Source organism: Mixophyes fleayi, chromosome 8 (genome assembly GCF_038048845.1).
Source record: "Mixophyes fleayi isolate aMixFle1 chromosome 8, aMixFle1.hap1, whole genome shotgun sequence".
Taxonomy (NCBI): Eukaryota; Metazoa; Chordata; class Amphibia; order Anura; family Limnodynastidae; genus Mixophyes; species Mixophyes fleayi.
The window spans coordinates 78,582,121-78,654,209 of NC_134409.1; the positions used below are offsets into that span (position 1 = coordinate 78,582,121).

The 72,089-nt window shown below is 42.0% G+C and overlaps 1 protein-coding gene across 1 annotated transcript; it reads right to left on the bottom strand.

Moving 5' to 3' along the window:
• Positions 1-23,670: 23,670 nt before the first annotated feature.
• On the bottom strand, positions 23,671-33,468 carry RBX1 (ring-box 1). The gene is made up of 5 exons (XM_075182789.1): positions 33,348-33,468; positions 30,629-30,707; positions 28,180-28,250; positions 25,013-25,098; positions 23,671-23,939 (listed from the first exon to the last, which is right to left on the bottom strand). Exons 1-5 carry the CDS (start codon positions 33,423-33,425, stop codon positions 23,927-23,929), a joined length of 327 nt encoding a protein of 108 aa, XP_075038890.1. The 5' UTR covers positions 33,426-33,468; the 3' UTR covers positions 23,671-23,926.
• Between the last annotated feature and the right edge of the window lie 38,621 nt (positions 33,469-72,089).

The following is a 72,089-nucleotide window of genomic DNA, read 5'->3' on the forward strand; positions in this document are numbered from 1 at the left end:
GCTTCTCAATGGCTACTTCCACTGGTGGTGGACATCTCCAAGGGATGTGCTCCAACTTTCCCGCCAAGAATCCAGTTTCAACTAGTCTATTAGCATTTTCAGTGGCGCACGCAGGGGGGGGTTTCTGAGTCTCCGGAAACCCCCCCCCCTGCACTAAGTGGCTGCCATAGCGGCACTATCCTATACAGCAGCCTCTCACTCATGTTTTTGGTTTTTTTTGGGGGGGGTCAGGGGGGCCCCCCCTGACAATCCTGCATGCGCCCCTGATTTTATAGTCAGTATTACTTTAAACATTTATTCCCGAACATCGCTATCTAGAGTATGCAATGTGAGATCTCTTCGGCAAAGGAACCGGACAACTGCTGATGAATAGGGGATTAAAATGATACCACACATTTCCTATAACCTGAACCATATGTTTTACTAACATGTATATAACTTATAATATTAAACATAAATACTACGATTTGTTGACATAAATAACTGTGTTGCAACTAAAATTAATGTGTACTAATTACAAATGTGTGTGCTTGTGCGAATGTGCGTAAAAAGTGTAAAAACTGTTATTGCCACGTGTTGTGGCTGGATACGCCCTTCCACGCCGTAGCATGCTCTACGCATCTTTTCAGACAAAGACAACCAAGTTTGCTCAATATTAATTAAAATGACTTTATCCAATTTGCTGACTTCGACAGTCTGCATGCCCAGGCAGCCATGGGTATGCTGGTGCTTGTAGAACTACATGAAGCAGCACGCCCAAAATGTTAATGGCAGCCTGGGGACCTGTAGTGCACCAACACAAAATGGTGTCTTTAATATCAAAATTTATTTTATTACCCCACACCCACCTCCCAGGTGTGTGGGAAGAACCCTGAACTGGGAGATGCCTGCATTTTTTTTTTTTTTTGCAGATTCCATCTTCCTAGGTAATCCAGTCCCGTGCTGACCAGCCTGCAGGATCACCTGCTATAGTGCCACTAGCCCTGACTAGTGCTGGTTCTAGTAAAATCAAGGGGACCCAACGCTTGTTGTCCCCCCAATTATGCTAGTACCAGCACTAAGCTGGCAGCACTATGGTTAATCTATTTAGAGGGGGGCGCATGCAATTTTTTATATACACATATATATATATATATATATATATATATATGTGTGTGTGTGTGTGTTTAACCCTATGTGTGCCTGCTGTCAGCACAAGTTTTCATGTGTTCTGGGAGGGGGAGGGGGTGTGGTAGGTTTAAGCTTTATTGGTAGAGATAGGCGGGCTCGGTTCCCCGAGATATGAATCCATCCCAATTTAGCCTATCCGAGTACCAAGCCGAGTACTCCCGCCCATTCGGAATCGAAATCGAGGCAAAAACGTCATCATGACATATTCGTATTTCTGAGCTCGGTTCTCGCGAGATTTGAAAAGAATAAATACCAGCCTCCACAGCAATCCATCGCCATTTGCCAGAGGGAGAGAGCAGGGTTAGGTCAGAGGCTGTATTAGCGCAGGGACTGAGCAATAATTGTACACCTTATTCTTTCTATTATTCTTTCATTTCGAATCTATTCAATTCTATTATTAAATCAAATTCTATTTGCAATTGTTAGAGCAGCAAGACAGGAGGATAGAGGAGGCTTATTTTTCAATTTGTTTGCACTACAAGTGCTTTGGGGTCTCCCATATTCCCCAGTGTTTTAGACTAATTTTTCTGGCTGTCAAAAGTGATATTTGTCAGCAGTATTTCTAAAAAATGTTGGCACTACAAGTGCTTTGGGGTGTCCAATAATCCCCAGTGTTTTACACTAATTTTTATGGCTGTCAAAAGCCATATTTGTCAGCAGTATCTATCTAATACAATATTTTGCACTATAAGTGCTTTGGGGTGTCCAATATTCCCCAGTGTTTTACAATAATTTTTCTGGCTGTCAAAAAAAGTCATATTTGTCAGCAGTATCTATCTAATACAATACTTTCCACTACAAGTGCTTTGGGCTCATTAAAATGGATTCAAAGCAGTCCACATATGAGCAGAATCAGCAAGCAGGTGCTGGCACCACTGCTGATGGTAGTGTTCCCAGTACATCATCTGGTAAAGCCTATGTAAAAGTACATAGTCTTTTGAAATCAGGGAAAAAAATACACACCAAAAAAAAGGTACTGTGTTGAAGCGAAAAAGAAGTGTAACTGAGGAAAAGTTAAGTGCCGATATAAACAAAATTGCCAACATGCCATTCTACACACGCAGTGGCAAAGAAAGAATGATGCCTTCGCCTTTCTCTATTACTGCCAGATCTAAAAATGTTACTGAGCCTTCTTCTTGTAAGGTCACTTGTGAGTGAGCAAGCAAGACCAAGTAATTTGGAGTCTAAAAGTGGTGCACAACTACTGTTACACGTGAAAGGCGAGCTGCAAGAAAACAGTAAGGCATTAAAGGATAATATATGCTCAGAATCAGAAATGACACCAATCCCTGTGGAGAGTCCATCCACCAGTGGTATGTGTAATCGTGAGAATTCTGTTAGTGTACCCATAAAGAAGGGCCCTTTCAGCAGTTCTGCTGATGTGTGCCTGAACAGCCCGAGTGTAGCCGGTGATACACCAATTGAGGATGCCACTTTGGAATTAGAAGAGGATGAGGGGGAGATTTGTGTAGGCGACGAGGGCGCTAATGATGATGTTGATGATTCAGACAGATACCAAATTGCCTTGCTCAATTTCTATTTATATTCTAGACTCTATAATGGCTGAATAGTTTTCTATTTTACTCCTAGTGGAGAGGGGGTCTGATGCAGACAGATACCAAACTGCCTTTGTCCATTTATTTTTATATTCTAATTCTACAGTCTATGTAGGCTGCTTTTTTTTCTATTCAACTACAAGTGGAGGGCGGGGGGGGTCATAGACAGCCACCAAACTACCTTAGTCCATTTATTTTTTATATGGTTCAGTCTATGCAGGGTGCTTTTTTTCTATTCAACTACAAGTGGAGGGCGAGGGGGTCATAGACAGCCACCAAACTACCTAGGTCCATTTATTTTTTATATTGTTCAGTCTATGCAGGCTGCTTTTTTTTCTATTTAACTACAAGTGGAGGGGGGAGGGGGCTATAGAGACTGAAACCAAACTGCCTTTGTCCATTTCTTTATATATTTAACTATAAGTGTAGGGTGTAATATACACCCAAAGAAGATGGCTGCATTGGCAATAGGCTAAGATGAAGAGGAAGACAATCAGGTTTGTGTGCAGAATTAAGGACAGCCTAACAGGGATTAAACTGTTTTCTTCCTAATTTATTAGCTTTAGAATTACCTTACTTATCCAAGAAACAGGTGGAGCACTAAATTAGGTTATTTTATGCCCAAAAACATTGATTTTTAAACAAAATTGCGAAACAAAACCAAACAAAACCAAAACACGCAAGGGCGGTTTGGCAAAACCAAAACCAAAACACGACGGTAATCCAGATCCAAAACCAAAACACAAACACGGGGGTCAGTGAACATCTCTGTTTATTAGTGTTTGCATGTTTTTTTTATAACTGCTTAGTGCTGCTGAGTCCGCCAGTATTGCTCGTCTAATGTTGACAGTCACAATTTCTACATTTTAAACATGTGGACAGAATGAATATGTCAACGTTTACACTGTCACCATTTTGGTGTGGACAGCATAAGTGTCAACATATTCAGCGTCAGAATATTGTACCCAACCCCCGGTTAGCACCACTTCTCCTATATCAACTAACACAAAAATATACATTCTGATGTCTTTATTGAACTGACCGTGTAAACATTCACAGTGCAGTGATGGATATGTGACCCCTTGGATTTAATAATTGGTTTACCCTCCTTTGGCAACAATAACTTCAACTAAACGTTTCCTGTAGCTGCAGATCAGAACTGCACAAATGTTAGTAGGAATTTTGGACTATTGGTCTTTACAAAACTGTTTCAATTTAGCCATATTCTTGGAATGTCTGGTGAGAACCGATTTCTTCCAGTCACGCCACAGCATCTCAATTGGGTTGAGGTCAGAACTGACTGGGCCACTCCAGGAGGTAAATGTATTAAGTTGCAACTTTGCATTTCCGGCGATTTTCTCAGGCGAGTTTAAAATTTCAGACTTATTAACAGGTGATTTAATAATAATACAAAAGTATGAAGGCCATAGTTTGAATTAAAAATCGTCAGATACAACACGCTGCTTTCTATAAGAGAGATTGGCAAACACATCACTGTTCCACTGCAGCCCAATGTTAATATAACAGAAGGCACAAAGAACGTTTAAATAAACAATGTTTTTTGTTGTAGAGGGGCAAAAAATTAGGAATTTTCTTACAGGGGACAATTTATTTTAAGAATAAATTAGTGGTCCAAATTTAATTTTAGATTAAATGTGTTTTTTTATTTTATTATATTACATAATACATTTATTATATAATAAAATAAAAGTCCTTTCCATATAATCATTAATTTTGGCCCACTAAATTATTCGTAAAATATCCCCTATAAGAACATTAATAATTATTTTTGCCCCTCTACAACAAAAAAAACATGCTTTATTTAAACTTTCATTGTACCTCCTGTTATATTAACATTGACCTGATAGCTTAAACTACATGCTTTTCTGTCTGTTCAATCTTGGGCAAGTGTCAGTTTCTGTTGAAAATCGGGTTTATGTTTAATCTCCGGTGAATTTGACTACATGGGAGAGAACAATTTAACATTCACTTCATCTGTCCACAGAACATTTTGTCAATAGCGCTGTGGAAGGTCCATACTTTTCTAACCCTTTCTAGCTTTATGCAAATCAGCAATTCTTAAGCCTAAATCGTCTGAGATTTCATTTGTTTGAGTCATAATTCACATCAGGCAATGCTTACTGTGCATAGTTAAACACCTAATTTGTAAGAGGCTTTTATAGGGCATGTCAACTCCAACTAACACCTCTAATCATGTCTCATTGATTGGACTTCAAGTTAGCTAACTCTTGACAGTAAGTAGCTTTTTTTTTTTTCTTTCTTAAGATGTTAGCAGACTAGGGGTTCCTTTTTCCAACCAATACTTTGAATGTTAAACAGATGTATCCAATATGGCTATGAAATGTACTGTAACCTCCACAGATACCATTCCAAAATTTCATGAGACATGGACCACATAATATAGACTCCATGGCTCTCTCATTCCAGGCTACATGTAAACACTAACTCTCGAGCCCCCAGCATCTATCCCTTCCCTCTTTTTCCTTGCTCTTCTCCTATCCCTTTATTCTTTAAAATTTTACTTAAAAAAAAACAAACTTTCTTTGTTATGTCCAACAATTGTTATGCACGTCTAGTTGCTATCCAATAAACGATTGTCGATATGTGGTTTCAAAGCACAATGTGATTTAATAGCCAAAAGTAGCAGAATAACAAACCAGAATAAAATAAGTACAGTCGTTACTTATCGCAGGTGCCCTGGATCCAGTGTACAGTCATTCAGGTCTGCAGGCTGTGGTCAAGTAGACTGTCCACTAGGTCCAGAGCCCCTGCTTATATAGAGTCAGTGAATACAGTAAAACAATGCAGATGATGTGGCTTGCTTCTATGGGTCCAGGCTTCAGGAAGGTCCAATGTAATGCAGGTCATATTCCAGTTCAAATGAAAATATCGAAAGGTGGGGGTCAGCTCTCCAGGGAATGCACTCCGAATCCAGTTTAAACTAGTCTATTTATATTACACAGACACTATCATTTTAAAAATTTATTCCCTATCATCGAAAAACTAGAGTATGCATTGTGCGATCTCTTTGGCGAATGAACCAAACAACTGAGGATAAAAAGGGGATTAAAATGATAATAAACATGACATATTTCCTGTAACCTGAACCTTTGATTTCACTAACATGTATATAACTTATTATATTAACCTTAAACATTGCTACATTTTGACATAAATAACTATATGTTGCAAATACAATTAGTGTGTACTATTTACAAATGTGTATGTTCATGTGAATGAGTGTAAATGTGTAAACCCTGTTGTTGCCACGTGTTGCGGCTGTATACGCTTCTCCACGCCGTAGCGTGCTTTACCCATAATTTTCAGACAAGGACGATCACGTTTGCTAGATATTAATTGAAATGACTTTATCCAATTATCTGACTTCGACAGCTCCACTCTTTGATAGTATAAGAAACTATCACCCAATCATATTCTCAATATCAGGATTGTTATGTATTTCTTCACAGACCATGATTTCCGTATCCCTCACCACTATTTCAGTCTCATTTTCAGTGTTTACCTCAGTAGACTGCTTTCCACACAGTAGGAACACATCTGACACATAAGCCAATTACTAAGATGACACCAAGTATGAGGAGAAGCAGCTTACCTATGCTAGCAACCATTTCCTGCACCCACTCTCCTAGACCAGAGAACCATTTTACAGAATTCAACCATGAGAACCATCCTGCCACCTTTCCTCCTATCTCATACAATGAAGAATTATTGTTCCTTCAAAATTCCCATTTCAGTTGCAAAATTTCATGCATCTTCCAGTCTATGACTTCCTTGGAGTCATCAGTATTATTGGTGATGTATGTGCAACATTTGACACCAAACTGGGTAGCCACACAATATCCACCAGTAATAGATGTTGGGGGTAAATGTATCAAACTGCGAGTTTGCCAGCGTGTTGAAATCGCGGTAAACACCCGCGATTTTGTTGCAGGGGCTCTGGACCTAGTGGACAGTCTACTTGACCACAGCCTGCAGACCTGAATGACTGTACACTGGATCCAGGGCGCCTGCGATAAGTAACGACTGTACTTATTTTATTCTGATTTGTTATTCTGCTACTTTTGGCTATTAAATCACATTGTGCTTTGAAACCACATATCGACAATCGTTTATTGGATAGCAACTAGACGTGCATAACAATTGTTGGACATAACAAAGAAAGTTTGTTTTTTTTAAGTAAAATTTTAAAGAATAAAGGGATAGGAGAAGAGCAAGGAAAAAGAGGGAAGGGATAGATGCTGGGGGCTCGAGAGTTAGTGTTTACATGTAGCCTGGAATGAGAGAGCCATGGAGTCTATATTATGTGGTCGTGTCTCATGAAATTTTGGAATGGTATCTGTGGAGGTTACAGTACATTTCATAGCCATATTGGATACATCTGTTTAACATTTATAGTATTGGTTGGAAAAAGGAACCCCTAGTCTGCTAACATCTTAAGAAAGAAAAAAAAAAAGAAGCTACTTACTGTCAAGAGTTATCAGCACTGGGCTGGTTCTTTCTAGGGGGGGGGCGCTCGTTTATTTTGGCGGACCCCACTCCCTAGGGAATCCAGCCCAGCGCTGAACAGTCTAGGGTTGGTTAGTCATTATGGCAGGGGGACCTCTGCCGCGCATCCCCCTGCTATAGTGCCGCCAACCCTGGCTGGTTTGCCTAGTGCTGGTAAAGTGAAAATCAGGGGGGACCCCACGCAAAATTTTTCCCCGATTTTCACGGGACCAGTACTAGTCAGGCAGCACTAGGGTTAAGCATAAATAGTGGGGGGACCTCACGCTTTATTTATTTTTTTTAACTTTTATCTGTTCTTTAACTTTTTAACACTGCCAGGGCAGTGTAACAGTGATGTGTTGATACAACACGCTGCTATCAAGCAGCCTGTTGTATCTGGCGTGTTTAGAAGCGAACTCTCCTGAGTTTGCTAACTCGCAGCTTCATACATTTTAGACTTGTATAGCTGCAGTGGCAAACAGTGGTGAGTTTGTTCTCTGGCGATTTTGCAAGTAGCGATTTTGACAGAAGCAGAACTCTGGCGATTTTGTATGAAAACTCAGCTTCATACATCAGCTAGTTTCAACTCTCCTGAGAAAATTGCTGGAGTTGCAAACTCGCAGCTTGATACATTTACCCCTTGGTCTCACTAATCAGTTTTGTAGCTATGGGTTCTTCACCAGGAATCATATTTCTTTTGCCACAATGTTCATACTGTGTGTGTATGTATGGTGGGGATGTAGTCTTGTGAATACCAACCATTTATTCATGTGTAATAGTCATGATTTAAGGAACCAGTCTACTTAAGAAACACAAACCCTTGGAATTCGGAGCTAACCAGGAATAAGCCTTTCTCCCACAAACATAGTACATATCATCTGGGAGGACATAAGGTACAGTACGATCGCTAATAATATTGCATAGTGTCTTGACAAATCTGCCTATACCCATTGTCTCCATCTGTTCAAAACAAGTTTCGGTATGGATTATATCCTGACAATAACTCTGAGGAACCCTCCCAACGAGTACTTTCTTATGTCTGTTGATGCGTCCTAGTCTATGATGTCCATTAACATTTCTGCCTATTGGTGACCTTGCAATTCTCCCTCCAAAATGATTGTGGAAAGCCATTGTCTAATCTGGTAGGTCAGCTTCCCAATTCTCCAGTCATTTTACATGAGATATTTAGACACAATAAAGACCGGTCTATGGAGTATTGGCGAAGCTTCAGGCTAGAGGACCTAGTGTTATTATAATTCCCTTCTATTGACCTCCCTCTCCTTAATTCAAAGACCTCAGAGATATTTAGTAGGAACGGCACTAGCCCTATGTTATGCTGTCCCTGAGGCACATGACAGCACACCCAGCACTGTTTAGTTTAGGACCTTACCCACTAGGGAGTTATAATCCTCCAGAGGATGCCCGCCCATGTCCAGATTACTATTCAACTGGCATCGCTGGATGCATTTCTCTTCAACTAGGGAGTCACAGTACTTACAAATACAATATTCATCAGACAATAGCCCCTCACACTGTCTCCGAGTTCCAGAGCAAGCAGACCTTTTCATAACCCCTGGACCAAGCTTGATAATGGGCTGCACCGTGGGTTCTATCAACCTTTCTTCCAAATCCATCTCATCAGTATCACTACCAGATCCTGCCTCTGTCATCCATTCTCCTTCACAAAAATAGGGTGTCCTATAAAAAATGAAAACAAGACAAATCCTGGAACAGAAGAAAAACAAAAATCGCCACTCCATTGCTGGGAAGATAGTCTGGGCAACATCCTTGGCTCAGGTGTCTTGACTGCAGGCTTTAGGTCTCCCGGAACCGGTTTACGAGTAACAGATCAGTGTCATTCGGTCTCGGCTTTATCTCATACTTTCTCCAGGCTACTGACGTGGTACTGGTCAGCAACACTTGGTACGGGTCTTCCCAACAGTATGTTAAACAACCTGAGCGTAAGAAATTGCGGATCATAACATATTGCCGAGGTTCAACATCATGACAGTTCGTTTCTGACATACCAGGTGACAGCATTTTTAGTTTTTATGAGATACTGCACAGTCACTTCATTGTTACACTTCAAGTCGTCTTGTAGACTTACTTTTTGGCCTACAACCTCATTTGATCGTATCTCAAAGGGGGACAGATTAAGAGGTTTGGGAGTGGTTCGGATGCTATGGGAGGACTAGTGGCAAAGCTTCTGGCCACGCCAACCCAGTTTCAGCCATTATCTTACCAAGCTTGTTCTTAATAGTACCGTTTACCCTTTCCACTTTACCACTGGCTTGTGGTCGGTAAGAGGTGTAAAGTCTGCTAATGATTCCCATGAACTTACACGTTCTGGAAGATTTCACCAGAAAAATGGGTACCCCTATCACTTTCTATGATTCTAGGGTTACCGTATCTACACACAAATTCCTGAACAATTTTCTTTGCAGTGAACACAGCAGTATTAGTGGCTGCTGAATATTGTTATAACTCACCCGTTCCTGTGCCACGATCCTCTCCTCTTCCGGGTCTTGGCAGCGCTGTCACATGATCATGCAGGGCGAAGAATTCAAAAGCTGCAACTACTAAAACCCTGCTCTGACGCCTGGGAAGCGTCAGAGCAACTTCTTCCTGTTCTTGACTTGGCGTTTCTGTGTGATTCCAGTGTACCAGACCTGCCTGTTGACTTTCCAGACCCAGGCTTGCTGACCACGTTTATCTCTCTGCTCCAGTGTACCAGACCTCGTCTATTCCTGACTATGTGTCTCACTCTGCATTCCCGTATTCTGATCCAGCGATCCCGGGGTAGGCAACCTGCGGCTCTCCAGGTGTTGTGAAACTACAAATCCCAGCATGCCTTGCCACCTATCTGCTGGTTATCTGCTGGCAAAGCATGCTGGGACTTGTAGTTTCACAACACCTGGAGAGCCGCAGGTTGCCTACCCCTGGGCTATCCTGACCACGGAGTGGTTCATATTAATTATCAGGTTTCAGTGTGATCGTGAGCTACATCCCACATCCTTACCTCTAGAGGCAGAACAGTGGACTGCGACCTGCGATCCTCCGCAGCGAGCCCATCCCTCCTTGCGGCGGTTCTTGGTGAACACCAGGGGGTTCGTTAGACTCCGCATCACCGGCCGGCTAGCGCTGATCTAGAGTAAGGTAAGTACTCCATATTTTATTACCTACATTACCGCATTGTTACACACGTTCATCATTTATTTATATAGCGCCAACATATTCCGTAGCACTTTACAATTGGAGACAAACATAGTAAACTAATAAACAAACTGGGTAAAACAGACAAAGCGGTGAGAAGGCCCTGCTCGCAAGCTTACAATCTATTGGACAATGGGAGTTTGACACATGAGGTTAAGTCTACATTTGCAGTCGGCCCAGCCAGACTGCAAAGGTAAAAGTGACTCATAAGCTAAATGATCCTGTCACACAACAATGTTGGTCAAGGGGTAGTTGTATAACAGGTGGTAATAGGGTAGTGTAGTGAGGTTAAGAGGGTGGTTGAGGAATATTATAAGCTTGTCTGAAGAGGTGGGTTTTCAGAGAACGCTTGAAAGCTTGTAGACTAGAGGAAAGTCTTATTGAGCGAGGGAGAGAATTCCATAGAATGGGTGCAGCCTGGAAAAAGTCCTGTAACCGGGAATGGGAGGATGTAATAAGGGTAGATGAGAGACGCAGATCTTGTGCAGAACAGAGTTGCCGAGTTGGGAGATATTTTGTGACAAGAGAGGAGATGTATGTTGGTGCAGCTTTGTTGATGGCCTTGTAGGTTAGTAAGAGTATTTTACATAACTGTTACAATTTGCTCTGACCACAAATATGGATACTGCGGGAGACCCTTCTCCTAGGAATTTGCTCCAACACCTGTTAGTAAGAGTAGAAAAGCAGGAAGCTAATCAGGATCAATTGATTAAATCTTTACAAGGACTGTCAGCCCGAATAGATACCTTGCAGACAACCTTAGCAGCATCAGGGACAGCATCAGCCCCTATACAGGCTACTACTGTCGCCTCCATACCTGCAGGTGCAGCTTCATCTATGCATATTCCGAACCCACCTAAGTTTGATAGGGGCCCTAAGTTATGTAGGGGAGTTTTAAATCAATGTGCTATACAGTTTGAGCTCCTTCCTGATAATTTTCCGTCTGAAAAGGCCAAAGTAGCATATATAATATCCCTCTTGTCTGGTCAGGGCCTAGCTTGGGCATCTCCACTCTGGGGTAGTTATGAAGTAAGGGATCATCTCTCTCACAATTTCCTCTCTACCTTCAAGAAGGATTTTGATGAGCCCAGTCGGGTCGTCAATGCAGCTACCAGCATCCTTAGTCTCCGGCAAGGAGACCTCTCGGTAGGTCAATATGCTGTACAATTTAGGACTATGGCCTCAGAGCTCCTGTGGAAAAATTAAGCCTTAATAACTGATTTTTGGCAAGGCCTTACAGACCGAATTAAGGATGAATTGATCTCCCAAGAACTCCCTCTACCTCTTTGGATGATTTAATTTCCTTATGCATTAAAATTGCCCTTTGCTTCAAGGAGCGATCTCTGGAGAGGGAACAATCCCGGCGTGGCCCTTATTGTCTTGCTCCTAGTTTTCAGACCCTTGATCAACCTCCGGAGGAACCCATGCAGCTTGGTAGAACCCGCCTTTCGGCTGAACAGAGAGAAGGTTCAGGAACAGATTGTGCTTGTATTGTGGCGAGGGGTGTCATCTTTTGGGTGCCTGTCCTAAGCGCCCGGGAAATGACAGAATCTAACGATTAGTAGGGAGGTTTCGTTAGGTCCCTCTTTTCACATCCACTCTTCTTCCAACAGTAAAGATTGTCTGATTATTCCCTGTGAAGTAGTGGCAGGTCCTGTGGTCCACCTTGTTTCTGCCTTATTAGATTCCGGGGCAGCAAGCAATTCCATTTCTTCAGCCACTATCTCTCAATTTGGTATTCCTACCCAGTCTTTAGAGAGAGGACACATTCTTTTCAGAACCATACCCTTAACTTTCAGGATTGGAGCGTTACATGTGGAGACCATCTCTTTTTTAAGTGATTCCCAAGGCCATTAATTCCCTGATTCTGGGTCTGCCATGGCTTCGTCTTCACTCTCCTGGGATAGACTGGCATTCGGTTGAAATTCTTTCCTGGAGTTCTGCTTGCCACAGCAGTTGTCTAACTAAAGTAACCCCTATTTTTTCCAATGTTAATGCTCAACTTGGCAAACCCCAATTATTGCACATTCAATACCACAGTTTTGCAGATGTCTTCTGTGAACAGGAGGCCACTAAACTCCCACCTCATAGAAATTGGGACTGTGCTATTAATCTCCAACCAGGTAAACCCATTCCCCACGGACATATTTTCCCCTTATCTGTTCCTGAGACCAATGCTGTATCTGAATATGTCCAAGAAAACCTTGAGAGGATTTATACGTAAATCATCATTCCCAGCAGGGGCAGGTCTCCTCTTTGTAAAGAAGCAAGATGGGGGCCTTCGCCCTTGTATTGATTACCGTGCCATCAATTCTATCACTGTGAAGAACAGATATCCCCTACCGTTGATCTCTGAGCTCTTTGACCAAATTAAGGGGGCTAACATTTTTTCCAAGTTGATGCATACAACCTTATTAGAATAAAAGTGGACGAGTGTAAGACAGCTTTTAATACTCGGGATGGACACTTCGAGTACCTGGTAATGCCCTTTGGATTATGCAATGCTCCCACTGTTTTCCAGAACATCATGAATGATATCTTCCAAGACTTACTCTATCAATTCGTAGTTATCTATCTAGACAACATCCTTATCTTTTCTCCAGATCTTGCATCACATTGAAGACATTTAAGAGAAGTACTGAGTAGGCTTCGAAGGTGTCAATTATACTGCAAACTCGAAAAATGTGTTTTCGAACAAAAGAAACTTCCCTTCCTAGGATATATTATATCCGAAACTGGCCTTCTAATGGATCCACCCAAGCTTAAAGCCATCCTGGACTGGCCACAACCATCAGGCCTCAAATTCTGGATTCCCGTCGTTCTAGAGGAGTTCTGCAGTTTCATATGGACTGTAAAGGGTACGGCCCTGAGGAACGTTCATGGGTCCCTGCTGCCGATTTACACGCCCCACGACTTCTGCGAACTTTCCATAGGAAATTCCCCACCAAGCCAATATAGGTGTCCAGGGTCCACCATTTTTGGAGGGGGTACTGTTACAAACTCACCCTCCCCCGTCCCTGCGCCGCAATCCTCTCCTCTTCCGGGTCTCGGCAGCGCTGTCACATGATCATGCAGGGCTGGGAATTCAAAAGCTGCAACTACTAAAACCCTGCTCTGACGCCTGGGCAGCATCAGAGCAACTTCTTCCTGTTCCTGACTTGGCGTTTCTGTGTGATTCCAGTGTACCAGACCCAGGCTTGCTGACCATGTTTATCTCTCTCTGCTCCAGTGTACCAGACCCAGGCTTGCTGACCACGTTTGTCTCTCTGCTCCAGTGTACCAGACCTCGTCTATTCCTGACTACGTCTCACTCTGCATTTCCGTATACTGATACGGTTATCCTGACCACAGAGTGGTTCATAGTAATCTTCCGGTTTCAGTGTGATTGTGAGCTAGCTCCCATATCCTTACCTCTAGAGGCAGACCAGTGGACTGCGATCTGCGATCCTCCGCAGAGAAGCCCATCCCGCCTTGCTGCGCTTCTTGGTGAACACCAGGGGGTTTGTTATACTCCGCACCACCGGCCAGCCAGCTCTGATCTAGAGTAAGGCAAGTACTCCTTATTTAATTACCTACATTACTGCATTGTTACATACGTTACATAACTGTTACAGATGCTTCTACCCAACTGGAAAACACATCAATACATACAAACACATATTTAAAATTACTGCAAGGTGGTAATTGGATAGTCAACTTGTCTTACCTGAAAAGGTCCGTCTGTAAGAGGGATATGGGATGGCTCAGTTGGTATAGTTTTCCCAACATTTTTCCTCAAACAAGTAAGACAGGACATTGCCTTCTTACCGGCCTGAGAGGAAAAGCCAGGTGCGCACCAGTATGCTCTCACTAGTTTGCATATACCTTCTTTACCCAGATGAGTCAGACCGTGTGCTGCCTCAGCCAGGCATGGGTAATATGCTCTGGGAGCCACGGGCCTACCTTGTCCATCTCTCCAGAGTCCCGAGTACTTTTGACCAAATCCCTTCGCCTTCCAGACCGCCTTTTCCTGTAGGGAACACAAATCTTGCATTTCAATCAATCTCTGAGTGCCTAATGTCTGATTGTTGTGTCTTATTGTCTATTGATACAGTTATAGGTTGCCCTGCTGCCCATTTAGCAGCTTTGTCCGCCCTGCTATTGCCCACTGACATCAGGTCTTCTTCAGAGGTGTGGTCTTTACACTTTATGACGGCTACTGTCTTGGGTAACTGTATTGCTGTCAGAAGTCCTTTTATGTGTTTTGAGTGTGCTACTGGTGTGCCTGGCGCTGTCGTAAAGTTTCTAAGACGCCAAAGGGCCCCGAAGTTGTGCACTACTCCAAAGGTGTACAGAGTCAGTATATATATATATTAGCTGACTTACCCTTTGCCAACTCACACGCTCTCCTTAATGCTACTAGTTCGGCCACTTGGGCTGAGTTAGGTGGGCAAAGGGGTCCAGCTTCTACAACCTCCTGATCGTCTACAACAGCCTAACCTGTGCATAGTTCTCCCGTATCTGTCTGTCTATGACAACTCCCGTCTGTATAAAACGTAAAATCTACATTTTCTAAGGGGATGTCACGTATGTCGGGCCTTGTAGTAAAGGTCTGGTTCAGATATTCCATACAATCATGCGTACCAGTATGCCTGCAAAACTCATCCACATCCAGGGTCTCCTCACCTCCCACCCTTTGTGTCTCTCGTGACACATATGGAAGGTATGTAGCTGGATCTAAAGTGCTACATTGTTTGATGGTGATGTTTGAGGGTGCCATCAGAAGAGACGTGTCTGGTTTGATCTGAATTCAACAGAGCCGATACCGCATGAGGCGTATAAACAGTTGAATCACGTCCTAATACTGCGTCCTCGCTCTAACTTACCAAAAGAGCAGTTGCTGCTACACTTCTGAGACATGTTGGGAGTGATCTTGCCAGTGTCCAATTGTGCACTGTAGTATGTAGGTCTGTTAGCGTAACCATGTTTCTGAGTGAGGACACCTGCTGCACAACCATCAGCTTCCATACAGTATAGCTCAAAGGGTTTTTCATAATCAGGTATTCCCAATGCAGGTGCTCTAGTCAGGCTATCTTTAAGATTAAAGAATGCTTGCTCTGACTCCTCTGTGTGTATGACACGTTCTGGTTTTGAGGAAGAGATTAACTCCTGCAATGGTAACGCTAGAATAGAAAAACCTGGGATCCAGGATCTACAGTATCTACACATCCCCAAGGTGGTACGGAATTGCTTCTGGTTCTGCAGCAGAGTCATGTGTTGTATTGCCTCGATTCTGTCTGTTGTCAAATGTCTTAGCCCCTGGGTGAGAGAGTGTTCCAAGTATTTAACCCTAGTCTGACATGGCTGTAACTTGTCCTTTGCAACCTTGTGCCCTGTTTGCGAGAGATGAAGTAACAACAATTTAGTATCATGTAAACATGACAAACGAATCAGAGCACAACAACAAATCGTCCACATATTGAATTAGAACAGACCCATTGCTTGATTGGAAGGATTGTAAACAGCCATGTAAGGCTTGGGAGAAAATACTAGTGCTGTCAATGAACCCCTGGGGAAGTCTGGTCCATGTGTATTGCACCCCCCTATAGGAGAATGCAAAAAGGTGTTGTCAGTCAGGGTGAAAAAGGACTAAGAGGGCAGAACAGAGGTCAGAGGTCAATGACAGTAAAATGACTAGCAGACGGTGGAATCTGCATGAGGATGAAAGCTGGATTGGGCACTACGGGTAATGGGCTCTCAACAACTTTATTAATTCCCCTTACGTCCTGGACTAATCTATAGCCCCTCCCCTCACTCTTCTTCACAGGGAAAATGGACTTTTGGCTGTGCTGGATGAACGAATTAAAATTCCTCGTTGCAACAGCCTCAGTAACAGGATACACCCCTAATTCCACCTCCGGTTTTAATGGATACTGTGGGATTTTTGAAGATATCCTACCACTTTCTAGATTTACCATCACAGGAGCTACATTTGCCATCAATCCAGTGTCCTGTCCATCTTTGGGCCATAGGGAACCCGGTATTTCCAGCAACATTCACTTTACCATTATAGAACAAAGTCCATCACAGGTAGAGTGTAACATTAACCTTTGTGGGGTGTTCAATATATCCTGTACCTCATGTGCAACCTTCTCTGGTATGTCTAGGAATACACCATCAGGGGTACAGTATTTGACACCCCATTTTTCACAATAAATCCCTTCCCAGCAAGTTAGGAGCTGCTGCCGCCAAGAGAAATGAATGCTTGGTATGCAGAGGCCCGATAGTAACTTCTGCAGGTTTAGTCAAAGGGTAATGTAACACTCTCCCCGTTACCCACATAGCTGGAATAGTTTTACTGGTCATCTGTAGATTAAAAGGAGAGGTCATCACTGATCTGGCCGCCCCTGTATCTACAAGAAAAGTTTGTTTCCTAGGAGCTATGTCAACTCTCATTGTAGGTTCTTCCCTCAGACTCTCAGTTAACCTCACTGGCTGTAGACTACAGGTATAACCGGACCCCTAGCGCTATCACTTTTCCACGCAGTATTTGCTGCTATAACATGCGCGGGTAGTTGTGAGCTCCCTAACCTGTGTGTTTCTCCTTTGTGGGTATCTATGTGATCCCCCTCTAGGTGTCTCCAATCTTCTTTCTGGACAAAACCTCCTTATGTGTGTCCCTTTTGATGACAGTTATAACATGTCACTATCCCATTTCCTGTAGTGAGTGAGTGAGTGTGTGTGTGTGTGTGTGTGTGTGTGTGTGTGTGTGTGTGTGTGTGGTATGTTTGTGGTTGTGTGTGCAGTCCCTCTAAAGCCTGAAATACTTACCATCATCAACCTATCACTCTTTTCTCCCTTTCTAAAAATGTTCTTATCATGCTCCACAGCAATCTCTGAGAATCTACCGTGATGCCCCTCCAACCAGGTGTTGAGGTTTGTACTCGTCTTTAGATTTTCCCTGAGCCCATCCATTAGTACCGTTACAGCCACTTCCCTATGATGTGGATCCTCTTATATCGGATATCCCAGCAAACTGTGTCGTTGCTGCTAGAGTAAAAGATCCTAATCTGCGCTTCCTCGTTAAAACACAAAACACAAACAAGCTGCCCAACAGGAATGTAGAGGAAACCCCAAATCCTCACAACAGAGAAGAGTAGAGAACTCCTAGGCGCTAAAACAGTCAAAAACAAAATACACACCAGTAGTTTTCGACATATATTGTAAGAATAAGTCTTAGGGTATCAGCTATTTGTGACGAGGGGATCTTTTACACAGAAATTCTTCACAGCCGCAGGAGTGGCTGTTTGATTCGGCACTTGTCTCTATGCTGGACTTGTAAAAGGGTTCTATTTCAACATCGGTGGAATCGGAACTCCAGTTTGGCAAAAAGTGTGTAGGACGGAGGTACGAAATTAATCCCCCGTAGTTCACCACAATAGTTTTAGGTTACCAGCTGTTCAGGACGAGGGGATCATTTACACAGAAATTTAACATAGCCGCAGGAGTGGCTGGTTGATTCGGCACTTGTTGGTACGCTGGACTTGTAAAAGGGCTCTAGCGAGTACTCATTTTGAGGCTTTTTCATTTTACATTGAAAGGTTCAGGTAACGGAATCCTTTGTTTTGAATAAACCTGGGAACTTATTTTTTCCAACTGGAAATATTGTGACAAAGAAGTTGTTCAAATATTGCTTCAAGATCCTTATCTGACATTGTTTTTAATATTTTTATCTGCTATCTGGCCCGAAGCAAATGTTTATTATGTAGACAACTGCATTTTATATCATGTTTTATTCTCACAATATTTCGAAAACTACTGGTGTGTATTTTGTTTTTGACTGTTTTAGCACCTAGGAGTTCTTCTCTACTGTTCTCTGTTGTGAGGATTTGGGGTTTCCTCTACTCTCCTGTTGGGCAGCTTGTTTGTGCTTTGTGTTTGTGTTTTAACTAGGAAGCGCAGATTAGGATCTTTTACTGTTTCCAATTAACCCTTACCTATCTGCTGCATACCCAGTGTCAATGTTTCAAAATCTTAGAACAACAAGGCTTACTAAGTTTACGGAGAAATTTTCTGATAATATAGAAGTAGATACTTCTCTGGTTGATGAAGGGAATTTTTGTTCAAATTTCCTTCGCTATGAAAAATTACTCATAGCCGAGACTAAACATTGGTGGGAGGTCACCACTCTTAAGAAGTATATTGAACTTAACCTAATACCCAGATGTTTGAGAGTATTCAAAAAAAAAAAAAATCAACATTTGTATCTGAAGACAAGGGTTTTCTTGTCAAATGGAACAAAACAGATACTTGTTCCACTGAACTTACAAAACTTATTGTTGAGGAAAGAGAAAATAAACTTACCCAAATAGAAAGGGAGATCAAGACAAGCCAGGATAGATTGAAACCTTTGGAACATATAGAAGATTTTAAAAATCTTGAGACCCTCACGATGAATAAAATTAAACACATTGAAGATGAAATTTTACAAATTAAAAGTAAAAAGTTTAAAAAAAAAGGGACAAAAAAAAAAAAAAAAAAAAAAGATCTTGAACTTGGTCATAGAGATCCACAGCAATTTAAGCTAAGTAAGAAGAAAAATATTGGGGACTATGGAGTAAGGGGAAATAAGAAACCCACCCATTTTCAGCGATATATTGTACAGGATAAGGACCAAGATCCCACATATCCTATTAAACCACCTTTGATTAAAGAACTACCTACTCAAAGGAATGGGTCTAGAAGATATAAACCATTTAATCCATCTAATATGGTGTATCAAGAAAAAAAATCTTGGAAACTTTGAAGATGTGAAAAATAGTAAGATCGAGAGGAAAAGTCCCAGGAATTATAATCGCATAGCGCAAGAAAGCTAGAACGAATGAGCCAGCCATCCGGGTATCTCTAGAACCCTTGAAATCCTTACACGTTCTGTATGGTGGCCTTCACGGTCCTTGGATGTTGAGAGCTTTGTCTGGACTTGTGAAGATTGCGCAAGAAACAAAACACCCAGAATCTCTCGTTCAGGTCCACTTATGCCTTTGTCTACACCTATGAAACCCTGGACACATCTGTCAATGGATTTTATTGTGGATCTGCCATACTCTTCAGGAAACACCACTATTTCGGTGATAGTGGCCCGTTTCAGTAAAATGTCCCGTTTTGATCCTCTGACCAAGCTCCCTAGCGCTCAGGATCTGGCTGTGCTATTTGTACAGCATGTTTTTCGTCTTCATGGCTTACCCATTGACATTGTTTCAGACCGGGGCTTCCAATTTGTTGCTCAGTTCTGGAGGTCCTTCTGTAGCATCCTTGGGATTAACATCAGTCTCTCTTCAGCCTATTACCCTCAATCCAATGGACAGACTGAAAGAGTTAACCAATCGTTGTAACAGTTTCTACACTACTGAGTTTCAAGACAATTGATCATCATTGCGTCGGTGGGCTGAGTTCGCATATAATAACGCATCTCATTCCTCCACTCAAACCTCTTCTTTTTTTCTGTAATTTTGGCTTCAATCCGAGATCCAATTCTTTGTCCTTCCTCAACTCTTCCGGAGTTCCGTTCCACGGCTACATACCTCAAGTCTGTTTTTAAAAAAAAGTGCATGCTGCATTAGTACAGGCCTCTTTCCAGTCTAAAAAATTTGCAGACTCATCGGAAGGCCTGTTCATTTAAGGTGGGACAAAAAGTCTGGTTTTCCACCCGCGATATCAAGCTCAGACAGCCCTGCAAAAAAAAACTGTGCCCTAGATTTATTGGCCCATTCCTGATCACCAAACAGGTCAATCCTGTCGCCTTCAGGCTAAAACTTCCTTGTTCACTTAGGATGCCGAACACCTTCCACTGTTCTCTTCTGAAGCCTGCTTTATCTGCACGCAAGTCGAGGCTCCATTACTTACGAAAGTCTCAGCCTGTCATCCCGGAAGGCCACAAGAAATTTGTGGTGGAGAAGATTCTGGACTACAAAAAGGTCCAGGGGGGGAAATCCATTTCTTAGTTCAGTGACGCTTAGTGAAACGCCACGTCCCGGCACTATGGGGGCAGCCAGGCGCGTGCGCAACAGTTAGGCAAGCCTGCGGGCTAATTAATTTAATTATGGGGCCAGTCTGAGTGTAATTAGAGAGCTAGGCTCTCATTGATCCATTTCTGTATTTAAGGCAGGGAGGGCTTAGCCTCCCTGCCGGTTAAAGCTTCCAGACTTCTGTTTTGCTGCTTGCTGTTGGTGTTAAACCTTTGGACTCTCGTTTGCCGTGTGTATGACCCCTGCCTGTACCTTGGATTTGTCTTTTTGCCCGTGCCCTTGACCTTCTAACTTGAACCTTGGATACTGCTGATTTGCTCGCGAACCCTGAACCCGACCCCTGGCGTGTTTTTGACTATTTTACCAAGCAAGTGACCCCTGACCTCGGCCTGTTCTCTGGATACGCTGTCTGCCATAACTCTCTGCTCCTGGGTTCTCCACAGCCAGTACACATCACATGACCCTCCGTTTATCTGCAGCCAAGCCTGTCCCCACCACTAGGGGTAACAGTGAACACTAGACTTTCGGAGTAGACTACGGGTGTTGTTGTACTGGCTGGAGGGGCTCCCAATATCCAGAGGCTTTACCAAGTGATTATACTATGCATATAACAGACTATGAACACGACTGTTAACACATGGCAACAATACCGGAAGTACACATACGCACTGCAATGCAATATATTAAAAACGCAAAACGGCAATAAAAAGAAAGTTCTCTCTTATCCCTAGATTCAAGTTAGCGCTCCTTAGATTATGCAAAAACGGATATTCGGTTTCACAACACAGAATGGTCAACAGGTTTTGAACACAATGCATTCTTACCCGTATATGAAGCGTCTCCACCCTTTTGAGGAATCGAAATCCATAGGCCTTGCATATCGTCCGGTAGCGCAACTTCCGACGTGAGCCCCCAAATTGTTATGCACGCCTAGTTGCTATCCAATAACGGTTGTCGATTGCCGTAATGTGATTCCAAAGCACAATGTGATTTAATAGCCAAAAGTAGCAGAATAACAAATCAGAATAAAAGAAGTACAGCCATTACTTATCGCAGGCACCCTGGATCCAGTGTACAGTCATTCAGGTCTGAAGGCTGTGGTCACAGACTGTCCACTAGGTCCAGAGCCCCTGCTTATATAGTCAGTGAATACAGTAAAACAATGCAGATGATGTGGCTTGCTTCTATGGGTCCAGGCTTCAGGAAGGTTCAATGTAATGCAGGGCATAGGCCAGTTCAAATGAAAATATCGAAAGGTGGGGGTCAGCTCTCCAGGGAATGCTCTGACTTTCCCACCAAGAATCCAGTTTAAACTAGTCTATTTACATTACACAGTATAATTTTAAACATTTATTCCCTATCATCGAAAAACTAGAGTATGCAATGTGCGATCCCTTCGGCGAATGAATTGAGGATAAATAGGGGATTAAAAGGATACTAAACATGACATTTCCTGTAACCTGAACCTTTGATTTCACCAACATGTATATAACTTATAATATTAACCTTAAACATTGCTACATTTTGACATAAATAACTATGTTGCAAATACAATTAGTGTACTATTTACAAATGTATGTTCGTGTGAATGCGTGTAAACCCTGTTGCCACGTGTTGCGGCTGTATACGCTTCTCCACGCCGTAGCATGCTCTACACATAATTTTCAGACAAAGACGATCAAGTTTGCTAGATATTAATTGAAATGACTTTATCCAATTATCTGACTTCAACACCCTCCTGACAAGTTATATGGCTGAACCAGTTTTATGCTGTACCGTGCCATCAGAAATGGTCTGCATTGTTTATTAAAAACAAAGTGCGAAAATAAAAAGTTTTAAAAAAGTACTGTAAATTGGGTTATTAATTTAAGCACACTGTTTATTATTGTGCCTTGCATAAAGATGAGATCAATTTTGGTTATGCAGATATCTAGGTAATACTTTTTCTTCACCACATTATTGTCTATTGTTCTGAATAAAGTGTCCTTAAATACAGATAAATGTTGTCTACTTCCACCTTTGTGTCCACACTTATAAAATGTAAGCATCCTCACCTGGTTTTAGCTACAATTTTTTTTGACATTTGTATAGGTACAATCCTGAAGTTTTCTTATGTAAGTTAACATTGACAAGACACACCTAAGTGCTTGAATGTATACACCTGGGGTACCAGTATTACTCCTTGTACATATTTTGAGAAGCAGAGTCCACTAAACTCCAAGAATACTACCTATAATCCCGAAAGGTCAGTGAGAACCAACATGCTGCAATATCTGCAAATGCTGTTTCTCACAGGTTCTCCTAATACCCACCCTCCAAAGAGGGTTTTTCATGGTTTTCATCAGGAGCTGCAAAGCTAATCATGGAATACGAGTTATAATGCTCTTCCACATCCCCAAATGGTAATGCAGCTTTAAAAGCCCTCCAGTTGTGAAGCAAGTACTAAGGCAAACGTTAAGCCATTTTGAGAAGGCTCCTACTACATAAAGCAGTGTTGGCTAACCTGTGACACTCCAGGTGTTGTGAAACTACAAGTCCCAGCACGCTTTGCCAATACATAGCAGCTTATTGCTGGAAGGGTATGCTGGGACTTGTAGTTTCACAACACCTGGAGTGTCACAATTTAATAAACACTGACAAAGTAACAAGTTTGATATACGAACTTCAATAAATTGGTGCACTTGACACAAATCTACCAGCATTAGGCAATTTCCCCATTGCTGCTCTATGCTTTAGGAGGACTAGACACCTTCCCATAAAAGAATCAGTACCCCCCCTTACCCTCCCCTGTGACCGAATCTCAAAATTAACTCAATCTTCTCTTTTTTATTGCTTCTTTGATATTTACCCCCCACCCCCTTTTTCTAGTGTTCTTGTTCAGTTAAATCATGCTGTGGATAATCATGATTGCCATTGTTACTGTCTTGTTGAATACAGAAAGAGCAGTAATGACATATTGACTGTCTTATGTTGTGAAGACAGTATCTAAATACCAATTATCTGTACATAGAGTAAGGCACCACATTAAGTGCGGTTTTGTTTGCATTATTTTCATGCGTTTATTGCCTCACAAGACGATCATACTTGGCTTCAGTTGCTGCAACAATTAGATTATCTCATTTTCTAGGTTGTTCCATCCCCACCTACCTCAAAAACAAGACTTACTAAGGTTTGGGCACCTTAAAAACAGAGAGAGTTAGTTTAAGGAACAGGCTTTTATCAAATTAAAATGTTCACGCAAAAGACATTTAAAAAAATATTCAAGTTGTATGTGTATTTAGATTGAGTTTTGTGTCTTTATTTGAATTGGGGGGAGAAAACCCCACTAAAAAACAAACATGGGAACAATATGAATAAAACAGAAAAAGCAATATGGTAAGCAGGTGCTTGGATGGTCTCTTCAAGAAGCAGGTTCTGAACATAAATTAGTTTATGCACATGCCCAAGTCAAAGCCTTTAATGACCATACCTACAAAACAGAAAAAAGTAGATTTCAAACTAGTGTTTCCATCAGACAAGAATGTCGCCACTGAATTACAAAGAAAAAAAAAAAAAAAAAAAAAAAAAAAAAAAAGACATACCACTTCAAATTTGAATATATTAATTTGCATGTTTGAGGAAAATAAAATCACCATAATATAAATAAAATCTGCTCTTTATACCTCAAATGTTTAGTTTCCAAATGCATGCTTATGTTTAAAATTGGTTAATTTTAGATAAAAAAAAAAAACAAAACAAAAAAAAACCAAAACAATTTAATGGCAGCTGTGGAACCAACATTGTTCTCTACACCAAACTGCCAAAAACAATCCTGACCTTCCTTTCACTCATTGTGTAAGCCATACGCAAGACTAAACAAAGCAGGAGAAAGATGAAAGTGGTAGAAGTTTGGACTATGGAGATGAAGTTTTAGAGTGTCACAAAGCCCCTTCTAAATAATTTTCCACTTCTTTGTACAGCCAAGTGCACCTTTTAATTCACTACAGGTTGCTCCTGAATGCAGACTGGGAGATTGCCCCATGGTATGTGCTTGGAGGACCATTGAGATGCAGTAGTACAGAACCAATAGATGTTTTGTGGTACATATTGAGTGCTTTTTAAAAATTAAATCTATTGTTTGTAAATACAGAGGAACTCTAAGAACATGTACTACATGGCTAAACTAAAATTAATGAACAAATCCTAGCTACTCCAAAGCAGACTTACTAGACAAATGGAGACAATTTTACATCAGGCATTGTCACCATTTTTTGAAGTATGTTTGTTATGCCTACTGGACAATAAAAAAATAAAATAAATAGTGTTGGAAGCTACTTGAAGTATGCAACAAAATATTGGTTAATATGCACCCAGAAACTAAACCGAAACAATGTAATTGAAAAAGGACTCCTTGGAGGTTGTTAAAAACAAAAAAAAATCAGTAACGTTTGCAGAGCCCTTGTATCTCTTGGCAGTAGATGGTAGCCAACACACAGTTTTGAAAAGGTTAAGAGCTACACTGGTAGAAAAAAAAAATAAAAAAGCTTTTTTTATATTACGTACTTTTGAAATTCCCACTCTCGATTATCCAATGGACAAACTTGTCGAGTCTTCAACCAGCGAGAAATGCAATGGAAGTGGAATGCATGCTAGAAGAAAGAAAAAATATCTTCACTTATGGTTGCATCATTCCCCACAGCTATACTGCCTTAAAATGTACAAGGGAACAGATTAGTGTCACTAAGCCCATTTCCATACATTTTTTTTGCTGTCCAATAATTTGAAAACCTAGTAAAAAAAAAAACAAAAAAAAAAAACAAAACAGAACACGCACCACACACACACACAAAGTAAATCAGATAAACTTAGATTGTACGCTCCTGAGCAGGGCCATCTCTCCTCCTGTTTCCACCACTTCTAACTCTGCTCTCCAGCTACTTAGCCCTCCTCCTCGAGGGTCCTCCACCCCACGTCCACTCTCGCTCCCTCCTCCCCCCTGGGGGTCTCCCTGTCTTCCGCACCCTCCTTCTTGGGCCCCGTCGTTTGCGGATCCTCCCTCCCCCTTCCCCGCCCTCTCTAGCTGTACATTGAGCTTACTGAGTTGCTGTGTTTACTGTACTGTGCTGTCTCCCATTGTATTGTAATTTTGTTTGCCTCTGTACGGCGCTGCGGATGCCTTGTGGCGCCTTATAAATAAATATTAATAATAATAATAATTTAACATCAATATTTATATAGCGCCAGCAAATTCTGTTGCACTTTACAATTTGGAACAAACTAATAGAATACTTGGTAATACATACAGAGAGGTAAGAAAGCCCTGCTCACAAACTTACAATCTATGGGAAAGATGAAAGATGTGGCCATGCAGAGCACAACGAAACAAAATTCAGTCAAACTTAAAAGCAAAAGAGTTTACCGTCATGGACAAGATTTATATTCCTAAAGTCTATACTTTTTCTGGCCAATTTTTGCAATGGCTACTAAAGCAAACCCATAACTAAACATATTAGACTGCAAGGCAAAGTCCAAGTTATAGGACATTAAGTCAAGGCTTACCGCTCATCTATCTGCTATCTATATATTCAATTCTCTTTTCTTCCACCTTTCCCCCCCCCCGCATGTACTGTGTGCCATTGATTACACATATATGGCTCTACCAATAAAGTTTCTCAGACATGTTGGCATGGAATATACCCTAAAAAGAAGCAATATTCTTTTTTTGAGACAGACAACTGAGCAAACCAGGTTTGTCAGCTGTATATATTTTGGTTCAGTAATATACAGGAGGGAAATAAATATGGCAGGAACAATTGTACAGGAATAACCTATACACATCACAGTGAAGGAGGGAATTTCACAAAGTGGGTAAGGGAGCCGATGGGTGGGTAGATATTTTGAGACAAGCGAGATGTATGTAGGTGCAGTTTTGCCGATTGCTTTGTATCTTCGTATAAGAATTTTATATTTGATTCTGTAAAAAACAAAAACAAACAGATGACCAATGTAGAGGCTGACAGAGTGGCTCAGCAGAGGAAGAACAATTTGTAGGGAAATCAATCTAGCCGAGAGGTGATATTAATTACTGAGCTTGACCTACTAGGCCTCAGCTGCTGTAATCATCCTCAGTAACAAAAGTTTCAGCTAATGCAGGGGTGGGCAAACCTGTCCTCAAGGGCCATATCCAGTTCATGTTTTTAGGATTTCTGTCTGTAGAAACAGGTGGGATAATTACTGACCCAGCCAAATAGATTAACTCAGCTGTACATGATTAAAGAAATCCTAAAAACATGAACTGGATATGGCCCTTGAGGACAGGTTTGCCCACCCCTGAGCTAATGCAACCTTCATCCACATTAACATTTCCACCATATGAAGGGAGGGGGCTGTTGCTGTTCACTACAATTACATTCAATACATAATTTTCTCCACCATCTTCTCACTTGCAGTCTGGGTTTCTGATCTAGAGACAATATTGTAGACTCAATCAGCTTGCACACTGACTAGCTAAAGAAAACATGTGCTACGATAAAAAAAAAATTGCATACCCTTATTGGATTTGCATCCTTCCATTTTTTGCTACTCATAGGTACACAGGGTGTGGATCTCCTGTTACAGAATAATGCCCAACTCTTGTTTAGGCGATAGTCGCGGTTTTTGCTTTCAGCATGCATCACGTCTGAATCTCAGTTCCTCTGGTATACGTACCTAGTACTAGCATTGTTGAATTTTTTTGCGAGTGTATTTTGAATTATATTTAACAGATATGGGTTTAAAAATACTGCACTAGATCCCTTCTGTTTTTTCTTTGCCATATCTTTACACGGTGGTAGTCACTTCAGCGACTCCCCAAATTCCGACAGCACTTTCCACGATATGTGAACTCCGATTTTCAGGTTTCCTACCTTGAGGTCACATCGAATGCATGGTATACCTCTTGCAAAAAATTGCGGCCAATGAACATGCCGCTGTGTAAAAACGACGTCATCTTAAACTGCGACAGACAATTTTTGCCATTAAGGTGTTCATTTAAGTAAGCGCCGCATCTACAATGTAGAACATTGTAGACGAGACGCTTCCTTAAACGAAGAATGACTTGATCATTGGGAGACTTCTGTATTGCACCAGCAAATCGTATGGGAGGAAAAAAATAAAAATAAAAATAAAATAAAAGATACTGGTGGGTATGAGGCCATTTTGTTGGTGGGCAGAAAGCTTGTGGGGTGAGCCATAGTGCTATAGGTGGTAGGTATGGGACATTTTGTGTCTTACATTGCTATATGCAAAGCAGACCAACGCCACCAACACTTTTTTTTTTTAATATAGTAATATCTATTTAAGCTGCACCTCTGTAGTCATGTGATTGCGCACCCATATACAGCAAAAGTAGGGGATAACTAGCCCATACTAACCATCTGACTAACAGTTGTGTGACAGCCCACTAAATACTTTGTAACCTTTGCATTCTAGCTGGACAAATATTCAATATGATGTAGCACTTACACTTGTGTATCAAACCATTTTCCCATAGATTGTAAGCTTGCGAGCATGGCTCGCTTACCTCTGTCAGTATGCATTACCCAGTATTGTTTTAGAACTGTTTTTTCCCCAGTTGTAAAGCGCTACGGAATCTGCTGGCGCTATATAAATGCTGATGATGACTTTCCAGTAACCATGAAAGAGTCAGAATATTTAGACTCATTGCCTTAGAGTACAGTTGAGGTACTTACATTACACACTCCCCATGCCACAGTACATTCCTCTGAAGTTGCGGATGCTTGATTAGCCTGACATTCTATACCTGAGGAGGAGGGGGATAGTGGAAAAAAAAAACAAAAAAAAAAAAAAAACAGGGGGGAGGGGGAGTAGGGGGTGGAGAGGCACATCATTAGCGACACACATTTTTACACCTTTGTTCACTGAGAAATACTTTGAATAATCATATGAAAGTTCAGGTGTCCCCTAGGTGATGGAGTAACAACAGACTAAATTTCTGTTTAAGGCATCATCAATGAATTAAAGGTATGGGAATTAAAACAACAGCTTAATTGACTGATCAGTAAGCAATCCAAGTTACCCACAAAACTTAGTGGTTAGCACCTCTGCTTCACAGCACTGGATTCACAAGTTCGATTCCCAAACTTATCTGTGTGGAGTTTATTTTCATATGTTCTCTCTGTGACTGCGTGGGTTTCCTCCCACACGCCAAAAAAACAAGACATACTAGTAGGCTATTTGGCTGCTACCAAATTGATCCTAATCTGTGTGCACGTTAAGGAATTTAGACTGCAAGCTCCAATGGGTAAGGGACTGATGTGAGAGTTCTCTGTACAGCTTTGTGGAATTAGTGGGTGGAGATATATATATATATATATATATATATATACACACACACACACACACACATATACATACACACTATATGGACAAAAGTTTTTGGTCGCTTGACCATTACCCCAACAGGGTCTGTAATGACATTATAGTCTAATATATACTTTAATATGGAGTTGGTCCCCATTTTGCAGCTAGAACAGCCAATATTCTTGAAAAGCTTGGAGTGTTTCTGTGGTAATCTGTGCCCATTCATTCTGTAGAGCATTGAGGTCAGGCACTGATGTTGGGTGAGAAGGTGTGGCTCTCAATCTATGTTCCAGTACATCCCAAAGGTGTTCCATGGGATTGAGGTCAGGGCTCTGTGCAGGCCAGTCAAGTTTTTTCAAAGCGAAATTCATCAAACCATGTCTTTGTAGTCCTTGCTTTGTGCACTGGGGCAGTCATGTTGGAATAGAAAGGTCCTTCCCTCAAACTGTTGCCCACACTGGAAATGAGGGGCCTAGCCCAAACCCTGAAAAACAGGGCCATCCCTCCCCCACCAAACTTCACAGTTGGCATAATGCAGTAAGGCAGGCAACGTTCTCTTGGCATCCGCCAAACCCAGACTCGCCCATCTCTCTGCCAAATAGAGAAGTGTAATTCGTCACTACACAGAACATGTTTCCATTGCTCCAAAGTGCAGTGTCTGTGTGCTTTACACCACTCCATCCAATGCTTGGCATTGGTCTTGGTGATGCAGGGCTTGTATGCAGCTCATTGGTCATGGAAACCCATTCCATTAAGCTCCTGCTGCATAGTTTTTGTGCTTACATTAATGTCAGTGGAAGTTCTGAACTCTTCAGCTGTGGAATCAGCAGAGCGTTGGTGACTTTAACGCACCATGTGCCTTAGCAGTCATTGACCCACTCTAATTTTGTGTGGTGTTGCATTTCGTGTCCAAGTTGCTGTAGTTCCTAAATGCTTCCACTTCCTAATAATATCACTTACAGTTGACTGTAGAATATCCAGCAGGGATGAAATTTCATGAACAGTCTTATTGCAAAGGTGGCATCCTATAAAAGTACCATGCTTGAAGTCAGTCACTGAGCTCTTCAGAACGACCCATTTTGTATCACAAATGTTTGCAAATGGAGACTGCGTGGCTAGGTGCTTGATATTACACACTTCTGGCAACGGGTCTGATTGAAACACCTCAATTCAATATTTAACAGGTGTGTGCAAATACTTTTGTCCATATAGTGGGTGTGTTATTTAATATGTACACACATACACAAACACATGAGCACTACAGCCAGCAATGTGTTAGACCATAACCTTCAACATTTTTAATTATTTTTGCAAAGTATTATTACAACCGCCCCCACCCAGCTGCTTCTTAATGCCACCTGGCTACCAAAGTTTTCTGGGGATTGGAAATGTTAATATTTATTGCAAAATAAAGAGCAAATAATTTAGCACACAAAACTAAATAGTAAACATTATGTTTACTAGCACTTTCCATTCCCGAATGAGAGTTCTAAACACTCATGAACTACCACCTAGTTAACTACCAAAAGATGGTTACTGAAAGTTTTGTCTGTTTACACTTTTGTTACCTACAATTATTCCCCAGGAACAGTCAGATATGGTGCCAGTGATCTCCTGCTTAGCCCGAGTAAGCTTTTCAGAGTTATGAAACAAAAATAATTTAGCTCTATATACATTTTCAGGGAATAATCCCTTGCTAACACATTTTCAGTAATTGGAGATATCTGTTAAAGGCAGATAAACAGGCAATTTTAAAGGCATCCATGATGTGTGTGTATGGGGAGGGGGGGGGGGGGGGTATGTTGGTTCTAGACTTACACAAGTCCATGATGTGGTTTCTGCAGATAGCACAATTATCAACCACAATATCCCAGGCCCAGAGAGCAACTGCATTCCACTGTGTAAAGAACATAAAACATAGTTAGTATCAAGCATTTAAGAAATGTTTACCTTGGCCAAAACACTGTGAAAAGTTCAGTGGCCAACTAAATAAGGCTCTTTGAAATGTGATAAAGTTGTAGTTTGTTTGTGAACAATGGTCTTTAATTCTAATACAGAGCAGAACACCACCATTAAACAAATACATTTTTAAAAAAAATGTATCACTGCTTGCCTCTGAGGAGTCATTTCTGTTTGAGCCAATGAATGCACCACTTCCTTGGATCAAATATTTGAATGACAGTGTTATTTTGACCTAGCAAATTAGCACACTACTACAATACACACGGTTAACGCAACATGCTAGCTGACCTGCTAAACAACATCTGGGAATTGTAGATTTCAGGGTTGGTTTGTTTTTAAAAATGTGGGACATGGCTTCAGGCCAATAACAGTCACTATAAATCTAGTAATATTCGAAGAAAGATGGCCCCTTTTTTTTTTTTTTTTTTTTTTAAACATTCAGTCATCTAAACATTTCATGACACTAAATACATATTTTATGTGGTAATGACAGCTCCAACATTAAGTCTCTCTCAACGGCCTCTCCCCTTTAGTTCCAGAGAGGGGCTTGTAGACATCACACCAGAGGAAGATAATGAGATTAGGATATTAAGACAAGACTCACATGCCTGGGAACAATACTCATAATCTTAAATAATTTTTCCTGTAGCATTTTGATAGGAGCCTAGACTGGACTCTGATATTGAGATTCTGCTCCCCCAGCCTTAACACTTTGCAGATGATTCACATCTTTAAGCTTTGTCTGTGTGAAGAGTTTTTTTTATCATGTGTCATGACTCTCTTTGGAGGGAAGCCATGAATGAAATAGTGACAAAAGTTGGTACTATCCTAGTATATCTTGTTAATGTACAGAACAGCTACTTAAAACCAAAATGAAACATTATTTTGATTGTCACTCCAAGATATCTAGCTGCACTTTGTGTTTTTTAAAATGCACTGGCTCATCAAACCTACCTTGAAGTATTATTAACCTAAAATATACATTGGCAAATTTAGACTGCAAGCTCCAATGGGGCAGGGAATGAGTTCTCTGTACAGCTCTGCAGAATTAGTGGCGCTATATAAATAAATGATCTACTAACAGCATTCACAAGTATACATACAGGAAAATTTCAGGAGCCTACCAGACCTGAAGATATTCATCAACATCATCAACATTTATTTATATAGCGCCAGCAAATTCCGTAGCGCTTTACAATTGGGAATATTTAACAAAGTTGTAAATCTAGGGAAGAAAGGCTTCCCTATCAGTACATTGAAGGACATTGCAGTCAAATAGTTCCAGCCTAAAATATAAATCCTAGTTTACAAATGCAAATGTGTGTAATCTCTCTAGTTTTGGCAAAGCATATAATGTTACTACTGTAGTATATCTTTATTTAAGACAGCATGTGTTTTAGGTTTAATTATCTTAAAATACAGGGCACATGTATGTAGAAGCAGCTGTACTATGGGGCACATTTAACAAATGACGGTATTGCACTATCGTGCACTTACCGTGAAAATAGCTGAAGCTGGCGTACATGAGGAAATCTAATGCTGTCAGCTCTGCTCCGGAGAGCAGAGCTGGACAGCGCATGTGTGGAGGGATCACATGATCCCTCCCTGTCACTCACAGCTCTCTCTCTGTAACGATAGTTGCAGAGACAGAGAGGGGATCTGTGTACTGGACATGCGCACTTGAAGAGTGAGGAGAAGACCCGGAGACAGCGCTTCCGAAGAGGCAGGTAAGTATGTTTTTTTTTTTATCACTGAAACAGCAGTTTTTCGGAACTGCTGTTTCTCTGCACGGCTGTACATAAATGTGAGAAGTAGTTCAATTCTTATCATTGCGATAAGGATTGAAAACTACTTTTCACTTTATGTGAATAATGATAAATGTACCCCTATATCATCTACCAGCAGCAGATGAATCTAATGAAAAAGTATATTCTAAGCTAGATTTTGTATATACTATATTGAACACTGTAAATAAGAAAAATCTGTGTGAGAAGATCACAAGAACCTACATTAAATCAACACACTTAAATCATTACAATTTCTAATATACAGAGCAGTCTACAAAAATAAGTCATATTCGATTATCTAGAATAGATGAACAAGTACTGAGAATTTTTAACATTTCATGTACCTTACATATTCATATTTAGGTTTAATTTTAAACAAAAACCCATACAGACAAGTAACCCACGCCCTAAACATCCATTGTTTGTGCATTTTTACAAAGCTGCTATGCTCCAAAATATTGTATAAAACAAGGACACATTCATAACGCTCGTCACAGGATAAAAAAAATCCAACGATTTCGCCTACCAGATATGCACTGATAATGATCACCATAGGTGACCCGAGACTCTGCGCTATGCTTTGAGATAATTGATGTGAACGCCATTGCCTCAGCTACCTCGAATGTCCCGACGAGGATTGGTTTTGTAAACTAAGCTGTCAGTCACGCTACATGCAGGAGCATGCAATCAATAGCCAGTAACAACATTCTCTAACAGTGGAAAATAATCTAGACCGGAAAAAAAACTGGACCAATTTATCACAGTACTACCAAGAAGAGATAACCTACCTTCTTCACCTCGAACCGCTTCTTACCGACGCTGTTGTTGGTCCCACTCGGAGTATCTACATCCATAGCAGCAGCCATTTTGAATGATAACACATTCCGGTTCTTTATCGCGCATGCACTACTCACGCATTGTCGTCAATGTCATGTGACTTTCTTAAAGGCGCTTACTAGAAGCGTTCGCTACTGTCTATGGGTCAAATACTGATAACAAGGAAGTAGATGTCTGTCATAATCAAATGAACAACAACAACAACAAAAAAAACACATTCACAAATAATATCTGTATATTATTATTATAAAATGTTGAGACGTCTGTTTTATTGAAATAAAAGATAAACAAAAACGGAATCATAGTTTACAACAGTTATATTTTCTTTTGGGGTTATACAGTTATGCAAATCACATCATATCACATGAAATGTCACGAATGTCATGAAATGTAGTTGAGAATTTACCGCTTTACACGGGCAGAATAGTCATTAATGATGCCATTAATATTGATAAATGCACAGTAAGTACCACTTGTCCTGGATACAGTTCTTTGGATCTGATTTTAAGCTTTATATTTAGATTTAACAATTAAAGGTATTTTATCTGTAATGTAATTGCATGATGAGACAATACGTAAAGTTATCTTGGGTGATTTCATTCTTTGCTACCTTCAAAGACAACAAATTGGAACTATGTAACACTTCTATTCCTCTAGTTTGGATTACTTTAAATTTCCACCAAGTTAGACATTAGAGGGGATAAATTTACTAAACTGCGGGTTTGAAAAAATGGATATGTTGCCTATAGCAACTGTTAAATATGATTTTTTGTTAAGGCCTCATAAGGCCTTTGTTCAGCCATTTTATTGTAACTTGTATAGAAATATTATTTGCTAGAAGAGATTATTCATTTTTCTGTTAACTTGCAGTTTTGCAATATGTGAGCCTATGGCCTTGAAGTTGAACTAATAGAGAACACCTGAAGAATGTAACCAGTTATGAAAACAATAATGAGCTTCATATCCAGCTGGTAGTATGGGAGCTGTATCCATGGTGTTGCACATAGCATATCTCCAACCAGTGTCGGACTGGGGCATGAGGGGCCCACCGGGGGACTGCCATGGTAGGGGCCCACCATAGGGGGTGTGGTCAATCGCTATAGAGGCGAGACCAGACACTAGAGGCGGAGTGGTCAGCTCATGACAGACACAGCTAACATAATGTAGTATATCAAGAAATGTAGTGTATATAAACAGTGCATAGTCTAGGCCCGCTCCTTAGATCAGGACAAAGTCTTGCTACACTAGATTCAGAACAGTTGGCAGACTGTCCTGCTCTCTCCTACCTGTTCTTGCAGCGTTCACTACGTTTAGCGGTTGGCTAAAATATAGTCTAGTCCAGTTGTGCGCATATATATATATATATATATATATATATATATATATATATATATATTGTCTATTAGTAATAATAATGGAACAAATAAATGTTCATATTATGCCACACAGTAGTGCCCCAGTTCAATTTATACCACATAGTTCAATTTATGACACAATTCAAATTATTTCACAGAGTACTGCCCCCAATCCATATTATACAAAGAACATGCTACCCACCCCCAGGTAAATAGGGAACATTGTCAAGTTAAAAAAAAAAAAGCAAATAAAAAAATTACAATAAAATAAAATAAACGTGACTTACCTCTGCTTCATCTCCACTCTGTGGTCGACTGGGCACGGTCCAACGTCATGACAAGTGCGACTCTTAAAGGTGCAGGTGACTTGCACTTTGCAAATTTTTGACTCAGGTGGGCCCCACCGACATAGAAAAGGGCAGGGGCAGATTATGAACTTAAAGTGGCCCTTGAAAAAAATCTGAAAGTGGCCTCATGTAGGTGGGGCCAAATAAATGGTAGTTGGAGCCCAGTATGTGTGCATCCAACGTGAGTGTGTGCGCCTGCTGTATGTACCTGAGTATGTGTGTCCTGTTCTTGTCGCTTTTCCGACCAGTGGCTGCTGGTGTCTTTAGCTCAGTTGCTGCTTGACTGGATCCGGGAATGTTGGGAATCCTATCTGGAAAAAAAATGGGTACATTTAGAAAATTCCAATCAGCCCTTAGCATTAAATAAACAGTACACACGTTTAATAATTAGGCCTCCCTACAGCCCAAACATTAAAATAATAGTATTCACTTTGATAAATAGATCTATTTCCCTCCAACCAGACCCGACATTAAATTCATAGTATCTGGATTTAATAAGTGAACCTATTTCCCTAACGCCAAACAGGCCTAGCAATAAATAGCATTTAAGTTTAATAAATATAACCATTTCACACAACCATCCCTGGCATTAAATAATTCACATTTAATAAATAGCCCTCCTGCCCAAACTCAGCCCCATATTCAATTAATAGTCCTAAACCACCCCAGCATTAAATTAAAGGTCCCGCCACCTCATCCTAAATTAATAGGCCCTGCTATTAAATTAAATTGCCCCTCCATCACCCCACAAATAAAATAGTACCCATTAGCCACCACCTACCTCACACCCACATTACATTACCACAAGCCCCCCTACCCCCACCCCCATTTCACTTATAATAAGCCCCCCTGCTCTCATCTCATTTTGTTTATAAGCACCCCCTGCTCACCCCGTTTCACTTTAACCAACCTTCCCTGTCCTCACCCCCATTACATTGCAACAAGCCCCATTGCACACACACACACACACACACACACACACATTACCATGACAGTTTTCAATTCCTTATCTGCAAGAAATGGCCAGATTTTCATCGTTTACTGTTATTTGTTCTATTTAGCTGGATTACAAAAATACTGCCATTGTATTTTATTCAACCATTGAGACATTTAGAAGAATTATAGGTACAATGTTGTGGGTGTGCACACAAATCTGCTGTTACTTAAATAGTGACCCAGTGATGGGGGATTTCACATGGTGAGTTCTCATAAGGAAGAGAATGTATGTCCACTTATAACAATAGGACACAACCTTTTGATACTGGTTCAGATAGAGTTCACCATAAAAATGAACTTTAGTGCAGTAAGCAACACCACCATAAATGTACAAATGTTCCCTATTGGCTAGACTCTGATGGATGGAAAGTTTAGGCTATACAAAGATGCTAGGTAACCCATACTCTATAAAATGTTGGACATACAGAGAATTTGATTCGTTTTCACATGAACAATTCTTCTGCATTATACTTTATTCAGTAAACCATGTTATCTTTTTACAAGTTCTGCCTGGCGACAGATCTGTGCTGCAATATAATTATAGCGGAGACCTGCAGAGAAGATGGGGATTTTCTGGCCACCAGCGATACTATTCATGCCATCGATGGCCGAGATTCCTGTCTGGATCATCTCCTCAGGAGATTAAATACACATTAAACAAACACACAAACACTTACCTTGTCGCGCTTCCTGCATTGCACACATGGGACGGCACCTATCACATGGTGCGCGTCCCATGTGACTCCTGAATGGAATAAGGGAAGTAAGTCGCCAGCTGCTGGCTCCTCCCTCTTCAAAAAGGGGGCGTGGCCTTAAAGCGTCGGGGCCTACCGGTGATTTTTCCGGTATCCCGGTGGGCCAGTCCGACGCTGTCTCCAACTCCCCTTGAGATAAGAAATAATAGGCTCATCTGTCCTTAGAAGGGGGAGAAAAGTAAACACCTCAAGAATACGTGAGAAAGTTAATCAGTAGCGCTTCTCATAAACTAGTGGTATAAACTATTGTATGCATATGACGTAGGATTCATTTATTCAGTAGCCTATAAAAACCTGTATCTTTGTATCAATAAACTAGAGAATATTCCTTGCATACAGAACTTGGTCTGTGTCAATTCTCTCCAGCTGATTGAAGCGCTTCCAGATATACTTGACACCACAGGCTGACTTGGGTCAGAATTTTAGATTTAACAACTTGGAGGTCGCCACAGAGATTCGCTGTCCAGCAGGCTACAAGACAGACAACGGAGGTTTCCCAGCACATTGAACCCCAACATCCGCGGTCAGTAGATTTCTACTCGTTGGTCTTCCTAGTCTGGGTCACCTCATGTCTGTCTGAGGCACCTGACACGCGAATTTGTGAGTCTCAAGTATCATCTGATTAATATAATACAGTATTAACCCAATTTGTTTACTGTAATTGTATTGTTGATTAGATTTTTGAAAGATGATTGAATTTTGAGTGCATGTGTTTGTACCTATGTATGATGTATAAAGCATAAAAGTCACATAAGACATTGATCAAAGAAGCATGTAATGGAATAGAGGGATTTAGAGAGTTATTGTTTTGAACATTGAGTGAACATTTTAGACACCATCCCCAGAGGTATATCAAAGAAGGGAGATTCTGTAATCTGCCCAAATTGTGTAAGAGAGATTTCCAAAAGACCTTCGTCCCAGATACTGTCAAAGAAGCTATTTAGCACGGACATCCAGTACAAGGAGTCCACAGAACGGGACGTCCAGTGGAAGGACAACCCACAGAAACTAGATAAGAGTCCCGATTTGGACTCAACAGAATACTGTCAATACGAGTAATATAGATAGTAAACAAATGACAGCAGCTCCCTCATAGATATGATGCACAAAGACTAAAGGAAATGGGGGAGTAGAAGGTCTGCAGGGAATTTTTCAAGAAAGCGGGGATAGCCAAAGATATGTGTGGATGGAGAAACAAAGGTGTTGCAAGTGGTAATGTGACAAGAACAAAGGGGTATTGAGATCAAACCCCAAGAGATTGTTTGAGGTGGCACAGGAAAGTTAAGAGATCTGAAAAGTCGAAATATATGTGGATATGCTAAATGCATCGGAAGCTGAATAATGAATCAAGTAGGTTGTATATTATAAATGTATGTTTGATCCTGTGCAGCTGAATAAGTGAAATGTGCCCCTCCCTTATTCTGTGTAAATGATTTCAGTGTGTTGAGATAAGAAGCACACTGTTTTTTGTTTTTTGACAATGTATGTAAAATTAAAAAAATGTGTCCGGAGTGCTGATTGATGATAACATGTTGAAGCTAACTTGTATTTAGTGTAATGCTGGGACTTGTAGTTCCACAGCAGTAGGCTGGAAGATGTCAGTTAAGTTTTCTTTCTCTGTATGTGAGTTTTGTCTCCGTCTTACTGCGTGTGAGAGAGATCCGTGATAATTCACATTGTTTGTTCTCTGTCTTAGTGCTCTATAAGGGAGATGTTTGATTTACTTTAAATCACAATGTTTGTCTGTCTTGTCCGTTTTTTACAAGAGACATGTTTCAAGGTTGAAAAAGTTGTACATTCATTGCTTAATGATAAGCTTTTAAAAAGATACAAAAGAAGTTTTAAAATGTTTGGTCCGATTGCACGGACAAGATTGTAAATAATGTACATTATCACTATAAGTACTAGTGTCAGAACAAAGCTGGCTGGGATCCAACAAGCCGTTTCTGTATTTGAACAAAATAATTTTGTTTCTGAAGTTCAGAAATATAGCTTTCTCTTTAATGAAGTTGAGAATTGTGGGAGTGAGCTTACATGCTGTTTTTATCTGTGTTAAAATGGCGCTGATGAATGTTCTCAGAAATCAGGAGGGTTTGTTATGCCTTTAAAGAAATGTTACGAGATAAAATGTCGTCTGTAAGCGAGACTTAAGTGAATATATTTTTACTTTGAACACGAAAATCACAGAATCTAGAAATATGTGTGAATATTTGGTCACGGGAGAGAGATTTTGTTGAGAAAATGTTGAATGATTTACAGACACAATGTATTGTGTCTAACGAGAGTACTCTGATTTATGAGACAGTGCTGCTTTTAAAATGGTTGAATACTTGGAACCAAGATTCCAGATTGAATGTTTCTAAACCCGGAAATTTAATTAGTGTCATTTAAAAGGGCTGTACTAAGAGATGATAAGAAAGGAGTGGCTTTGAACACTCGCCCAGGTCTCGTCACTTTGACATTCTCTATTTGTGAAATTAGGGACTGCCCCTTTGAGGAAATCAAGGCATGGAACGCATAGCGTCACAGTTAAGCTTTTAGCAGCTGTTCACTGGTTACCTGATAACAGTATACACGCATGTTACAGTTACAGTAATTCCTAGTAAATAAATGTTAATCTCTATGCAAAAGTTTTTTTATTCACAGGTCTCCAGCTGCAAAGACCCATTAGGCAATCCAGATTGCATTGATTTAACTTCCAATGCACCATCTTTGCACCACAACAAACATAAGTATAAACTAATGAAGGATTTAAATAACGTAAACTCTTCTGAGTAATGATTACCTTGTTTTGGAAGAGATATTAGAGTTTATGTGCTATTCACATAGCAAATGCATGAACTAGGTGGTTTTTCTGTATGTGCAGAAAGCAAAAGGTTTTTATTTGTATCCTCATTACAGTTTTGAGTAAATCAGTGTTTGTAAAGACATTTACTGCCCTTATTTACTGTGCTATAATTGTCATATACTGTAAATAATTCTTTTTATTGTGGGTATGGTAATGCATTGATGGGAATTCTATATTTTTACAGAAATGAAAAAGATTTAAGACTTTAAGAGCAATTGTATGTGCTCCTGCATTAGCACTTCTGGATCATAGCAAGCCATTTATACTCTCCTCTGAGCAGAACCAAATGTTTAACCAATTTTAAGCTGAAATAACTTCAGCGCCAGTACAGGCTTTGCCAGATTATGACAAGCCTTTCACATTATTTTGTTATGAAGTCAGTGCACATGTACAAGGAGTACTGACACAAATACATGGTCGCAAGCTAAGGTCACTTGCATACTACTCTGCTTTAGTGCTTGAAAAGAGTATAGATATTGTGCTAGGACACCCAGTTACCTTAACGGTATCGTACGTTGTGACAGAAACCAAGCACAAGCAAAACATTTGTTACCGGCCAGATTTACTAAGTATGAAGATATACAGCACAAAGGACATTCCCTCCTATTGTGAAATGAGTGACATATAACACTTGCCGAGCGCACTGTGTATTTTCTTCCTCCCTTTCCTTTTTTATTAGAAGAAGAAAAAAAAAAAAAAAAAAAAGGAAGCACAAGAGGCCCCAGAGCCTCTCATGTTCACAGATATATGTTAAGACCATACTTACCTACTTTCTTCAGCTCCCTTCCGGGAGCCAGCCAGTGGAGGGGGGCGTGAAGGGGCGGGGTGGCCGAAATCGCGTCATTTCGGCCCCGCCCCCTGTGACGTCATGACGCAAATTGCGTCATTTGACAGCGGGGGCGGGGCCAAACGCCGCGATTCACCGGGAATCGCGGCGTTTGGGATCTAATTCTGCCCACTTCACTAGGAAGTGGGGCACTTCCTAGTGAAGTGGGCAGAATTCGAGAGATTGCCACACTCGCCCGGGAGTCCGGGAGACTCTCACAAAATGCGGGAGTCTCCCGGACATTCCGGGAGAGTTGGCAAGTATGGTTAAGACCTTCAGACAAGGGGAATCTGAGTAAACTGTATTTTAAGTTTTCTAAAGGTCCAAGGGAGACCAGAGAGGGGAGTTCATTGATATTAGCAGGAGGAATATAGATTGCACGTTATTTTCCTTTGCTGTGCGCTGTAGGTGTGTACTAGACTAGAAAGGAAAGCCAAGTTTGGAAGAACCAGACTCAGGCCCATAGTAATGTATAGATCATTATACATAATTAGAAAATTCTAATATGAAAGTTTAACCCAACCAAATAAAGAAAAGAGCAACCCATGACTACAGGGGTTTACACCCAATGCAGGAATGTGTTTGTGAGTATTGTGGCCCAACACATTATTATATACACTAATAGAACTGATGATGTGGCTTATTAACAGGTTATTTAAGCTAAGTGTTTCTCTTCCAGAAGAATTAAAGTTACCACATCTGTCTTAACCGTTGTACTGTACACTCCATCTAATGAGTGTAAACTTTGTGGAACTCAGAAACCAAGAACCTTTTCCTTGGATTCCACATGCTCCTTACTGAAGCCTATCCTAATGAAGTAGCACTGCTTACTCCCAGTAACGTTACACTTAAGCAGTGCACAATGTTGAATCCTGCTGCCTTATTGCAGCAAGTTTCAAAAGATGGGAGAAGTACCTGTATATATTGGGGTTACCCTAGGGATTTGGGGGAATTCCATTCCAGCTTGAACAGAAAGAAAGGAAAAAAAAAAAATGCAAACAAAATTTTTCTGAACATGATTGCATAGAACTAATGAAACAAGAATCTCTGGTTTTATCTCACATTAAAGATAAACCATTACCAGATGCAGACATCACTCTTTTTGTAGATGGTTCACACTATCACATAGATCCTGTCCCGTATACAGGGTGTGCTGTAACCACACACACAGAAATAGTGATTCAACAGACTCTACCGAGTCACATGTCAGCACAAGAAGCTGAACTAAAGGCCCTGACACTTGCATGCATATATGCAAAAGGACAAAGAGTAAATATTTACACTGATTCAAGTTATGCATTTGTAATTGCGCATGATTATGGCCCTGTATGGAAAAGTAGGGACCTTATGGGTTCAGCAAGCAAACCAGTCAATATGATGAACATACCAGGGCATTGTTCACTGCATTCCAGCTGTCCTCCAAACAGTGATGAAGATGAAGACACACACAGAGATACTACCCCCGAAGCTAAGTGAAATAGACCAGGCCGCACGAGAAGCCGCCATAGCCCCAGTACCCCAAGGGGAGTCTATTTACATGGTGACCCCCTGACCCCTGTTTGACCAGAGCACACTCCAACTTATGGAAAGACAAGCAACAGAAAATAAGAAAAAGACTTGGGCAATACATGGAGCACTAGAAGTGCAAGGAGTGGTGTAAAGGTCAGCGTTTGTGTCTGCCAAAAGTAGTTTATCCCATTATGGCCAATATAACACACGAGAAAGTGCATCTGGGAAAAGATGCTATGGTTGTACTCACTAGCAGCTTATGGATAGTACCAGGGTTCGCCCAAGCAGCACAGTCGTTAGTGGCAGAATGCCTAGTCTGTGCACAAAGTAACCCGAGTAAGTCTGTCCTATGGAAAAGCACACCCCAGACATAATATCCCTATAAGAGGATACAGATAGACTTTATAACTTCCCAAATGCTCGGGCTTTGAGAATGTGCTTGTCTGTGTCAACTTCTTTAGTCACTGGCTGGAGACATGGCTGTATAGAAAAGCAAATGCTAAAGCATTAGCCAAGAAAATTGCGAATGAGGTAATCTGATGATATGGTGTACCAGAGGTCATTGTAAGTGACAGAGGGATACACTTTACGGGGCAAGGATTCCAGAAACTATCACACCCCCTACAGATCCCAAAGTTCAGGATGTATGGAGCGCCTTAATGGTACACTGAAATTGAAAATGCAGAAAATAATGGCTGAAACAGGTCTGCCATGGATCTCATGTTTACCTGCACTCAGTAAAAAATACTGCTAGGAAAGACACAGGTTTAACACCATATGAGATATTGTTTGGCACAGCAAACAGAACAGGCTGTTATTTTCCATAGCAACTACACCATGTATATAGTGATTTGTTGAATTATGTTGCCTTATTATAGAAACAACTAACTGAAATACATGGTCAAATATTCTCCTCCATTGCAAACCCTAATTTTGATACAGGTACCCATAAACTGCACCCTGGGGGGCTGGGTGGTCGTGAGAAAGCACATCAGGAGAAGTCTTGAACCCAGATACAAGGGTCCTTATCAAGTCCTGTTGACGACTCCCATGGCAGTGAAAGTACAGGAAAGAGACACCTGGATTCACGCATAACACTGCAAAGTCTTCAAATCAGGGGAGTCTTGTTCTGATAAATAGAAATGACTGTCTCATTGTATTGATATGTCTTGCCAGAATAATTGTGACTGAAGTAGGGATTAAGGCCTCCCTAACCCAGTATGAAACAGACAGTTAAGTGACATATTGCCTATGCCACTGTGAGAAACATATGGGAAGGAGTGCTCAACAATTTGCACTCATAGTAGAGTAAACTCTGAAAATGTCTTTGTGCAGATGCATAACCTCATTGGTAAAGTTGTCAGTAATGATTCATGTTGGATATTGGAAATATTGGCATTAGTAGCAAATGGTTTAGCAATCCTGTTGATCGTATAGGTGATAATGAAACTAAATATATGGCTGATTAAGAAGTTACTGACACTTGATTGTTGTCTCTCCAAAAAGGGAACCACTGAAAATCCCGAACCTCTGATGATCACAGAAATTACTTCTGAAACCTGACCAGACTATGAGTGTCATGAATTATTTGGACTAGCAAAGCCAAAGAACTGCAGAGTTTGCAACAAGAAACTACTAAAGATTGAACAAAGGACATGCAAGGCCTGCAGAACTACTATAGACTCATTAACTATCTTTTAAGAAACCATCTTTTAAGAAACCATCTTCTAAGAAACCATCTTTTCTAGACATGGACATTTGCCAAAATGCATCTCCTCATAAATCAAGTTAGGACAGGGAGGATCACAGGCTTATTAGTGGGGGATGAGTTGACAGATTCCTAAGGGGACCAACTCTATGCATGTGGCCTCCTACATGTGTATAAGTACCTGCTTATTAAGAATGTGGTTCTATAGATAGGATTAGGTAGGTAGGAGGAGAAAGGGTCGAAAATTGAATAAAAGATGGGAAATGTTAAATATGATTTTTTGTTAAGGCCTCATAAGGCCTTTGTTCAGCCATTTTATTGTAACTTGTATAGAAATATTATTTGCTAGAAGAGATTATTCATTTTTCTGTTAACTTGCAGTTTTGCAATATGTGAGCCTATGGCCTTGAAGTTGAACTAATAGAGAACACCTGAAGAATGTAACCAGTTATGAAAACAATAATGAGCTTCATATCCAGCTGGTAGTATGGGAGCTGTATCCATGGTGTTGCACATAGCATATCTCCAACTCCCCTTGAGATAAGAAATAATAGGCTCATCTGTCCTTAGAAGGGGGAGAAAAGTAAACACCTCAAGAATACGTGAGAAAGTTAATCAGTAGCGCTTCTCATAAACTAGTGGTATAAACTATTGTATGCATATGACGTAGGATTCATTTATTCAGTAGCCTATAAAAACCTGTATCTTTGTATCAATAAACTAGAGAATATTCCTTGCATACAGAACTTGGTCTGTGTCAATTCTCTCCAGCTGATTGAAGCGCTTCCAGATATACTTGACACCACAGGCTGACTTGGGTCAGAATTTTAGATTTAACACAACCAATCAGATTCTAGTTAGCATTTATTTACTGCCTTCTACAAAATGACAGCTAGAATCTGATTGGTTTGCTATAAGTAACACCTCCACTTTTTCAAACCCACAGTTTAGTAAATATACACCTAGGAGTGTGTTCTAAGAAATGTATTATACATACCTCCCATCTGTCCCAATTTAGGCAGGAGGGCTCTGTCTCACCATACTGATTGGGACAGCTTTGTCCCACAGGAGGAAATATTTGGGAGATATTGTCTGTTCATTGCTGCTCTGTATGTCAGAGCAGTGATGAGCATGTGTGCAAGGAAATTAATGATGTTTGGAGCAGAAGAGAGTACAGAGCAGCCTAGCACTTCAAAAGTGCGACCCCAGGGATGTGGCCACACCCCTTACTCAAGTTCATAAATATGGGCTTGATTCATCTAGCTACGGATCTTATCTTTCCGTATTCTAAAGTGCGTAGCGTACTTTAAGTAAAATCGTCAGATACGAAATCCAAATGAGCAACGCAAAGTCGAAAAACACACCCACCTGCGGTCCTTTAGGCAACGGAAAACAATAAGCAATGGATCTCAAGCAATTTACTCAGGTTACAAAATCTGCAACGTTCACTTCCGCTACTTTAAACTAAGCAATGTATACGTCACGGCCAATGTGGGAGGTCCGACGAGTGTGTTTACACATATTAAAACACAATTCTGTGGTTTAAATAATTACACTAAAATTGTAAGCTAATTATTCTTTATCAAGTTTGACATATTTGGTAACCTTTGAACAATGACTTTGGCTTGTTTTTAATGAGCCTAAGCAACACTTTGCTACAAGACAGGTTGTATGATGTGTTTGTTTGTTTGTTTTTGAGTTAAACTGGCCGGATATCATGGAAAATGCATGTACATCGCTAACTTAGCGAAAAATGCATAAAGATTTGCAAAAGAATGTATATGTAGTTTTATAATTCGATCTGGCTTGTTATTAAAATGCTTAGTGTACTCTTCCATAAGCACTACACACACACACACACACACACACACACACACACACACACACACACACACACACACACACACACACACACACACACACACACACACACACACACTAAAGTGCATACAACCTCCACACAGATAAAGATCTGGATTCAAATTCATGACTCCATTTTTGGAAGGTGGAGTAGCTAACCACTAATGCAAACTTTTTGTTGAAAAAACAGGAAGAATAGCAACAAAGCAGCATGCGTGCTAGAGAAGAAAGTGATAGTTAATAGAACTCTTCATTATTAATACAAAATACGACTCTCAAAAGTAGCTAAGTGGCTAGTGCTTTGGCGTCACAAAACTGCCATTATGAGTTCAAATACCAAGCACATCCATAACATCTGTGTGCAGATTGTGGACTTTATTCATTCATCTAAGAAACTTGGCCTAAGCTATGTTTTTGTTTTTACATTTTCCTTCAAAAGTGATCTACTACATGCTCAATTACAAAACCAAATTTGTCATCATATTTGAAATGTATCTACCGCTCAAATGCAACTTTATTACGGCAAGTTACTTTTTCCCTGCCTGACAATGTTAATGCTTGAACTTTCATAACGGATCATGCCCCCCAGGTCACATGCACATTATTGTGTGCATGTTGACATTTCATTGTCGGAATGGCCTAAGGGTGGGGGGGGGGGGGGGGGTGGTTGGTTTGATTTGGAGGGGAAAGTCTCTTTGAAGTGAATTGCCACATTGCCAGGAAACCTAGTTTAATCTGTATCTACGGCTTACAGCTTTTGTTATGCACTCAGCTTTACCCAAACAGAATGCTGACCACAGTCGAGTAGCATGGTGGTTTGCGTCAGTTGCACTTCTGCCTTACAGCACTCATGTCATGAGTTCAATTCCCAACCATGGACTGATCTGTGTGGAGTTTGGATGTTCTCTTCAATGTGTGACTGCCTTTACTCTGACGCTTTAAGTTAACCTTGGACTACCACTACAATGGCACATGATTTGGGGAAGTAGTTAATTAGGTATGGCGTTTTCCATATACCTTCTTTAATGAAGCTCGACCCCAGGGCACATTATGGGTATGTTATTACTACGGATGGCCTACCTCTTAGAGGGGTGGATTGTTGGTGGAGGGCACACGTTCCTTTGGCTCAAATGCAAATAGCAAGCCTTTTTTTCATCAGCTACTGCTTGTGCTTGGATGTGATTTCACCATGTTCTTGTCTTGCAAAATACTATAGCCAACACCAGGTCAGCATGGTGCCTTAGTATTTTGCACCTCTGCCTCCCTGTGCTGGCGTCATGAGTTTGATTCCTGACCATTGCCTTATGTGTATGGAGTTACTGTTCTTCCCATGTTAGTGTTGATTTCATTCAAAAACCCCAAATAATACTTTGTTTATTCATTTGCTGCTAGGCAAAATTAGTAGGGCTATATAAATGTAGAATTGATGATGGAGTCATAAAAAAACTATCTTCCTTAAATGTTAATCTTTTTGGATTATTATATACATTCTTTATTGTCCTTAGACCCACATGTTGTGCAATTCTAATATATTAATAAAGACACACACATCAATGATTATTTTTGCTAAACTTATCTTATTTTTTAAAAGATACAAATATTTGAGAAGTGTGTCCATTAGACTAAACGCAGTTAAAATCATGCGGGTGACTTGCCAAAGAACCTATTATCTGTGGATTCCTGGAATTTCAGCCAATGGGAGCAGGAAGGGGTTGGGACTTATACACAGTTATAAGTCAGTGCAGACAGGACATAGTTCTTCCTGCTTCCGGATTCCTCCTGCCCTCCCTGCAATTTCATGGGTAACATTTGAGTTGTAGTTGGTTAGAGTAGGAGAGCAGTGCAGTCGGTAACTGTGCATATGGTGCTCGGGTGATCTTGTCATAGGTCACTACCCCTCTGTGGTTATGGTGTCATACTATGGTTGGTCCGTATGTTAGGAGGACCATTGGGCCAGTTTTTGTATGGTTTATACTGGCGGAGTTAATAGGGGGCGTAGTCTTGCCGTTGGACTTGATCTTAGCACCGGCCAATAGATAAGGTATGATCCTGGGTTGGTGGTACTATGGTCTGACCTTTCCACCTTTATTGGTTTTGCGTTCCTGACTGCCCTGCCCTCGTCTGCCTTACAGTCCTATTAGTTTAAATATTAATAAATTCCGTCATTCATTACAACTTTAATTTGGTGTCCGTGTCTTTATTTGGTTTGGTAAAAGGTGATGTCTTAGTGTTTGTTATTTGGGGAAAACTTCCCCGCTATGCATTTTAAAACTATTTACAGTGTGTAAAACAAAAACTATTTACATAAACATTAATAAACAAAAAAAATTGCTCATACAGAGTAGCCCATTCTCACATTTTTTTTTCAATTTTTCTAATATACTTTTTGGTTTGTTTTTGTAGTTATTTTATTTTTTCTATATACTTCGTAAATCCCCCCCCCCCCCCCCTGATTTTTGCAATGTTGTTGGGGTGGTGGCCAAGTTCCAGCTTCCTCCATGTGTGCTGGGAAACAAAAAACAAAAAAAACATTAAAACCATGTCAACCTAATTTGTCAAACAGACAGGAGTTAGTAGACATGTGTACTGTTACATTACTTTAAACTGAGCAATGTCTAATGGCATGCTAAATGCAGTTGGAGCAAGAGGCCTAAGACTTTTGTGTGCCATTTTTATAGTTATATCAAAATCTGTTGTGGGCAGGGGAAGGGGGCGTGGACAGGGCTGTCTTAACAGCATTATAAGCCCCCGGTCAGAGCAATACATTGGGCCCCTACCTGCACAATCACTCACAGGAATCAAAAGAAAATTTTCCAGAAAATGCAGCTCATACTTATTGGTACCTCCAACAAAATCAGTGTTGAAAAATTACAACACATGCTGTACAGCAAACATTAATCCACATAAATGTTTGGTGAATATAACATGAGCCTTGGTTTTGAAAATCAAGAAATTAAACTGAAAAATGCTTCCTCCATGTGTGCTGGGAAACAAAAAAACAAAAAAAACATTAAAACCATGTCAACCTAATTTGTCAAACAGACAGGAGTTAGTAGACATGTGTACTGTTACATTACTTTAAACTGAGCAATGTCTAATGGCATGCTAAATGCAGTTGGAGCAAGAGGCCTAAGACTTTTGTGTGCCATTTTTATAGTTATACCAAAATCTGTTGTGGGCAGGGGAGGGGGGCGTGGACAGGGCTGTCTTAACAGCATTATAAGCCCCCGGTCAGAGCAATACATTGGGCCCCTACCTGCACAATCACTCACAGGAATCAAAAGAAAATTTTCCAGAAAATGCAGCTCATACTTATTGGTACCTCCAACAAAATCAGTGTTGGAAAATTACAACACATGCTGTACAGCAAACATTAATCCACATAAATGTTTGGTGAATATAACATGAGCCTTGGTTTTGAAAATCAAGAAGTTAAACTGAAAAATGCTTCCTCCATGTGTGCTGGGAAACAAAAAACAAAAAAAACATTAAAACCATGTCAACCTAATTTGTCAAACAGACAGGAGTTAGTAGACATGTGTACTGTTACATTACTTTAAATTGAGCAATGTCTAATGGCATGCTAAATGCAGTTGGAGCAAGAGGCCTAAGACTTTTGTGTGCCATTTTTATAGTTATACCAAAATCTGTTGTGGGCAGGGGAGGGGGGCGTGGACAGGACTGTCTTAACAGCATTATAAGCCCCCGGTCAGAGCAATACATTGGGCCCCTACCTGCACAATCACTCACAGGAATCAAAAGAAAATTTTCCAGAAAATGCAGCTCATACTTATTGGTACCTCCAACAAAATCAGTGTTGAAAAATCACAACACATGCTGTACAGTAAACATTAATCCACATAAATGTTTGGTGAATACAACATGAGCCTTGGTTTTGAAAATCAAGAAGTTAAACTGAAAAATGGTACTCAGTTGGTAAATCATACAGACAGAGATGGCACAGTACAAAATTTCTATGAATTATTTATTATTAATCAAGTGTTCAACCCAAATTTTTGCAAGATTTCTGGGCAGAGAATTGCTTTATAATTGCCATAAAAATCAATGGAATTATATACTAAAAAGTTGACAAGCCTATCGCACCCCTATGCTCGTGGGGCCCGCGGACATTTTTGTCCACTTTAATTGAACATGTGTGCCAGCAGGGATTTTTCCCCAGGATAATGGACATCTCAATATTATCAAATTATGTAATGGCTTTCATGTAAATACTTACTATCTCCTAAGGCCTTCGCCTCTTGGCTGGCCAACGCAACCTCCTGTGGCCTCTCCTCCTGCTGGTCAGCCTCCTCCTCCCTGGCTTAAGGCACCTCCTCCTCCTCCTCCCCCCTGGCTTCAGGTACCTCTTCCTCCTCCTCCTCCCTGGCCTCAGGTACATCCTCCTCCTCCTTGGCCTCAGGCACCTCCTCTTCTTCCTCGGCCACACGCCTTACCCCCCTTTCACGGTCTGTTTGCAAAAATATAACATATAAGTGTATTGTTGACATTGCAACCTGGTGAACAATTATGCAGATGTAGTCAGATAAGATTGGGTTAGGGTTCTTTACCAAAAGCAGAGAAACATGTCGGACACACAGCACTTTCACATGGCCTGTAACAAGGTTTGCTTTATGATTAGGAGATGTGGACTGTCTCAGTTTCGCAGTAATTGTCAAATAGTCGTTTTTGGGGGGCACATCATAATTCAAACAGCCAGATAATAAATGACTGATTAATACAGTAATTATTTTTCTTTGACCTGCTAATATGTGAAACTCAGCTAAGGACAACTATGAGTGTGGACATGGTTTTTAAATATTTGGCCAATACTAAAAAAAACATCTGCCACAGTAATCTTCAAAACGTTTTTAAGGTAAGGTCATCAAGTTGCCTTAGTGGGTAGCACCTCTGCATCACAGCACTGCGGTCAAGAGTTGGAGAGTTGGAATCCCAAACCTGCTTTAATGTTCCGGAGTTTGTCCCTCAATCATTTAGGAAAGTAAATGTGGAGCCACAAACATTGGGATACAGGAGCCAAAGCAGGTTGGTAGCATTGGAAGGGGAATGACCTTTCTAGTGTGGAGGAAGATTGATATGTAGTGGTAGGCCATGTCATGTGTTTTGGGTTAACATATTTTGAACCATGTACCAAATATATAATATATGTATACACACGTTTTCAGCGATTAATAGAGAACTCACTTCTTACTATCTCCTCCCACAGCTCCCATGGCAGCTGTGGCTGACGCCGGCGGAGGTCGCTCCAGTGCCATTTCAGCTGAACCACCGTCCGCCGTTTGTTGTGCTGCAGATGTGTGTACTACTTAGCTGTAGTGCAAGCAAAAGTTTCATTGTCCTGGGCTCTGTTTTGCATGTACATGTTTATTTTCAACCCTTACGGCCATAAAGTAGTAGTTTGAAACATAATCCATTAGGCAATTGTCCCTACAAAGTTTGCCTGGTAGGGCCTGATTCCTTAAGCAACTTAGTCTTAGTCAAGACATTTCTTACTTAAGTCTCCTGAACTGAACCATGTGAAAATGCAAGTTGTAAAATGAGTGACTGATTTTGCACCTAAGTTCAATACTTTCTGTTTTTCATGTAGCACACAAATCTCCACAATAAAAATCAGTGTACAAATAAATAAACAATCAATTATTTTTTATTGGTGCCCTACATGCAAAACCAGCTATGCGTTACCTATTTATCAACATAGAGCACAAATTTGCAACCCTTTCATTTAAACCTGGTTTGGTCCAGGAGACTAAAGTTCAAAATGTCTGCACTAAGTTGCTTAACGAATCAGGCCGGTAGTGTGCTTTAATGTAAAATTGTGTCTTGTGAATGGCAGACATTCTGTGGATTGTGGGAAATGTGTCATACTGGGACATATTTTGCACCAGTCTCATGGATTGTGTGAGTAAACGGTGTCTACCAACCAAAGGATGAACAACCTACAGTGTTCCTCGGTACGCATGGAAATACTTCCACCAAGGCAGATATCCTATTTTTCAAAATGTTATCTTTCAATAATGTAACAGGCTCAAAATCAACTAATGGTATAGTAAAATAAATTCCAGGTATGCACAAAGGACATGAGAGTTGTACCTATAATACAGTACTGGTCCGATCTTTCAAAAAGCCTTACCCTTTCCTGGTAATGCGAATGCACAGTGCCTGCCACCCGGCCACTGTTCCGCATTCACGGTCACCATGTTGTTGGCAAACACACTTAATCAGCAGACATGGGCTAACTTTAGCCAAATAAAATAAGATCAATTTAGGAACCCCTCCAGCCAGTACAGCAAAACCCGGAGTCTGCTCCGAAAGTCTGGTGTTCACTGTTGCTCGTAGTGGTGGGGACAGGCTTGGGTGCAGGGGTCGTGAGATGTGCACTGGCTGTGGAGAACCCAGGAATAGAGTTACCGAGGCATTAGAGTAGGAAGTGCAGGAGGGAGTCAGGTGAGACACCGAGTGGATGGTGTCAAGACTGATATATCACACGTGGCCACTGGAATAATATAGGAACAGCTGATAAAGAAGTCCCCTGCTACACAGCAACTTCTGTACCTGTGCTTGTCCGGAAAGGAACGGAACTTGCAGTGATAGGTAAAGATTAAGAAACTGAACGTAGGCAGTTCCCAAGGGTAACGACAACCCACAGTACCGGCGAGAGTCCGGAGATTTGAGGAAAACAGTTCTTAGGCGGTTGCCAGGGGTAACTACAATTACAGGCACATAGTGATGTATGTAAACAGTCAAAAGTACCTGTGGCAAGGTTGAGTCCAGAGCCAGAGGAAGATTGTAGAAATCTGAGCACAGAGATGCTGCAGGGGCTGTGTCTCCCTATAAGGTTAGGATGAGCAGAGGAGCTGTAGATCATGCCGGAGCCATGCCTGGGAGCACGACTTTACCGGGGTCCAGGAGATAGTGTACTGGAACTGGTGAGTAGATAGTAGAATAGTCAGGAACAGAATCAGGTCTGGTACACGGGATATCAACACAGGAGAAGAGTCAAAGCAGAGCCGAGTCGGTACACAGGGAAATCCAATGAAGAGTAGACAGGAACGGAAACGGTCTGGTATACGGGGATACACTAAGACGGCAGGAAACAACAGGAACAGGTAACAGGGAAACACAAGGGAGCAGAACACTAAGGTAAACGTATTACCGGCAATCCTGCAGAGGATTAGTCGGCTATTTAAGAAGAGCAGAACCAATAGGCAGCAAGTGATAATGAGGAAGCCAGGTGAGTAGACTCAGAGAAACAGACTGGCCAGGTGAGGCACTACATAGGAATGATTGAGGGCAGATTCTGACAGAGAACAGACCTAACTGACCCTATCTAAGTACCTATCTAATCTATCTGCCTAATCTTACCTACCAACTACCTACCTACCTATCCCTAACTAACTTATCTATCTACCTATCCATATATCTAGTTACTCTGACAGAGAGCCCGGTGAGTTATAACAATCAAGGGTCATCCCAGTCCTTCTTCCAATCTCCAGATATTTGTGCAAACAGCCTCAGGCTGTAGGGGTGTGTGGACTGTCTGCTGTGTCTCTGTATATTAATGTCTAGGAATACAAGACACAGTTAATATTGCAAGCTATTACCTCAGTCACAGAAAAACACCCTGTTTTTCTTGTAAATACACGAGAACACATTATCTAGTTAGCCTAGTGATGGATGTCCAAGCACAATATTAAAAGCCTGTAATGTAATAATTAGCAATGCTATTAGCAGGCTGAAATATACACAATCTCTAAAAATGGTTAAAGACTAATGGATTTTGGCCGATTCAGGTAATTGTGGTTGAAACTTGCATGTCTACATTTTTACAGAGGGCAGGTCATTAGCCAGAGCCTGAACTACAGTTGTTTGTTTCAAAAAAGCTAGGTCTTGTTAATGAAAAATGTGCCAAACACGATAACAAATTTGTTGATGTCTGTTTTTACAATTCGATAATACACTGACAGTTACCCATTTAGCATAAGTGAACACTATGAAGCCTCAGAATAACATGAAAACATTACCTACAGTGTATTTGTTGTTGTTACAGCGTCTCATATCTGACCATTCTTAAGACTCATATCCAAACACAGTATGGTGGTGAGCACAGACCTGAGATTGATTTGAAACCAGACAATAAGAATTCACAGGACCAATGTGTGCTAGGGCAGACACTCTAGGGTGACATGAGGATCCAAGAATATCTTAAATGGTAGAGGGTCAGTTTGGGCCTTGAGTAAACTTTGGCTAAAATATATTAGCCAAATCCTTAGGGAATAATTTGAAGTTTGGTATTAAGGTTAGGCCTATTCAAACTCTGATTGTCAACATTTTGGTGGGGTGCTTGGCCTGGGCAATGTGATTTGGACTATTTGGTTGTAATGTTTAAATAATAATTTATGTGCACTCCTTTGCATTGTGACTTGCTTGTGCACAGTTCACATTTGCCATATTGGTAGTGATTTCCATTAGAACACAGTCCCTCTAGGTTTCAGGATGGCTATGCTATGGTATCATTCTCACCAAGTAGCTACTTAGGCACCAAAAACTGAGCTTAGTGTATGCTGCAAATTTAACATGCACCTTGGTGTAAAGCCCTATGCTTGGGATGGGGTATTACATCTACCTACGGATTGTGTGCCAGTGGTCATTACTTACTGCTTGCTTGTCATTCTGGAGGATGGCCACTCTGCTGTGTGAGGAGAATGAAATTGTTGGCTCATAGTACTATGATATCTAACACTCGTAAAGTACTTGTGATACCTTACATTTACACACATGCTGAAGCAGGCATTGGTCTTACTATGGCACAAAGTATCTGTCACTCACCGGACCGTGAGTGCCTCTGCGCTGGTGCGTGGCTCCCTAGCCTTCCTGCCGGCACCTATCCTGAACCGCGGCCGTCCGCCATCCTGATGGTCTGCGCATGAGCAGCTCCCAAGAACTCTTGTGACTGTTGCTTTTAATCCAAATTGGTTGATCAGGCAACTCCCTATTTAAGGCACCTGTGTGCATTACCTCATGGCCTGATCTTGGAGTCTCATTCCCTGTGAGTCTCTGAAGGTGTCCCCTGTGTTCTACTAGTGTCTTCAGTTTCCTGCTGATTCCTGATCTACTCATCACTGGTTTCCATACCCGCTACTATCTCCTGTGTACTACTAGTGTCTTCAGTTTCTGTGGATTCCCTGTGCTACTCATCGCTGGTTTCCATACCTGCTACAGTCTCCTGTTTCCTGCCTGTGTCCTCAGCTGGACTCTGATTACCGGATCTACTCACCTGTGGTTCCTACACTCGTCTCTGCCGTCCAGCGTCTCTGCAGTTCCTGCATCTCCCTGTGGACAGACTGTTCTACTGAATAGCGGTATGCCTATCTGTTATTGACTTTCTACGTTTACTCTGCATATCCGCTAGGACAAGTCTCCACGCTCAGCAGCAGTATCCATACCCGCTATAGACTGTTATTATTACGCTGCATACCTGTTTGGAATTAACCATACTACTCAGTCGTTATATGCATAACTGTGATTGACTATCCATTATTGGCCTGCATATCTGTGCTGAGCAAGTCTCTACCAAGCAGCGCCACACATACCGTTATATAGACTTTGTTGGATACGCTGCATACCTATTGGGATCAAGTTCCTCTGTGCTCTCAGTGTCTGCATCCTATTATCTTTGTATGCTTCCACTCATCAACACTTGTACACATCCTCACCTATTAAGCAGTGGTACAACTTGCTATACGCAGACCACTGACTTCCCTGCTACCTACCTGCACCTGGACAAGTCTTCTTACCATAAGCAGTGGTACAACTTGCTATACGCAGACCACTGACTTCCCCGCTACCTACCTGCACCTGGACAAGTCTTCTCACCATAAGCAGTGGTACAACTTGCTATACGCAGACCACTGACTTCCCTGCTACCTACCTGCACCTGGACAAGTCTCTTCACCATAAGCAGTGGTACAACTTGCTGTACGCAGACCACTGACTTCCCTGCTACCTCCCTGCATCTACTCACGTCCATCCTGATCTCCGTGTTCAAATCTGCCTTTCCACTATATCAGCTAGTCGCTGATTCATTGACCAAAGATTGCTGCAAGTCACTGACTTTCCTATTAATTATTGGCATTCTCTCTCCATCTGCTGTGATATCTGTTCCGCTAATCACCCCGCTACCAGAGGACCGTTGTGTGAACTTCACTACTCTGGCAAGCCCAGTCATCTGGTGAATTCCTGGGCAAAACTCCTAGTGCCCGTGACAGTAAGATCAGGCCATGACAGACCCAGGATCAGAACCAACAGCTTAAGAGATGCTGCAGTATCTGGTCACCTGAATTGAACAACAAGATGTTCGCCAACAACAGTTGTTGCAATTTTGTCAGGCTTTAGCCTCCCAAGGAACCCCTGTGCAAAATGTAGCAGCAACCGTTAAGCTTCCAGTATCTCCATCTCCTTCCCCAGTGCCACCCCAGGTGTCCATCGTTTCCACGCTACACCTGCCTACTCCTTCTAAATATGATGGAGATCCCAAAACCTGTAGGGGCTTTCTTAATCAATGCTCCGTTCATTTTGAACTTCAACCTCATAACTTCTCTACTCATCGTTCCAAAGTGGGCTACCTCATCTCTTTGTTTTCCGGACAGGCTCTCGCATGGGCCTCCCCTCTGTGGGAAAGAAATGATCCATTATTACAGGATAGTGCCAAATTTATTTCCACGTTTCGAAGTGTATTTGATGAACCTGGTTGTGTTATTTCCGCTGCATCCAGCATCCTCCGTCTACGTCAGGGTTCTCGTACTGTAGGCCAGTACGTCATTCAATTTCGGATATTAGCCTCTGAACTTCAGTGGAATACTGAAGCGTTAATTGCCGCCTTCTGGCAGGGGCTTTCTGATAAAATTAAAGATGCACTGACTACTCAAGAATTACCTACTTCTCTAGAAGATTTGATTTCTCTTTGCCACCGTGTAGACATGAGATTTCGTGAAAGAGAGTCTGAAAAAACAACTTCATTTAAAGCACCTCTTCGCTCAAGCCCTCAAGTTCGCCCAGTTTCATCTCCGGTGATACCCATGGAGATAGGTCGCCCCAAATTAACTTCAGAGGAGAGGGACCTAAGAGTAAAAAATAGACTTTGTATCTATTGTGCTGATTCTACTCATATGCTCAACTCATGCCTTAAAAAAATCGGGAAATGCCAGGCCCTAACCAGTTCTGGAGAGGTGAAGTTAGGGTCCCTGGAGTCCTCTCCATGTTCTACGAAATTAAAAGTTTGTGCTTTTGATGTTACAGTTTCCTTTGCTACCAAATCCTTTAAGTCCCAAGCACTTATTGACTCTGGAGCTGCAGGAAATTTTATTTCTAAATCCCTCGTGAATCAATGGTCCCTACCAGTGATTACTTTGAAAATACCTATTACTGTGACTGCTATCGATGGATCACGCATCATTAATGGTCTCATCACCCAGAGTACGTCTCCAGTAACCCTTCAAATTGGTGTATTACACCAGGAAGAAATTTCATTTTTAATTCTTCCTGTTACTACCAGTCCTATTGTATTAGGCCTTCCATGGCTTCAACGTCACTCTCCTCAGATTGACTGGCACACTCCTCAAGTTACGTCTTGGGGGCCTGAATGTCATCATCGTTGCCTCTCTCAAGTCGTTCCTCTCAAAATACAGCAATCCTCCATTTCACCTTGTTCACCGGGACTTCCTCCTCAGTATGCTTCTTTTGCCGATGTATTTGATAAAACTCAGTCTGAACGTCTTCCTCCTCATCGTTCGTGGGACTGTCCGATTGATCTTTAACCTGGCAAGACTCCTCCCAGGGGACGTGTGTATCCACTTTCGTTACCTGAAACTCAAGCTACATCTGAATACATCCAAGAGAATCTTCAGCGAGGATTTATTCGACCTTCTACCTCTCCCGCTGGAGCAGGGTTTTTCTTTGTAAAAAAGAAGGATGGGTCATTACGCCCCTGCATAGATTTCCGTGGACTTAACGCCATAACTATCAAAAATTGGTATCCCATTCCATTAATTACTGAGTTATTTGATCGTATCAAGGGAGCCCGGATCTTTACCAAGTTGGATCTTCGTGGTGCCTACAATTTAATTTGAATCAGGTCCGGTGACGAATGGAAGACAGCTTTCAACACCAGAGACGGGCATTATGAATATTTAGTAATGCCCTTCGGGTTATGTAACGCCCCCGCTGTTTTCCAGGGTTTCATTAATGAGATCTTCAGGGACTTGTTATATGTTTGTGTCGTCGTCTATCTGGACGACATATTGATCTTTTCGCAGGACCTGCCTTCTCATCATCAACATGTGGCAGAGGTCCTTTCCAGACTCCGGAAAAATTCATTATTCTGCAAGTTAGAAAAATGTTCATTCGAGTTGCCCCAGATTCCATTTCTGGGATATATTGTCTCCGGAGTTGGTCTTTAGATGGATCCAGAAAAGGTGAATGCTGTGTTACATTGGCCTCAGCCAACTACTCTTCGTGCAATTCAGCGTTTTTTAGGTTTTGCCAATTACTATAGACGCTTCATTCAAGATTTTTCCTCGATTGCATCTCCTATTGTGGCCCTAACTCGTAAAGGGGCCAATACTAAACAATGGTCCTCTGAGGCTCTTCAAGCCTTCCAGTTTCTCAAAGAGTCCTTCTCCTCTGCTCCTGTTCTTCGACAGCCTGATGTGACGCTTCCCTTCTTCCTAGAGGTAGATGCCTCTAATGTTGGTTTAGGAGCCATTCTCTCCCAAAGATCGGAGCAACAAAAATTCCATCCTTGTGCCTTTTACTCTCGGGGTCTTCTGCCTGCGGAGAAGAATTATACCATCGGGGACAAGGAGTTGCTGGCTATAAAAGTAGCATTAGAGGAATGGAGATATTTGTTGGAGGGAGCTCGTCATCCTGTGACAATTTTTACTGATCATTAAAATTTGTCATATTTACAGTCTGCTCAATGTTTGAATCCTCGTCAAGCAAGATGGTCTCTTTTCTTTTCTCGTTTTGAACTAATCATAACCTTCAAACCAGCTGCAAAAAATAAAAAAGCAGACGCCCTATCTCGAGCTTTTGTGACGTCCTCAGATGTTGAAGATGGTCCTAACCACTCTATATTAGACCCCAAATGTGTTTCTCTGGATGCTTCTTCCACTAAGGTGCTACCATTTGGGAGAACCCTCGTGCCTCCTGCTCTTAGGAAGAAAATCCTTTCGTGGTTTCACTCTTCTCGTTTTTCTGGACACTCTGGTGAACGCAAGACCTTTGAAATTCTTTCTCGAAGTTACTGGTGGCCTTCTATGAGGAAAGATGTCAAAGACTTTGTGGCTGCGTGTGATTTGTGTTCCCAGTTTAAGACTCCCCGCAGAACTCCAGCGGGTTTGCTTCAACCACTACCCATTCCTTCCAAGCTGTGGACACATATTAGTATGGACTTTGTTACTGATCTTCCTCCTATTAAAAACTGTAATACTATTTGGGTAGTGGTGGACAGATTTTCGAAGATGGCACATTTAGTTCCTTTGACCGGTTTACCTTCATCTACTCTGGCTGATTATTTCATCAAAGAAATCTTCCGTATTCATGGATGTCCTTCCGAGATTGTTTCAGATAGAGGAGTGCAATTCGTTTCCAGATTCTGGCGGGCCCTCTGTAAGACCTTGGGTATCCGATTATCACTCTCATCCTCCTACAATCCTCAATCTAACGGACAAACCGAAAGGGTCAATCAAGATCTTGATACTTTTATAAGGATGTTCTCTTCAGCCAACCAAGACAACTGGGTAGAGTTGCTTCCATGGGCTGAATTCGCTCATAACAACATGTATCATGAGTCATTTTCTAAAACTCCATTCTTTGTGGTTTACGGTCACCATCCGTCTTTTCCGGAATTTCCTGCCCTCCCTCCCACCCAAGTTCCTGCTGTAGAGACTGTTTGTCAGACCTTCAAAAATATTTGGTCTCAGGTCAAAACCTGTTTAAAGAAAACATCTGCCAGATATAAGTCTTTTGCAGATAAAAAGAGACGGGCTATTCCACCACTGAAAATCGGAGATCGTGTTTGGTTATCAACCAAAAATATTCGTTTGAAGGTTCCATCTATGAAGTTCGCTCCTCGTTTTATTGGTCCGTATAGGATCATTCAAGTGATAAATCCAGTTTATTTCAAACTTCTACTACCTAAGAACCTTCGTATTTCCAATGCCTTCCATGTGTCTTTGCTCAAACCTCTTATCATCAACCGTTTCTCGGTCCCTCCTTCAGCACCTCAGCCAGTTCAAATTCATCAAGAGGAGGACTTTGAGATTACTCACATATTGGATGCAAAAATTTCGCGAGGAGTTCTTCGTTTCCTCGTTCATTGGAAGGGCTTTGGTCCTGAGGAGCGGTCATGGATCAAAGCAGAAGATCTCAACGCTCCAGCTCTTCTTAAGAAGTTTTATTCCAAATTTCCGGACAAACCCGGTTCCAGGTGTTCTGTGCCCACCTTTAAAAGGGGGGGTACTGTCACTCACCGGACTGTGAGTGCCATTTCCCGTGTGTTCAGGAACCGTGGCCGTCCGCCATCCTGAGGGTCTGCGCATGTGCAGCCCTTATCAAACCTTCAGTACCTGTTGCTTTTAATTGATTGGATGATCAGGCAACCCTCCCTATTTAAACCACCTGTGATCATTACCTGGTTGCCTGATCTTGGAGTCTCATTTCCCATGAGCCTCTGAAGGTGTTCCTGTGTTCCTCGTGTATTCAGCTACTGCTGATTCCTGTTTACTGCTATTGTGGTTTCCAGACCACTTCAACTCTCCTGTGTTCCTCGTGCCTGCACTCAGCTGATTCCTATCCGCTGCCTTCGTTACTACTACAGTGTTCCTGATCATCTCAACTCTCCTGGGTTTATCGTGTCAGCTCTCCGCTGCCTCCGTTACTACTACAGAGTTCCTGATCGTCTCAACGCTCCTGTGTTTATCGTGTCAGCTCTCCGCTGCCTCCGTTACTACTACAGGGTTCCAGACCGCCTCTACTCTCCCATGTTCAGCGTGCCTTCTCTCCGCTGCCTCTACCACTACTACTGGATACCAGACAGCCTCAACTCTCCCGTGTTCTTCATGTTTCCAGTTCCACTTACTACTGCTTCCTGAGTATTGCTTCGTTGATTCTGGATTACCTGCCGTGCGCTGCACCAACCTGATTACCGCTTCAACCCTCCAGTTGTCTCTCCTCCTGCCGGCCTTCAGCCGTTCAGGTATCCCTGCACGTCTCTCTGACAGCCTGCTCTCCTGAACCGCGGTATGCATACTTTCATTGACTTTGCTTTTGTATTGCATATCCATCTGGACTGAGTTGTGTTCTCCTCCGGAGCCTCCTATCCACTGAAGCTATTGTTACCATTGACTTTGTTTCCTATTACCTGGATAGCAATTGTGACTTTGTATACTTCAAGCAGTGCTTGTCAGTTATCGTTGTATTGTGGATATAATCGTGGGATCAAGTTCTGTGTGCCCCGTGTATACTCTGCTTTACATTCATCTCCTCGTGCCCCTCCTCACATATATATAGCAGTGGTACAACTTGCTGACGCAGACCACTGACTCCTGTTCCCTGTGACACCAGTTTCAAGTATCCTCTCACATAAGCAGTGGTACAACTTGCTATACGCAGACCACTGACTTCCCCGTTACCTACTTTCACCTGGATTGCATTCCTTCACTATAGACAGCGGTACAACGTGCTATACGCAGACCGCTGACTCTCACTACCTCCTCGCTACTCCTGGACATTCCTCCTCACTATAGCAGTGGTACAACTTGCTATACGCAGACCACTGACTTTCCTCACGTTCCCTTGTCCATCTGGTTCCTCGTGTACATTCATCTACTCATTACCAGTTGCTGCTAGTCATAGACTTTCCTCGAGCATTCTCTCACCATCTGCTGTTTCTCCTGTTCCGTTGTCACCCTGCTACCAGAGAACCATAGTACCAACTATATTACTCTGGTAAGTCCATCATCTGGTGATATCCTGGGCAAAGACTCCTAGTGCCCGTGACAGAAAGTTTGTGCTTTTGATGTCACCGTTCCCTTTGCTACCAAATCCTTTGTCTCTCAAGCACTTATAGATTCTGGAGCTGCTGGAAATTTTATCTCTAGTTCCCTAGTGAATCAATGGTCTCTACCAGTGATTTCCTTAAAGGTACCCATTGCCGTTACTGCTATTGATGGATAACGTATAATTAATGGTCTCATTACTCAAAGTACGTCTCCACTGACTCTTCAAATTGGAGCCTTACAGCAAGAAAAAATTTCTTTATTGATCCTTCCTGTTACTACCAATCCCATCGTACTAGGCCTTCCATGGCTTCAACTTCATTCCCCTCAGATTGACTGGAACACTCCTCAAGTCACTTCCTGGGGTCCCGAATGTCGTCATCGTTGTCTCTCTCAAGTTGTTCTACTCAAAATACAGCAGTCGTCCATTTCACCATGTCCACCGGGCCTCCCTCCACAGTATGCTTCCTTTGCGGATGTGTTCGATAAGGTTCAGTCAGAACGCCTTCCTCCTCATCGGGCATGGGATTGTCCGATTGACTTACAACCTGGCAAGAGTCCTCCTAGGGGCCGTGTGTATCCACTTTCATTACCTGAATCTCAAGCAACATCTGAGTATATTAAGGAGAACCTCCAGCGAGGATTTATCCGACCTTCTACCTCTCCCGCTGGAGCGGGGTTCTTTTTCGTAAAGAAGAAAGATGGATCATTACGTCCCTGTATAGATTTTCGTGGACTCAATGCCATTACCATCAAAAATCGGTACCCTATTCCGTTACTTACTGAACTTTTCGATCGCATTAAGGGAGCCCGGATCTTTACCAAGTTGGATCTTCGAGGTGCCTATAATTTAATCCGGATCAAGTCCAGAGACGAATGGAAGACAGCTTTTAACACCAGGGATGGCCATTATGAATATCTAGTTATGCCCTTCGGGTTGTGTAACGCCCCCGCTGTCTTCCAGGGTTTCGTGAATGAGATCTTCCGGGACTTGCTGTATGTCTGTGTCATCGTCTATCTGGACGACATATTAATTTTTTCCCAGGATCTGCCCACTCATCATCAACATGTGGCAGAGGTCCTTTCCAGACTCCGAAGAAATTCTTTATTTTGCAAACTAGAGAAATGTTCATTCGAGTTATCCCAGATTCCATTCCTTGGATACATTGTGTCCGGAGTCGGTCTTAAGATGGATCCAGAAAAGGTGAACGCTGTATTACGTTGGCCCCAGCCAACTACTCTCCGAGCAATCCAACGCTTTTTAGGATTTGCGAATTATTACAGACGCTTCATTCAAGGGTTTTCGTCCATTGCCTCTCCAATAGTGGCCCTGACCCGCAAGGGGGCTAACACTAAACTGTGGTCCTCCGAGGCCCTTCAAGCTTTTCAGTCTCTCAAAGAGTCCTTCTCTTCTGCTCCTGTTCTTCGACAGCCTGATGTGACGCTTCCCTTCTTCCTAGAGGTAGACGCCTCTAATGTTGGCTTAGGGGCCATATTATCCCAAAGATCGGAGCAACAAAAATTCCATCCTTGTGCCTTTTATTCCCGAGGTCTTCTACCCGCGGAGAGGAATTATACCATCGGGGACAAGGAGTTGTTGGCCATAAAAGCAGCATTAGAGGAATAGAGATATCTACTGGAGGGAGCTCGTCATCCTGTAACTATTTTTACGGATCACAAAAACCTGTCATATCTACAGTCAGCTCAATGTTTAAATCCCCGTCAAGCAAGATGGTCTCTTTTCTTTTCCCGTTTTGAACTTATTATAACCTTCAAACCGGCTGCCAAAAATAAAAAAGCAGACGCCCTGTTTCGGGCATTCGTGACGTCCTCATACGTTGAAGATGGTCCTAACCATTCTATTTTAGATCCCGAGTGTGTGTCTCTGGCCACTTCATCTACCAAGGTGCTACCATTTGGGAGAACCCTCGTGCCTCCATCTCTTAGGAGGAAAATATTGTCTTGGTTCCATTCTTCTTGTTTTTCTGGACATTCGGGTGAACGCAAGACCTTAGAAATCCTTTCTCGAAGCTACTGGTGGCCCTCTATGAGGAAAGATGTCAAAGACTTTGTGGCTGCTTGTGAGCTGTGTTCCCAGTTTAAAACTCCCCGCAGAACACCAGCGGGAATACTACAACCACTACCCATTCCTTCCAAACCTTGGACCCATATTAGTATGGACTTTGTCACCGATCTTCCTCCAAGTAAAAAGTGTAATACCATCTGGATAGTGGTGGATCGATTTTCGAAAATGGCACATTTCGTTCCTTTGACCGGTTTACCTTCTTCATCTACTCTGGCTGATCATTTCATCAAAGAGATTTTCCGAATTCATGGATGTCCTTCTGAGATTGTTTCGGATAGGGGAGTGCAATTAGTTTCCAGATTCTGGCGAGCCCTTTGTAAGACCTTGGGTATTCGGTTATCACTCTCATCTTCCTACCATCCTCAATCAAACGGACAGACCGAGAGAGTCAATCAAGATCTTGAAACTTTCATTAGGATGTTCGCCTCAGCCAACCAAGACAACTGGGTAGATTTACTCCCATGGGCTGAATTCGCCCATAACAACATGTATCACGAGTCATCTTCAAGAAGTCCATTCTTTGTAGTTTACGGTCACCATCCGTCTTTCCCGGAATTTCCTGCCCTCCCTTCCACCCAAGTTCCTGCTGTGGAGACTGTTTGTCAGACCTTCAAAGATATCTGGTCTCAGGTCAAAACCTGTCTAAAAAAGACATCTGCCAGATACAAGTCCTTTGCGGATAAAAAGAGGCGGGCTATTACACCACTAAAGATTGGAGATCGTGTATGGCTTTCTACCAAAAATATTCGCTTGAAGGTTCCATCTATGAAGTTTGCTCCTCGTTTCATTGGTCCATATAGGATCATTCAAGTGATAAATCCAGTCTGCTTCAAACTTCTACTACCCAAGAACCTTCGTATTTCCAACGCCTTCCGTGTGTCATTACTCAAGCCTCTTATCATCAACCGTTTCTCTGTTCCTCCTTCAGCACCTCGGCCAGTTCAAGTTCATCAAGAGGAGGAGTTTGAGATCACTCATATATTAGACGCAAAAATTTCGCAAGGAGTTCTTCGTTTCCTTGTGCACTGGAAGGGCTTTGGCCCAGAGGAGCGTTCCTGGATCCGGGCTGATGATCTCAACGCCCCAGCTCTCCTGAAAAAATTCTATTCCCAGAATCCGGGCAAACCCGGCTCCATGTGTTCTGTGCCCACCTTTAAAAGGGGGGGTACTGTCACTCACTTGACCATGAGTGCCTCTGCGCTGGTGCGTGGCTCCTTAGCCTTCCTGCCAGCACCTATCCTGAACCGCGGCCGTCCGCCATCCTGATGGTCTGCGCATGCGCAGCTCCCAAGAACTCTTGTGACTGTTGCTTTTAATCCAAATTGGTTGATCAGGCAACTCCCTATTTAAGGCACCTGTGTGCATTACCTCATGGCCTGATCTTGGAGTCTCATTCCCTGTGAGTCTCTGAAGGTGTCCCCTGTGTTCTACTAGTACCTTCAGTTTCCTGCTGATTCCTGATCTACTCATCGCTGGTTTCCATACCCGCTACTATCTCCTGTGTACTACTAGTGTCTTCAGTTTCTGTGGATTCACTGTGCTACTCATCGCTGGTTTCCATACCTGCTACAGTCTCCTGTTTCCTGCCTGTGTCCTCAGCTGGACTCTGATTACCGGATCTACTCACCTGTGGTTCCTACACTCGTCTCTGCCGTCCAGCGTCTCTGCAGTTCCTGCATCTCCCTGTGGACAGACTGTTCTACTGAATAGCGGTATGCCTATCTGTTATTGACTTTCTATGTTTACTCTGCATATCCGCTAGGACAAGTCTCCACGCTCAGCAGCGGTATCCATACCCGCTATAGACTGTTATTATTACGCTGCATACCTGTTTGGAATTAACCGTACTACTCAGTCGTTATATGCATAACTGTGATTGACTATCCATTATTGGCCTGCATATCTGTGCTGAGCAAGTCTCTACCAAGCAGCGCCACACATACCGTTATATAGACTTTGTTGGATACGCTGCATACCTATTGGGATCAAGTTCCTCTGTGCTCTCAGTGTCTGCATCCTATTATCTTTGTATGCTTCCACTCATCAACACTTGTACACATCCTCACCTATTAAGCAGTGGTACAACTTGCTATACGCAGATCACTGACTTCCCCGCTACCTACCTGCACCTGGACAGTTCTTCTCACCATAAGCAGTGGTACAACTTGCTATACGCAGACCACTGACTTCCCCGCTACCTACCTGCACCTGGACAAGTCTCTTCACCATAAGCAGTGGTACAACTTGCTGTACGCAGACCACTGACTTCCCTGCTACCTCCCTGCATCTACTCACGTCCATCCTGATCTCCGTGTTCAAATCTGCCTTTCCACTATATCAGCTAGTCGCTGATTCATTGACCAAAGATTGCTGCAAGTCACTAACTTTCCTATTATTTATTGGCATTCTCTCTCCATCTGCTGTTATATCTGTTCCGCTAATCACCCCGCTACCAGAGGACCGCTGTGTGAACTTCACTACTCTGGCAAACCCAGTCATCTGGTGAATTCCTGGGCAAGACTCCTAGTGCCCGTGACAGTATCCCTACAGCTTAATTACACACACACTGACATATCCTACTTGCAGATATTCCCATCCTGAATCTGGATTAAGGGTAATGTTTGTTTTGTTCCGGTACAAACTGCAAAATGCATGCTATTGCAAAATAATGTTTGCATCAGACAGCAATTTGCCATATGAACATGTGAGTTAGATCAATACTACTTGTCTGCCAGATTTGACAACCCCCCCCAATAAAAAAAAAAATCCCAGCTGTGTGCAGGATAACAATCTGTGTCTTCCCCAATTTTTTTTTATGTTTCAAAGTGTGTATATGTGTGTGGCTGGAATGGAACATTGCAGGCCTGGGGCAATATAAATTTGTACAATGCGGCGTAGTATGTCAAAACTGGTTTAGGGAGGCGGACAAATCTGAAAAGGGTGGATAGTGTCATTGTTTAACTGCAGGCCCAAACCGGATTTGAAGAGAAGGTTGATAAGGAATCCAACAGATGCTGAACTTGTGTCTGACACCAAGGCATTGGAATGGATTGTATGGACTTTGTGTTTTGCATTCATCTGGGGTCCAAAATCACATGTAAAAAACATGTACTAACCTATGAAGTGTTGTTGGCAATGATTCTAACATTTATGCACCCTACTTTAACAACATTTACAGCATTTACTAAATATATAAATCTAATTAAGGTCACCTAACCTCTTGAAGTACAGCCATTTGAAGAAACACATAGGCAGGGTTGTAGCATTCGATAAATACTTCAACGTGTAGTGAGACACGAATTGCAGAACTCCAAAAGGCAGGCCAGCTTGGCCTGTTGAATGTAAAACAAACAATTACTAAAGCAATATTAGCTCACATCGAACTTTAAGGAATGAACTTAGTTTCTGCCTCGGTGCACATGAAGGTGGCCACTGCATTGTAACCTGAGAAGTGTCTTGTAAGGTTCAACACAATACTCTCTGTAATAGTGGCTTGTGGGTTTTAGCTATATCTTGGTTTAAGAGTGTGGTTTTTGTTGATTTTGTCTGGAAAGTACCCCAGAAACAATCAGCTATTAAAATAGTAATTTGTCTAATGTGGACGAGTCAGACCCACAAATCTACTATAGAAATCAAATGGTTTTTAACAGCAATATTGTATGCAGCACCCACACTTTTCAATTACATGTTATTGATCTGAACACTATAGATACTTACATTTGTCAACTACCTTCACCATGGGCACATCTTCATGATGGATACATCATGAGGATGAGTAAATACATAAGTCTAATTAATAAGAAGCCACGCTTCTCCATGTGGCCTGACAGCCCCTTGCCTCTGTTGCAATCTGCGCCACATCCCTGATTGCCTAAACGCAAAGGAGTCAAGGGTACTCCCACCCCATTTGGCAACCAGGGTCCGAATCTGGAGAGACGGGTCACAAATGGCCTGTACATTTTTCGAGTGGAAATGCTTCCGATCAAACAAACAGAAGCATTCCCACTCAACGGAACCAAGGCCACATGCGTCCCATCTACTGCCCCTATGACGTGCGGAAAGCCAGCTATGGTGGCAAACTGCTGCTTAATCCGCACAAGGGACTCCTCATCGAGTGGCAGACAGATAAACTGGGAGAGCCACGACAGGAACGTCCTTAGCACAACCTTCAGCATGCGACTGAAGGTGGCTTGGGACATACCTGCCGCAACCCGCATTGTGGTCTGGAATGACCCAGGCGCACAGAAGTGCAGTACCGCCAACAGTTTGGTAAAGGCGGTACTGCTGTTGGGATGTTACGCATTGGCTCCAGGTCCCTCTGCACAATGCGCAGGGTGTCCAAGATGACATGCGGAGGAAGCAGATAGTGGCGGACAACCTAAGCATCTGACATCCCAAAGAGGCTGACACGTGGCCTCAAGACGCGCTCCCTCGGACGGCGATGTTGTACTAGTTGCTGGTTTGGACGTTGTGGAGGAACAGCCTCCTCGAGAAACAGATTGTGGTCCAACTCCAGGATCGCCTGTATGTGTGACAAAAGCCTGAGTTTTCATACCCAAACATTAGGTGACATCATTACAGCTTGGAATTTTCACTGTAGACTCCAAATATGAAACCAATACTTGCAATAAATTCACGATTCATCTTCAAGCTTGTTTTTTGCAAGTACAGTCAAGATTTTTTGAAATAGAAAAACAAAAAAAAACCCAACCCATCAATACTCAATCCCTATGAGCAAACACACCACATCAGAGACCACGTCACCATATAGAAACCACTAAGAAGTGTGTTCCACTGGATACTTACCAGACCAAAACACAAAAGTCACCTTGTGCAAATCCAAAACATTCCAATAAAGAACCAAAACCAAGTTACGTAGGGGGTGCAGGGAATAAAGCGAGGCAAGAAAATGGTATGTAAAATTTTAGTGAAAAAATTAAATAAAAAAAAACTACTCAACCCATAGTGAAAGTGTTATGGTTCTGTTCAAAACCCATTCCTTGATTACAGCCATGGAGCCAGACTCATGATATAAATGTTTAAACTGTTTATTGCAGTAAAGGTATAGTCCAGGGAAGGCAAATAAACAGTAAATAGTTCAAGTTGAATGAAACAATGGATTTCCAGATCTTGGCAGACAACAGTAAATGATAAAGAAATGCAGTCAATAACTTAACTGAAACCAGAAACAGAGCCACATGCAGGTAATTCAGGAACAGAGCCACATGAGCAGGCCAGGAACTTCAATGACCAGCAAAGGATTCAGGAATAAGCAGGCATATATAGGCCACAGACAGGTGAGGATAATTAATTAGCAGTGCTAGTTAACCCCTGATAGAGGAATGGCCGGACAGCAGCTCCTCTGGAGAATCACAGATATGTGCACACAGGGTAACAAGACAAATAATAACACAGGGTAAAATGCACACAAAGAAACAGGGCAGATCATAACAAAAATGCACACAAAGAAACAAGGCAGATCATAACAGAAAGAGCAAAGACACCACAACATCACAGCCCACCTGTCACTCACCGGACTGTGAGTGCTTCTTCCCGGACATTTAGGAACCGTGGCCGTCCTCCATCCTGAGGGACTGCGCATGCGCAGCCCTTTCTATACCTCCAGTGTATGTTCCTTTAACTTAATTGGCAGATCAGGCAACCTCCCTATATTAAGCACCTGTGGTCAACACCACGTTGCCTGATCTTGGAGTCTCATTCCCCATGAGTCTCTGAAGGTGTTCCTGTGTTTCCTCGTTATTCAGCCCAGCTGATTCCTGTGGTTTCCAAACCACTTCTACCTCTGTGGTTTCCAAACCACTTCTACTACTGTGGTTCCCATACCACTTCTACCATCTACTGTATCATCGTGACTGTGAGCTGATTCCTATCCGCTGCCTCCGTGCACTACAGTCTTCTAATCACTTCAACTCTACCATTTATCATTGGGACTGTTAGCTGATGCCTATCCGCTGCCTCCGTGCACTACAGGCTTCAACCACATCCACTCACCTGTTCATGATTGTGACTGCCAGCTGATTCCTATCCGCTGCCTCCGTGCACTACAGTCTTCAACCTGCAACTCGTCTGTGTTTCATCATCGTGACTGCTAGCTGATTCCTATCCGCTGCCTCTGTGCGCTTCAGTCTTCAGTCCTTGTCAACTCTACCGTGTTTCCTTGAGTCTGCTGCCACTATTGCTACCCGCTACTCTCCGTGATCATCGGTTCCAGTTCAACTCTGCTCCGGGGTCCCATCGTTACTGCACCTGCTGGTTGCTATTGGTTACCTCCGTGTTCCCGCAGAGACCCGCTGCTGTTACTTCTCAGCGCTACTCATCCATCTACTGCTGATCCGCTCTCCACGCCTTCCTGTGTTCCCTGCTGGTCTACCTACCTGTGCGCTGCACCTGCTAGACCCCCGCTTCACCCATCCAGGGACTTGTATCCTGCTGGCCTCCTGCCCTTCAGGTATCTCTGCACTCCTGTCTGACTGCCTTCTCCTGAACCACGGTATGCATACTTCCCATTGACTGTGCTGTGTATTGCATACCTTGCTGGACTGTGTTGGTTCTCCTCTGGAGTGTACTATCCGCTGAGTCTATTGCCATCATTGACTGTGTTGGTTCTCCTCTGGAGTGTACTATCTGCTGACTCTACTGCCATCATTGACTGTGTTATCTCATGCTGGATTACTTCAAGAGACTTTCTATATTGGCAGTGTTGTTCAGTCATTTATACATTTATATTGTGCATATTACTGTGGATCAAAGTCAAGGTGCCCGTGTATATATTGTGTTGCAGTCTCTCCCCGTGCACCTCCTCACATATATATTCAGTGGTACAACTTGCTAGTGGCAGACCACTGACTCCTGTTTACAGTTTCACCTGTTCCAGTATCCTCTCACATAGCAGTGGTACAACTTGCTAACGCAGACCACTGACTCCCCGGATACCTCCACTTGGATTCCATTCCTTCACTCAGACAGCGGTACAACTTGCTATCCGCAGACCGCTGACTCTCATCACCTCCTCGTTTCTGTTGGACATTCCTCCTCACTATAGCAGTGGTACAACTTGCTACCGCAGACCACTGACTACCTTCACGTGTCCTTTGTCCATACAGTTCCTCGTGTATTACTACCTCCATATTGCCAGTGCTGCTAGTCATAGACTTTCCTGAGCATCTCATCATCTGCTATTTCCTGTTCCGTGATCACCCTGCTACCAGAGTACCATATTACCACCTATACTGCTCTGGTAAGCCTATCACCTGGTGATCCCTGGGTAAAGACTCCTAGTGCCCGTGACAGTAAGGCCAGGCCCTAACTAGTTCTGGAGAGGTGAAGTTAGGGTCCCTGGAGTCCTCTCCATTGTCTATGAAATCTAAAGTCTGCGCTTTCGATGTTACGATTTCCTTTGCTACCAAATCCTTTGAGTCACAGGCATTGATTGATTCCGGAGCAGCAGGAAATTTCATTTCTAAATCACTAGTGAATCAATGGTCCCTACCAGTGATCACTTTAAAAACACCCATTACTGTGACGGCTATAGATGGATCACGTCTCATCAATGGTCTCATCACCCAGAGTACGTCTCCAGTAACCCTTCAGATTGGTGTACTACACCATGAAGAAATTTCGTTTTTAATTCTTCCAGTTACGACAAGTCCGATTGTCTTAGGCCTTCCATGGCTTCAATGTCACTCTCCCCAGATTGACTGGCGCACCCCTCAAGTTACGTCTTGGGGGTCTGAATGTCACCATCGTTGTCTCTCTCAAGTTATTCCTCTTAAAGTACAGCAATCTTCCATCTCATCTTCCTCCCCGGGACTCCCTCCTCAGTATGCTTCATTTGCCGATGTGTTTGATAAAGCTCAGTCTGAACGTCTTCCTCCTCATCGTTCTTGGGATTGTCCGATCGACCTTCTACCTGGCAAGACTCCTCCCAGGGGTCGGGTCTATCCTCTCTCGTTACCTGAAACTCAAGCCACATCTGAGTACATACAGGAGAATCTCCAGCGTGGGTTCATTCGACCTTCCACCTCTCCCGCTGGAGCTGGGTTCTTCTTCGTCAAAAAGAAGGATGGATCATTACGCCCTTGTATAGATTTTCGTGGACTCAACGCCATTACTATCAAGAATCGGTATCCCATTCCGCTGATCACTGAGCTATTTGATCGCATCAAGGGAGCTCGGATATTTACTAAGTTGGATCTTCGTGGTGCCTACAATTTAATTAGAATCCGTTCCGGTGACGAATGGAAGACCGCGTTTAACACCAGAGATGGGCATTACGAATATTTAGTAATGCCCTTCGGGCTGTGTAATGC

Bases quoted from the DNA above. Each gene is read 5' to 3' on its own strand.
- RBX1 (XM_075182789.1), bottom strand. From the start codon at position 33,425: ATGGCTGCTGCTATGGATGTAGATACTCCGAGTGGGACCAACAACAGC. The intron at 28,251-30,628 runs GTAAGTCTAGAA...CCTCCTCCTCAG, and splicing joins AAACCACATCATGGACTTGT to GTATAGAATGTCAGGCTAAT. The intron at 25,099-28,179 runs GTAAGTACCTCA...TCTTTCTTCTAG, and splicing joins TGGCATGGGGAGTGTGTAAT to CATGCATTCCACTTCCATTG.